At 50.3% G+C, this 69,893-nt stretch overlaps 4 protein-coding genes across 4 annotated transcripts in view; all 4 read left to right on the top strand.

Annotated features, from left to right (window-relative positions):
* The window catches only part of LOC111153715 (stromelysin-1-like), a 9,573-nt gene extending 7,963 nt beyond the window's left edge, over positions 1-1,610 (top strand). Inside the window, exons 8-9 of the mRNA XM_022512893.1 lie at positions 350-450; positions 1,510-1,610. Coding sequence (XP_022368601.1) covers positions 350-450; positions 1,510-1,610 — 202 coding nt within the window. The remainder of the gene's footprint in view (positions 1-349; positions 451-1,509) is intronic.
* Positions 1,611-12,750: 11,140 nt separating this feature from the next.
* On the top strand, positions 12,751-18,827 carry LOC111153845 (interstitial collagenase-like). The gene is made up of 10 exons (XM_022513112.1): positions 12,751-12,858; positions 13,278-13,522; positions 13,619-13,767; positions 13,983-14,108; positions 14,870-15,025; positions 15,187-15,304; positions 16,754-16,884; positions 17,434-17,596; positions 18,492-18,595; positions 18,766-18,827. The coding sequence occupies exons 1-10, from the start codon at positions 12,751-12,753 to the stop codon at positions 18,825-18,827; spliced, it is 1,362 nt and encodes a 453-aa protein (XP_022368820.1).
* Positions 18,828-30,645: 11,818 nt separating this feature from the next.
* Positions 30,646-41,061, top strand: LOC111153789 (matrix metallopeptidase 8). Its single transcript, XM_022513028.1, has 10 exons — positions 30,646-30,771; positions 32,578-32,822; positions 33,451-33,599; positions 33,678-33,803; positions 36,279-36,440; positions 36,783-36,900; positions 37,603-37,736; positions 38,260-38,413; positions 39,297-39,400; positions 39,580-41,061. The coding sequence occupies exons 1-10, from the start codon at positions 30,661-30,663 to the stop codon at positions 39,678-39,680; spliced, it is 1,404 nt and encodes a 467-aa protein (XP_022368736.1). The 5' UTR covers positions 30,646-30,660; the 3' UTR covers positions 39,681-41,061.
* A 2,933-nt stretch (positions 41,062-43,994) lies between these two features.
* LOC111153859 (matrix metallopeptidase 27) lies at positions 43,995-54,314 on the top strand. The gene is made up of 10 exons (XM_022513127.1): positions 43,995-44,096; positions 44,886-45,124; positions 46,179-46,327; positions 46,420-46,548; positions 49,088-49,249; positions 49,429-49,549; positions 50,792-50,922; positions 51,709-51,868; positions 52,646-52,749; positions 54,079-54,314. Exons 1-10 carry the CDS (start codon positions 43,995-43,997, stop codon positions 54,312-54,314), a joined length of 1,533 nt encoding a protein of 510 aa, XP_022368835.1.
* The last annotated feature ends 15,579 nt before the right edge of the window (positions 54,315-69,893 follow it).

The following is a 69,893-nucleotide window of genomic DNA, read 5'->3' on the forward strand; positions in this document are numbered from 1 at the left end:
GCAAACCAGGAGCTTTTCAGCCAAATGACGAACTCACTTCCCATGTCTTGTGCTTGTGGTCCTCAAGCATTTCTGGCAGGAAGGCATCAGGGCTCTGGGTCAAGGCTTGGAAACTTGACCTCAGACATATGTAGAGAGAACCCCTATGGCACAGCCTGATACTCTGGTCCCTGGAGAAAATGTTGGTTTCTGTGCTAAGCTTATCATCGGGGAAAGTGATAAATTTTTGTAGTCCTAAAGATGTTTGACGCTTGTTTCCCCTGATTTGAGAGTGATCTGGGATCCCACACGGGGGCAGTAACACGACGGCATGCGTGACGTGGAGCTGTGTTTCCTTCACTCGGTACAGATTTGATGAAAACAGCCAGTCCATGGAGCAAGGCTTCCCCAGACTGACAGCAGATGACTTTCCCGGGGTTGTGGGGGTTGACGCCGTGTTTCAGCACTTTGGTAAGGAGGTTCTCCTTTTGTTGCCAATGGGGACGCTCGGGGACATTTTATGGAATCAAAATCACGTGGAGAATCCGAACGATTTTCAAATCACTCAATCTTATACCCTTTTTATTCTAAACTTCTGAACTTTTAACTTTCTAATTTCTGTAATTGGAGTTTAAATTTTGTTTTTCCTGAATAATTTCCAAGTCTCTGCTTCATACCTGCTCATACTGCCAAAGGGTGCTTTCTCACACCATGTGACTCAGGTCACTACGTTGCTATAAACATGCAACCAGGTGTGAGCTAAGCTTACAGATGGTGGGTGTACTTTTCCTTTCTCATCCTCTTGCCTGCTCTCTCCCATCCCATCCAGACCTACCTGGACTTCTGTGGCAGTCACAAATTGCCTACATTAAATAATTCATTTGTTAAAAAAAAAATAGTAGTCTTCCCGTGTCCTTGAGATAGACGAAATTTGATCCCTAGTAACGGGCAGATGAGAAGGTAACAGCTGTGCTCGTTCTAAGAGAATTTGCAGGGAGATGCGAGGGTTTGATGATCCTAACACACATGAGGCTCATGATCTTATCACTAAGACACTTGATTTTGGTGTGTGTGGAGTGGGCAGTGGGCCTCCGGGGCTTTTTATGGTTGGCCTGATTCTCTTGGGTTCAACTGCCCCCCACACTGCACTTTAGGACCTAGTGGGGTAAGCGGGAGTATTTAAAATACCATAGAATTCTATTACTTTGGAGACTGCATAATCTAATGTTTTAAGAGCTCTGGCTTTGAAGTCTGAGGAGATGGAGTTCTTCCTCCATCTTTTCTTAGAGGTGATACCTTGGGGAAACCACAAACTCTCCCTAACTCTCACTTTGTTCTCATTAGTGACCTCTCCCATTTTTCCTGGAAGGAGAGATGCCACGAATCATGCAAACACGTAGCACAGTGGCACACGCGTGCAGCCACTCATCGGCGCCGTCCTGCACTAGCTCGCTCTTGTTCGGAGTTACGTGTGGTGCAGAATGGATTCACTCGAGGATCTCTCATTATTTCCCTCGTCTGTATTTCCAGGATTTTTCTACTTCTTCAGAGGACCATTACAGTTTGCGTTTGACCCCAATGCCAGGATGATAACACACACACTGAAGAGTAACAGCTGGTTGTACTGTTAGATGAGAAAAGGAGATCGTTCAAATGAATATAATAATTATTCGCCTAATTTATTATAAGTCAAAATGATGCATTTCCCCCTCTGTTTAGTGGCCAAAGAGCATGAGCTCCGTAGACATGTTCATGTCCTGGAGCATTGATCTGGGCTCCTTTACTTGCTGTCGGATCACGCTGAATGGAAGTGGGAGGCAACGGTGGGCACCAGTCAGAGAATGTATCTCCGTGGGCGTTTTATTTGGTATTTAATAAAGATTTTTAATTTTGACCCGTTCCTTCTTCCTAGAATAATTCACTTTTAATACAATGACCGCAGTGTGGGTTGAGCCCTTCCCTGAAGTTCTGTCAGTGGGTGCGGAAGGAGGACACCCTCCCCCGCTCTCTGTCCCTCCACCCACAGGACGTTCTTTCCACCTCTGGATCTTTACGCATTCCTTACACACCTGAGGAAGAAAGAGCTTGGTCAACAGTAGTCCTGTAGGACTGGGTCTCGACAAAGTCGGGAAACAGAGTTCAAGAATGTTTGGGTTTAAGAAGCAAATCGTGCAGTGTGTGTTCTCACTTACATGAAACAAAACTAGTCTGAAATCCGGCCGCCTTTTTTTTTTTCTAACCCAAATGTTCTCTCAGTGGTGCCTCTTGACTGCCCTGGAAGCCCAGTTTCTCCCATCATCCTCGTTCGTCAGTAGAATGTTCTCTGCCTCCCGTTTTCTCGGCGCTAGCAGCCGAGTAGTCACAGACTCTGAGCACTTGCCGACCTGGGACAGGCTCGCGGCCACGGAGTAGTGCCTCCCACCCCGCCAAGGGCCCCCGGGGACTTGCTCCCTCTCCTGTCGATTCACTCAGATGACGGACACGGTGTCAAGGACGAGGAGTCGGGCAGTGAGGGAGACTCACGGAGCCCAACCTCTTCGAGTTCTGTCTGGTGGGAGTAAGAAATCAAGCACAACCAACACAAAGCGATATATAATTATGAGGATGTTATTAAAGAAATGACACAGCGACAGGGAGAGCGGTGCTGGGGCAGGGGGAGCTGCCCGCTGAAGTCCGGCTGCTCAAGAACCCTTCCTGGGACAGTAGCACCAGGGGACAAGAGCATCTTCTTCCGTCAGCCAGCGGGGTGGCTGGGAGGAGGTTCCCTGCTCTGGGAGGAGAAAATGCAGAATAATGTCCAGGCGCAGAGGCGGAAAATCTTGGCGTGTTCCAGGGTCTGAGAAGGTGGTGCCTGATTGTGTGTCGGGGGAGGGTGTGGCGTGAGGAGGTAGGAGGACTCCGCTGTGTCCTGTGTATTAACGAGCCAGGTCTTACTTTAAGGGCATCATGGGTTTGCTGGAGGAAGTTTTTTTTTAAGATTTTTTTTTATTTTATTATTTGACAGACTGAGATCACAAGTAGGCAGAGAGACGGGGAGAGGCAGGCTCCCTGCTGAGCAGAGAGCCTGATGCGGGGCTCGATCCCAGGACCCTGAGATCATGACCTGAGCCGAAGGCAGAGGCTTAACCCACTGAGCCACCCAGACGCCCCGTTGGAGGAGTTTCTGAGCAGAAAAGCGACAGGATCCAGGGCGTAGGTAGAACGAGCTCTCTAGCTAGAGAGAGCTGGAGGGAAGTGGTGTTGGGCCTTGGAGGACAGGTCAAAGGATGCTCAGAGGTGACAGAGATTGGGACACACCGTACTTGAGATGTCATCTTAGCGTCATTCGGACTCAGCAGCACGCTGGTCCGGAGGGCAAGGACGGGGTTCGGAATGAGAACGAGTGGGTTTCTGGCCTGAGCACCTGCAGTAGCTGAGGCTCTGGGGTCATCGAGGGGCGCCTGGGAGAGGAGCAGTTTTGGGGGACATGGTAAGAGTGAGGAAGAACCGGCTCATTTTCCTAATTTAGCGATTCCTGCGAGGTGACCAAGGGAAGGTGTTGTCGGCCGTTAGATGGAGGGTCACGGAGCCCAGCACATGGGACATGAAGCTGTGGGAGGCAGGGGACGTCTGTGAAGTCGTGGGACTAGGTGGGGGTGCACGGAGAGGCTGCGGGGGGGGAGAATGCGAGGGACTGGGTCCTCCCACCCAAGTGTCGCTCATCCTGGGCCGCGCCACGGGAACTCCCAGCTCCCCGGTCTCTCTGGGTAAGACTGAAAGCCCATCACGGGCCCTGGTGGGATTTCTACTCTAGGCTCTCCCTGTTCAAGACCCAGGGGACGGAATAGCCTCCCCAGGAGGACACTGTGCAGATGGAAAGGGTTGTTGCTATGTTCCTCCCCGGCTCCTAAGATCCCACGGGGCTGGAACAAACATGCTTCCGGGCACACATCATTGGCCGAAGGAGACGTGGTCTGCCTCATCTAATGCCAGGACGCAGCAGCGCCGTCCTGTCGGGAGCCCGAGCGGAGTCAGAAATCCTTATCACAACCACCAACGTAACCAAGAGGATTTTCTTGTGCAAAAATATGTAATATTTAAATTTCTCCTTCAAATATTTTATGTTCTTTCCACAGTTTGGTGACCGTGGCCATTGCTGCTATAAACATTAGGGTACAGATGGCTCTTCTTTTCACTCCATCTGTATCTTTGGGGTAAATACCCAGTAGTGTAATTGCAGGGTCATAGGGAAGCTCTATTTTTAATTTCTTGAGGAATCTCCACACTGTTCTCCAAAGTGGCTGCACCAACTTGCATTCCCACCAACAGTTTAAGAGGGTTCCCCTTTCTCCACAACCTCTCCAACACATGTTGTTTCCTGTCTTCCTAATTTTGGCCCTTCTAACTGGTGTAAGGTGGTATCTCAATGTGGTTTTAATTTGAATCTCCCTGATGGCTAGAGATGATGACCATTTTTTCATGTGTCTGATAGCCATTTGTATGTCTTCATTGGGGAAGTGTCTGTTCATATCTTCTGCCCATTTTTTTATATGATTGTCTGTTTTGTGTGTGTTGAGTTTCAGGAGTCCTTTATAGATCCTGGATATCAACCTTTTGTCTGTACTGCCATTTGCAAATATCTTCTCCCATTCCGTGGGTTACCTCTTTGTTTTGTTGACTCTTTCCTTTGCTGTGCAGAAGCTTTTGATCTTGATGAAGTCCCAAAAGTTCATCTTTGCTTTTGTTTCCTTTGCCTTTGGAGACATATCTTGAAAGAAGTTGCTGTGGCTGATATCGAAGAGGTTACTGCCTATGTTCTCCTCTAGGATTCTGATGGATTCCTGTCTCACGTTGAGATCTTTTATCCATTTTGAGTTTATCTTTGTGTACAGTGTAAGAGAATGGTCGAGTTTCGTTCTTCTGCTGTTTTCCCAGCACCATTTATTGAAGAGACTGTCTTTTTTCCACTGTATATTTTTTCCTGTTTTGTTGAAGATTAATTGACCATAGAGTTGAGGGTCCATATCTGGGCTCTCTACTCTGTTCCACTGGTCTATGTGTCTGTTTTTATGCCAGTACCATGCTGTCTTGGTGATCACAGCTTTGTAGTAAAGCTTGAAATCAGGTAACGTGATGCCCCCAGTTTTATTTTTGTTTTTTAGGTGAGATTCTTGAGGTGGAGTCCACACGAACAGCCCGAAGTCCAAAGAGGGAAAACATTACTCACTGAAAAGTGTTTCCCTCCCAACTCTCTGCCATCTTTCCCGGAGGTGAGCACGGCTGCCAACTCCCACGAGTCTGCCCGTCCATGCTGTGCACTCATGAGCATGTCCCTGAGCCTCGTTTCACCCCCAAATGTAACCCCCAAATGTAACCAGTATTTTGATTTTGGAAACAACAGTGTAACAAGCATCACCTTTCATCTGCCGTTTCCGAGCGAGCGCTCCCATGGAAAAGCTGCAGCGAGGAAGGGGGAGGGGTGAGGGGGCAGGGCTGGAAAAGCAGCTCCCTGATCAGGCCATGCCAGCCCTCCCAGGGCCATCCCGACAGCGGCAGCACGGATGGCCACGCGGCAGAAATCCAGTGGTGGGTGTCAGGAGGGCGCGGACTACACGGAGCCCTGGGTGTTCCACGCAAACGATGAATCATGGAACACGACATCAAACACGGACGACGTACTGTACGGTGACTACCATGACACAACAAATCAGAATGAAGGAAGGAAGGAAGGAAGTCTGACCACTGCGTCCAGGGATGATCTGGGTGTGGGTGGGCCGAGTGGTTCGCCGACTAACGGGAAATGTCCGAGGACCGTCCCCAAGGGCTTCCTCTCTGTGGTTCGGCTCCGCACTCAGAATGACACTGTAGCCTTCAGGCTGGATGTCCGCCAGGGCCTGGAAGCTGCAGCCTTTACCTCTCTTCAGTACGTTGTCTCTGTCCACCAAATAGGGCTCCGCTCCCCTCTGGTCGAGCTGCCCTCATTCCTGGGCCGCACGGAGTCAGGCACCATGGGAAGGAGCGAGGACCCCCACGACTGGCTGAGACCCGTGAAGGTGGGAGGCGGCTAACCCCAACCTCACACCCTGCCATGGTGGGCAGGGCGGGGGGGACAGATGGGACGGAGAGACCGCAGCGTCGGCATTTTCCACCTCGAATGATGGGAGGTGAGAAAGGGCAAAGTGTGCACAGTCTTGGGGAGATGTTGGCAAGGAAAACGCTTCCAAAAATGGTTCTCTTATGTGTCCAGGCTCCTGAATGCCTTCATTTGGCTGAGGGATAAGGAGGATGTGGACTCTCCATCTATCGGCTCTGTACAAGGTGCGTCCCGTGTGCAGGACTGGCTGGTCCTCGCCGGAGCTGCAGTGGACAGTGCTGTCTGCCTGCCGCAGAAACGGAGGCTCAGAAGGACAGCCTTTCCCGGGGTCAGCAACGGGCACACGGTCAACTAGGACTCGGCTCCAGAACTCTCTGGCTCCCAGCATCTTGCTTCCTGACGCTAGATCAATAGACCATTCGCTGGTCAACCCAGTCTCGTTTCACTTTGTCCCCATTAGGCACTAATTAATGTCATTTCTTTCAGAGCCACCCAAGTTCGCTGAGCTTGTGCTTCCCCAAGATAGCCGCACGACCTCGCAGCCCTTTCTGATTCTGCGGCCCTTAGCCTACCCTAATAGTCAGGACTCTTGGCACCGAGACAAAATTGATCCCGCTCACCCTCGGGGCCCGCGGCCAAGTGCTGGGCACATGACACTGTGCGCACTTCGAGACTCCGGCCCAGCAATACTGACCGGCCTCCTCCAGGCTCCTGGAGATAGGAGAGACCTGACTCTAGCAATTCAATCATCCCTTAGCGTATGTGGCCTCGCTGGACTCTCCGTCCCTTCTTCCACCCTCCCTGGTTCAGATAACAGCACCCTCTTCTTCTTACATCTTCACCTTGAAATCTCCGTCAACTTCACCTTGTTGTTTGGCTCACAAGCACATCCTCTCGTTGGCCGTGTCCTCTGAACTCTGCCCGTGCCGTGTGTGTAGAGACAGCGCAGTAAGGGCTTCGGCTGGAGAGTGGCAGAGGGGACAGTCCTCACCATCGTCTGACCACATGCTGGTGCTCACGTTCCCCACCTCGCAGTCCTCCCACCTGCCTGACCTGCAAAAGACCTGTCCCCCCGCCACGCCTGGGTCGTTGTCCACCTCGTCCGTGAGAGCCTCCCGCACAGAAGTGTCTCCGAACCTGTAAGTCTTGTGATCCGTTTAAGCATAATCAATTTCTTAGAGTAAGAAATGGTTCCAGATGCGGGCGTTGGTGAGATGCAGCCCGGGGCACATCCAGAGGGGCACAAAGCCAAGGCCAGCCATAGCGGAGTCGAGCCAGTGAGGTTTAAGGATGGGTCCGTGGAGAGCCCCGCAGTGGGGAGGAACTCGGCGACACTGGGGAGGAACAGGCGGGGAGATGGATTTGGACCCCATAGCAGGACAAGACCAGCCCTGGGTCAGCGGATGAGGGCTCCCAGTGGGGGTGCAGCAGATGCTTTAGGGACCCCTGCCTCTGGTCAGCTATGGTTCAGGGATCTGGAAGAAGAACACCTTCTCCTAGAGAAAGGATGGAGTGACTCTGGCTTCGGGGAGACAGGGGACTGCTGAGGTTGCAAACAGGCCAGAGCTCATCAATAAGTCGCCGTAGGATGGTGGGAAGGAGGCGGGAAGGAATCAAGTGAGTACGGCCCGAGTGTGGAAGCACCCGCGCCCCCGATGGGCGTGCTGCCAGCCACGGGACTGTCTGCGTGAGCCCTGCTGAGCCGCTTTCAGACTCTCGTGCCCCAGAAACTAAAATAAGGAACATATTAACCCCTAAGTTTGTGGTAATTTTAAAATCAGCAACGGTACTTTTAAAATCAGTACCCAGCGCTGTGGCCATAATGGGGAAGCTCACGGAGCTGTGGGGTCGCCTACAAGGGGCTCAGTCCCAACACCCAGTAGGGAAAAGCACATCACGCTCCCAAAACACTTGTCACACTGCACCGTAACGCCCGTCCTGTTCACCCCGCGTCGGGCTGCAGCCTTCCCGAATCGTTTACCGCTCTCACCTCCTCAAGGGTGCCACGATGGGCGTGAAGTGGGCGGCCGAGAAAGGATCGCTGAGCTAAGCAGAAGCTGGTCCGTGATCCTGGGGAGGAAAGGACGTCGGACCTGAGAGTGGAGAGTGGGGGTTGCCGGCCGCAGGGCAGGGGAGGGAGGGCGTCCTCAGGGCAGGGGATGGTGTGCGCAGTGGCACAGAGGGGCTAGAGGACATGTGATGCTTGGGATCTCCGAAGATGTCTGCTGAGACTCAAGAAAAGAAGAGGCCCCTTTGGTCCCCATTTTGGAAGTGACCGTCTGCAGCTTCCCCTTGTGAACCCATCATGAAGAGCGGGAAACTTTGTTCAGGATATGAAACAGCTGAGTCTAAACTCTCCACAAAGCTCACGTCACACCTGACCTTGTCTTTGTCATGATTCATTTGCCACATTCTTTCATGCATTTGTTCGACAATCATTTGATCACAGCAGCAAGCGCATTTTTTGACCCGCAGAATGTACATCGGAAGAGAAGGCCGTCCGCTGGGAGGCACGCCAGCGTCCCCTCTGCTGTGTGCCCGTCGCACGTCTTCAGCAGCCCAGGGAACACACCTCACGTCTGTGCGTGTGCGGGGGAAGGAATGACGCATCCTCCAAAAGATGTAATCAAGGGAGATTTTTCTGTTCTCTATTGCTGTATAACGAAAAAACACTCCGCAGCCTAAGGGCTTAAAACCACAGTCCCTCGCGGTCCGGTGGGCTGACAACTTACAGCTCCCCGGGTCTTGTCAGCCCCTGCCTGTGCTCAGATGATGCCTGGGGCTGGGGACAGAGACCTCATCTCACCCAGGCTTGGGACAGGGAGGCAGGGCTGGAATGGGTTTGCTTCTCTGCCACATTGATACCTAAGGACTCCCGCAAACTTGGTCCCTGCAGAGTCAGCAGGAAACACCGCTGTTCGGGGGAGAGTCCTTGAGCTTGATAAGTAACAGGTCAGTTACAGCTGAAGCTGATTGGTAAACATATGGGTGAGCTCTCCTGCCGAGATCACGGGGTCGGTGTCGCACTGTCGTTAGCAAAACCACAAGTTTGATTATGCAACATTCATGACTCGGGGCGCAGTTTACCGCCCTTAGAAACATGCCCGTGTAGCAGTCATTCTTCGAATTGTATTCAGCTCACCGTGGTGACGGTCACAGTCAGGAACACCTGGCCACCAGGCTCCTTCTTGGACAAGGCTCCTAAATCCATAGAAGACACAATTCAAAGTGTCGTTTGCAATGTGGATTCAGCTAAAAATACTTTGTTGCCGAAACAGTGTAAGTCACATTTCCTTTGAGGAGTTGAAACCTACTCTGAGTGATCTCACCCATCCCTCAATCAGTTCCCAGCTGTTTTCTCTAAGAGAACAGCTGAGCCTTTCTGGATGTTTCCCCTTCGGTCATGTGAGAGCGTTTCAGTAAGTTATTTCCCAGCAGAGCTCTCTCGAGTCTAGAAAGAATCAGCTCTCCCTGAGCAATGTGTTTCAGCATAAGCATTCATAAATACACATGATTCCTCTTAATTCTCCCAAAATACATTTCAGGGAGATATTACTATGCTTATTGTCCCTGTTCTCCAGCAAAGGAACCAGTCTCCACGGGGAGATCCTCCGGTCTTACAGGTAGGTATGGAAGCCACCGTGCCCCTCTCTCTCTCTGCTGCACAGCTCATTCAACAGCCAAGATGAGCGCGCTGTTCCCTGATTCACACTTAGAGCTCAGTGGCCTGTTCGGGGCGCACTGTGTGGTGTCTGTGCAATCGCGGGCGTGCCCCCGCTCCCGTGAGGAGCTGCCTCGTCTCTCTGGTCCTCTACTGGACTGCCGACAGACGAGTGTGAGCTCATTTTGTAAAAGCCCCACAGATGCTAAGTATTGTTCTTTTCATAGAAAAGCTGCCTCATCCAAGAAAAACCAACCAATCTCTTCTTAATGGACTTTTTTTCTCTTTCTTCCCTGCCTCCTTCATGCCCTTTCATCCTAAGAGAAACAACGTTCTGGGCTCAGCCTTCCCCTTCACAAGCTACTGCTCTGTCTCTCTTCCCTTCATCACTATTTTTTTTTCAAGGAGAGCATACAGTCACTCCCGCTGTGGCCTGGCGGACACTCAGGACAAGATCCGTGAGGGCGGACCAACTGCAGGAACACGTCCAGGATCGATTTGCAAAAATACTTGACTGTCTGATTAGATCCGGTTTATTTTGCTCTCTTTGGGGTGACTAATTACTTCAAATATCCTAGAGAGAGGGGCGTGTGTGCAGCTCAGTGGTTAAGCATCTGCCTTCAGCTCGGGTCACGATCCTGGGGTCCTGGGATCGAGCCCCACATCGGGCTCCCTGCTCAGCGGGGAGCCTGCTTCTCCCTCTCCCTTTCCCACTCCCCCTGCTCCTGCTCTCTCTCTCTCTCTCTCTGTCAAATAAATAAATAAAATCTTTAAAAAAAAAAGCTAAAAAATATATTTTTTAAAAATATCCCAGAGAGAGGAGGAGTGAGGGTTGAGGGGATGTTTCGAGTGCAACGCCGGCGCTTAAGGGTGGGTACACCCCGCCAAGGTCCTTTCCTTTTGGCTTTGACGTCACACTGCATCTGTCGGCACGCCGGGAACGTCTCGTGTCCGGTGTAGTTTACAGGATAACCGGTGAGCTGTTCCGAGCATGGCCCATCAGCCACAGAGAAGGCAGCTCTCGTGGGAACCAACCTGCTCTCCAGGGCGGCTCCTCCGGAAGGAGCTTGAACCGAAACGCTGTGGCTCAGCGGAGATGAGTGAGAACCCGGCCCCCAGCCCCCACCCCTGCATGTGGTCGAGGTGCATGAGGGTGCTCGGGGCGATCCCAGCCACGCTGCAACCCAGAGGATGACTTGCTTGCTTGTGTGTCTCTAAAGTGTGTTTATTTCCTGCCTTAGATCCTTTTTCTGTGAATCAGGTTCCGATTAGGAAACAGATTGTGTTCTGATTTGCTGGATTTGTCTCTGCTTCGGACAAAGAGGAGCTTTCATGATGGCAGACCCACTCGGTTCTTCTGCACTGCGTTCTTGGTTTTCTAGGTCACTCCTGCCTCAGTGCTGCTTTATTATAAGGCCAACTGGTTGGACCCGTTGCTTTTGTTCAGTGAATCAGCGCTTCATCGGCTCTCCAAGTCATCCACCTGTGGAGCCGCAGGGGGTGAACGGGAGCCCGCTCGGGGGTCCCACTGTCCGGGACCCCGCCTCGCTCAGGAAAACCAGAGCTGGACACCAGCTCAAGCGCTAGAATCCGAGTCTACTCCACAGCTATTGCGACGAGGAGAGAGACCCAGTCCAGCAGGAGGTCACTTCCAAATGTGGTGTGGGAGAGTGGCTGTGTGTGGCCCAAGAGCGGGTGGCGGGGGGAGGGCGCGAGATGCTACAGGAAGCGTCAAGGTTTAGGGGAGATTCTGGCTGGAACAAATGGGCACGTTCTTGCCGAGCGTGGACCAGGCGATGAGACACTGAGAGATAACAGGGCTAGTGAAGGTCAGGGAGCTCAGGCGCCAGGCGTCTCCCGGGAGATCAATGTCTCCGTCTCTCTGCACCTGTGGCTCCTGGTCCCCGGCTCTTACAGCACAAACCTTCGCTGACCCGTTCCTCCTCTGCGCTTCTAGGAGCTGAGGCAAAGAAGGTGCTGCGCAAGCTCCGTGGCAAGGAGAAAGGGCTCCGACAGAATGAGTAACGGTCCGGTCCCACGCACCCAGCAGCAGACTCCGGCAGAAGATGACCCTCAGCCGCGGGTCTCTCAGACACGTCTCTACCTGGGACCTGTGCACAGCCACCCTCCCGCGTCCCAGGAGCCAGACAAAGCAGGATTGAAACTGAGAAACAAGTTAAAACACCCGCCCTGTGGACCTGGCAACTTTCTTCTCAACAACGGCCCTTCAAGCTGATTTGTGATTTAGGCAGTGCGTGGTCACTAAAAAAACAAATTATATCAGGAAGCTGAAAAGGGCAGGAGGAAGGGCTCCTGGGGGGCTCAGTCCGTGAAGCCTCCGCCTGCTGGTCTCAGCTCAGGCCACGATCTTGGGGTCCTGGGATCGAGCCCCATGTTGGGCTCTGCTCTCGAGGTGGAGTCTGCTTGTCCCTCTCCCTCGGCACCCCGCTCCTTCTCTCTCTCTTTCAAATAAATAAATAAATAAAATCTTAAAAAAAAAATCAGGAGGAAATTCTTTGAAAATGGAGAAGCCAGTGATTCCTAGAGCCAGTCGTGGAGGGTAGAAGCGGAGGAGCAGGAGCCACACTGACAGCCGTTTTCCCCTCAGCCAGGAGCGGGGCAGGACCGGCAGAACCAGCAGCGACACCCAGTTGTTTAGAAGCGCACGGACTGCCCTCCAAGCTGTACATTCTAGCGGAGATAGTAAGGCTCACTCTTAAGACGGCTCAGAAGTAGTTTGAGAACACAACCGTGTGGGATGAGGTGTGTCCCTTTGGGGATGCTTGATCATAATCATAAGATTGTAAAGACAAGAGAAGATGCAAGATTAATCTACTTCATGTCCCAAGTTTTGAAAGTTAAGACCACACATTGCAAAAAAGAGGGTGTAGCCCCTCTAGTCAGAGGTGAGTCAGAGAGCCTTTGTTGTTCTGGGGATGCCAGGGCCCTACATAAGGCAGAGGCTGCGCCCGAAACCTGCCTCAGGAGGTCAGGAGCCACTGGACGCTGTGGGCAGGGCAGGAGCACGAGAGCCAGCATGCCCGGCCTCCCTCTGCTGCTGCTGCTGCTGCTCTGGGACGTGGGGTCCCACGGCTTCCCCACCGCGAGCTCGGGAGCGCAAGAGCAGGATGCGGAGTTGGTCCAGGTAAATGCTGAATGCCACATGCCACAAAGGCAGGAAACTTACATTCTCATTTTTCCAAGGTCAAGAGTAGAAGCTCAAGCAAGGGTGGGATTGCTTCTAGGGTGACCAGAACATGACCAAAGCAAAGATTGACTTCCCCACCCACAGACTTTCCTTTAGAAGACAGACATAGAGGGGTCCAGAGAGAGAGAGAGAGCCCTGCCTGCCTGCACACCAAGCTCCCGGGAAGCCAGACTCGGCCACCACGCCAGCGGTCACCTGTGGGATCAGGGCGCTGCCAGACAGGTTTTTTTCCCCTCTTTGCACTGAATCTTCAAGACAAAAGAATTCTCTGCCACCACAGCGAAATCCTGAAGATTCAACGGAAGAAGTAAGGAAGATTTCACATCCCGTGTTCCATGTTTTTTTCTTTTGATCAGAACTACCTGCGGAAATACTACCACCTGAGGACTGGAACCAACAAGCCCAGCAGGCAGAGGAGCAGCAGTCTGGTGACCGAGAAGCTGAAGCAGATGCAGATGTTCTTCGGACTGAAGGTGACGGGGAAGGCGGACGCCGACACCCTGACTCTGATGAGGCAGCCCCGATGTGGGGTGCCCGACGTGGCCCCGTACACCCTGGGTGAGAAGACCCTCCGCTGGGAGCACACCCACCTGACCTACAGGTAAGCAGACCGGGCACCAGAGCGAGGGCGCCATCTCCCAGCAGAGCCGTGAGCCATGAGTCCTCACGTCTCTGTTTTATTCCTTATTGTTCTAAGGCTTGAAAATTACACACCAGATTTGCCAAGGGCAGACGTGGACAGGGCCATTGACAGAGCCTTTCAGCTCTGGAGTAATGCCTCTGCCCTGACCTTCACCAGGGTCTCTGAGGGCCAAGCGGACATAATGATATCCTTTGTCTGGAGAGGTAAGCTCTTCTGGTCTCCCAAAACCATCCTGAACTTGGCCTCCCCCTGGCTCCACTGTGCTGAAGAAGGAGCGTTCCTGTTCCTAACGGGCTGTCGGTTTTAATGGTTGAAATGGGAAGAATGCCGCTGGGCTCCTTGTCACTGTCCTCTCTCCTCCCGTCTGGGGAAGCTGGATAGAAACGGGAATTAGTCTTTGCCACGCTGTTTCTCACAGATCATGGCGACAACAACCCCTTCGGCGGGCCTGGAAACATTCTTGCTCACGCATTCCCACCGGGAGGAGGCATTGGAGGAGATGTTCATTTTGATGAAGAGAAAAGATGGACCAAAGATTTCAGAGGTGAGTGCACCAACTTTTCCTGTGTTTCGCTTTCGTAGGTCAATATTTTATCTGAAAGAATCCCTTCAGTAAAGCAAGCCAGCTATGTGACCAGCCGTAAATACTTTAATAAACACAAGCTTTTAAAACTATAATTGCTTAGAAAGGTAATGGTAACTCCCTTGTGTCTGTATATTTGAAAATGTAGGGAATATTATTTCTGCAAGTAGTTTTTACCAACAAAATATGTTACTCGGAAAATGGGATGTTTTAAATCACATTGTCCCTTATACAATCCCATACCAAAATTTTAAAATGGTTATTTTTGGTGAAGTGATTTTGGGGAATTCCTCTTGGTACTTTCCTATATTACCTAAATTTTCAAATCGGGCATAACGTAATATTTGTGAGCAAGAAAAACATGATAAATGTTAATAGAATACTATTATGCCTCTGGTGTGTAACACTTTCTGCCTCATTTTCTGATCTTTGTTGACCAATGGGATTTTTCTGTGTTGGCGGACTTCATCCAAGAATCAGACTAGCCCTCATCTCAGAAATTCAAACTTTAACCAAGGTATCTGGAATTACTAAAGCCCTCTCCTTTCTCTGATTAAACTAGCACACATCCCTACCTCACGCAGACCTAGACCACCAGAAACACAGCAACGTTGCACAAAGCCAACAGCAACGCTGTGGTCATCTGGAAACTTCTGTTTTCTGCTGGGGTTCCTCGGAAGTGCGTTCCAGGACCCGCAAACACGTCTTACTGCTGTCTTTAGATTTCAACTTGTACCACGTCGCAGCACATGAAGTGGGCCATTCCCTCAGACTGTTGCACGACGGTGACATTGAGTCCCTGATGTTCTCCAACTACAACTACTATGGGGATAACCTGCTGACTCAGAGGGACATCGATGCCATCCAGGCCCTCTACGGTGAGCACAAAGGGGGGCACCTTGGACCGACGATCGGGGCTCTCTATGTGGGGTTGAAATAAAGAGTTTTTAGCTTTGTCCTTTAAGAAAGAGCCTTCACTCTGAGTGATTTTGTGTTACTATCATAAGCCAACACTCCAGAACCTGTGTTTATGTTTTAGGACCTTCCAAAAATCCCATCCAGCCAAGAGAACGTCAAGTACCACAAGCCTGTGATAGCAAGTTAACATTTGATGCGATTACCAAAATTCGTGGAGAATTGTACTTCTTTAAAAACAGGTGAAAACAGTGGGGAGCACCTGAGTCGCTCGGTGCGTTAAGCCGCTGCCTTCGGCTCAGGTCATGATCTCAGGGTCCTGGGATAGATCCCCGCATCGGGCTCCCTGCTCATTGGGAAACCTGCTTCCCCCTCTCCCTCTGCCTGCTGCTCCCTCTGCTTGTGCTCTCTCTCTTTCAAATAAATAAAATCTTTAAAAAAAAAAAAAAAAGCAGAAACACCTGGTGGCTCTCGGTTAAGCCATTGCTTTCGGCTCAGGTCATGGTCTCAGGGTCCTGGGATCGAGTCCCACATCAGGTTCCTTGCTCGGTAGGGAGCCTGCTTCCCCTCTCTGCCTCTGCCTGCCTCTCCATCTGCTTGTGCGTGCTCTCTTCCTCTCTCTCTCTCTCCCTGATAAATAAATAAATAAAATCTTTAAAAATAAATAGATAGATAGATAGATAAAAAGATTTTAAAAATTACCATGAACACTGACTTATGTTTTTAAGGTGTTCTGATATTTTGTTGAACGTGCTGTATGTTTCTTTAGTAATATATTTATAATTTGTAATTTGAATAATCACGCATTTACATGAAATGATTGACCCTTCCAAACTTTTAATCACAGAGCAGGGGCTTGGCTGGCCCCGTGGAAAGAGCTTGTGACTCTCAGTCTCGGGGTCATGAGCTCAAGCCCCACGTTGGGTGCAGAAATTACTATAAAAAAAGAGTAAGAATATACAGATAAGTCATTCAATTGCCAGAAAGTTGGTGGAATAAAAGGCGTAGTGAAGCCCCCCTCTACGACTAACACACATGCAGATCTGTGCAGACAGAATTCCCCTTGTTGAGGTCGCAGGCCCGTCAGTGATGCAGCAAGACGTGGTCTTCTAGTCCCTTTTGCGTCTCATGTCCAGGATGAGAAATGTCAGTGAGTTAGAACAAACCAGTTCCTCTGAACACCACCGCTCAGCTGTCTACACCAGGCCTGGGCAGTGCAGCCTGGAGCCCAGGAGGGAAGGGCCGGCCCAGCGTGCTCCCCGGGCTGGATCTCTGGGGCCCGCGGCCGACGCGGCGGACGACTTTGCCGTGGGATGCGAGCATGGGCCGGGCTGCTGAGGGGCCGACGAGGAGGACCCTGCCCCCTGCGGTGGCCTCCGGTCCCTCCCAAGGCTGGGAGCTTGCCGTGTGCTTGCATCTGGGCTCCGCGGTCCTGGTGACCATCCGTCTGCCCGTGTGGACATCTGTGCCATCCGTTCCCCAGGCTGCTCGGAGCAGCGCTGACCCCTCCATTAACCTCAGTTCTTGTCTGCTCCCATGCGGACTTCTGTGAGACGAGCTACCATGTAGGGGAAGGGCCCGGCCCGTCGCCATGGCCCCGGGGGCGTGTGCGACTCATCTCCTGGAGAAGACAGGCTGGAGATGGGCCAGCGATGTGCTGCCAGCTGGACCGGCCCTTCCTTTTAAACCAGGTTCTTCCTACGCACGGGACCCTTCTACAAAACAGGGGAGCTCGGTGCCATCGCTGACTTCTGGGTCCCACTGTCAAGGGGAGTTGACGCTGCTTACGAGGTTGCTAGCAGAGACGAAGTCTTTTTTAAATGTAAAGCTTCTGGGGTTTGGGGGTCAGTGTTTCTGGGTTCCATTTTCATCAGGTGCTTTGGCTGAACATTAAGGGGGCCGTTTAGATAAGTCACGACTCTTGAAGCAGATCTAACATGCGTGCTGTGAGCTTCGGGAGGATTTATGCCCCTGGAAAGTGTCCCATGGCCTTTCTGCAGGGGGCTGGGGGGTGGCATATGGTTGTGCAGACAAACCCCAGCTTCGTGAGGGAAAGATGAGCTCCCATGCTGGAGGAGGTCCACGAACACATACAAAGTCCTCCATCAGGACCCAGGCCAGTCAAGAGCTGAGCCGTCCAGGGAGGCTCACTAACCCACAGGAGTGGATGTGGCCCGGCCACCTGACCACGTGCGACCCCAGCGCTGTGCCCTGGGGAAGGGGGCCCACCGCGCTGTAGAGAGGCCCAGACCAGGGGCACCTCCCTGGGGAATCGAACTCTCCCTGCTCCGCTCGTTCCCAGCATGGGAACCCTGCTGACTGTCTTCCAGAGTCCCAGGCAAGTTTTCATGGTCGATTTTTTGGTTGACAGATAGTAAAGTCTGGGCCTTCAATGCAGCTAAGATGAGGCGAGGCTACCCCAAGGACATCTACCACTCCCTGGGCTTCCCGCACACAGTGAAGAGCATTGATGCTGCTGTTCACGAGGAGGAATCTGGGAAGACGTACTTCTTTGTCGCCAGCAAGTATTGGAGGTAACGACGGACCCTTGGAAGTCAGGGTCAGATCCCTCCGTGGAAGGAGAGTTGCCTTTTAAAATTGTTTGCAGGGCGCCTGGGGGGCTCCGTTGGTGAAACATCTGCCTTCGGCTCATGATCTCAGGGTCCTGGGTTTGAGTCCCACGTTGGGCTCCCTGCTCAGCGGGGAGCCTGCTTCTCCCTCTCTCTCTGCTGCTCCCTGACCTCAGTCATTCTCTCTCTCTCTCTCAAATAAATAAAATCTATAAAATTGTTCTCAGACCGTGCCAAACCTCCATCCTCCCATGGTGGATGGACGCAGCCAGACTGAGCGTCTGTGAGTCCCCTACCTGGTGTCAGTCCCCTACCTGGTGTCACCTCACCGTATCCGTCCTTGGAAGGCAAGGGACTTGTAGGATGGAGTTTAAAAAGGAGAATAAAAGGAGAGCACCCAAAAGGAACCTTCTTGCCCGCAGTACTTCTCCTTGATAGGACAGGGAGTGGAGTCCAAGATGAAATTTGAATCAGATTTTTAGTTGATGCTATTCTGGGAGGGGTCTTGTCGCTTCCAGTCTCCCATAACCCTGTCAAATTGGGACCCTTTCCAGTTAAAAGCACCTATTATTTTCATGCTGGTGATGGGCCCACTCAGAATTATTTAAAGCAGATGTCAGTTTCCTCCGAACGGAAAATTAAGGCAGCCCCCACCCCTCAGATTTGTAGGGAAGATTAAATGAATCCATGCACTCAAACCACACAGAACAATGACTTACCACTTAATATTGAGTGTTTTTTTTTAATTTCTTTTCAGCGTAACAGAATTCATTGTTTTTGCACCACACCCAGTGTTTTTTTATTTTTGTTACATTAATCACATGTTCTTATTTTTCTAATAATTATTTTTTTTTACCAGGTATGATGAAAACACACGGTCTATGGATACAGGTTTTCCCAAAGAGATAGCTCATGGGTTTCCTGGAATCGGCAAAAAAGTCGACGCTGTCTTCCAAGAAAGAGGTAAAGACCGTCCAGTTTCTCCATTTTCCCGCCATAGAAATGACACACGAGCTGTTCCTTAGACATGAAAGCAAACTGCGTGTGTGAAAATGGATATTGTTTTCACGAGTTCATGTGCAAAACCGATGTATCTTTGTCAAACACGATCATCATTTTCATTTCATTTCCAGGATTTTTCTATTTCTTTCGTGGAAAAAGTACAGATTTGATCCTCACACAAAGCGGATTCTGACTATCCTGAGTGTCAACAGCCGGTTCGACTGTAGAAATAAATGAGGCCTGACTCTCCCCAAGGAGAAAAGAAAAAGAAATACTCCTCATGAGCTCCGGGAGGTGCTTCCTCTCAGCGCTCGACGTTCGCCTCTCGGCAACACGGAGACGCGGACGCTCGGGCGCCATCTTGTTTAAGCTCAGCCTGGCCGCAGCCTGCGTTCGCGAGATGGCCTGGCCTCCCGGACACTCACTATTTAGCCTTAAGGGAGTGCTGAGGTCATAGTCCGTCCTCGGGCTTCCACAGCGGAAAGCTTTCTGTCCCTATTCTCTGCTGTTTGAAGGGATTAGACGTCTCATAATAACCACCTTCTCAAATGTTCTGAGTAGGGGAATTCACAGTGCAAGTGCGTGGGAAGGTAGAATGTGCGGAATTTCTAGCACTTCCCATGGCATACGCGTTACATGATGGGAAGCGGCTGGCTACTGACCTTCTTCTCTCGTTTCCAGTTCAAACTAGCCCTTTAAGTCAAATAGTGGAAGGGACTGGGGTGCCTGGCCGGTTCCGTTGGTGGAGTGCAAGACTCTGGGTCTTTGGGTTGTGAGTTTAAGCTCAGTGTTGGGCACAGAGCTTACTTTAAAAAATAAAAAGAAAAAAATAAAAATGAGCCACTTAAAAAAAAATGATGATAATGGAAGAGACTTATTGAGGTTTGGCAAGGTCCTGGCGGGAGCACCGGGTGAAAATTTCTCAGCTATTCTCCTGGCTAGCTCCACCAAGTTCGGAGCTCATCCCTGAAGATCAGCCTGATGGTCTTGTCCCCCAGGGAGCTTCCCTCCAGAACACCCCGGGGGTTTCAGGCTATGTTGTGCCGGCGGAATTTTACAGGGCCTTGCTCATGCTGCTGAGAAAGAATGACTGGGAGGCAAATCGTCTCTTTGGCTCATACTTATCATTTCTCATGGGTTTTCTGGTGGAGCTCTGGGGTTAAGGGTCCCTTGATTTTAGAGTGAATGATTTGTGTACTGTGTCTTGTTGACTATTGTTTTTTTTCTGTATGTCATGAGAATAAATGCATGCTGAGAAACTCTGGGCAAGATGCCAAGCCAGGTGTGTGAGCTCCTTCCTCTGAACCAAAGCCGCAGAAGTAAGAGGAGGTTGTTAGGTGCATTCTAGAATCAGACACAAACGGGAGAAAACTTGAGTGGGCAGACAGACCCAGCTGGCATGGGGGAGGAAAGGCATCCTGTATGGGGGAGGCCCAGTGGCCCCCAGAGTGGGGGCAGGCTCTGGGAAGCATGTTCTGCTGGTGTCCCTTCTCTCCCCCTGTTGCTATATCGCTGGTGTCTATATGGCAGGCCTGGAAACATCAGGACCCCAAGAGACAAGGGATAAGGCCAGGGCAGTGACCCTACATCACACACAGCAAAAGCTTAGGTCCCTATAAGGTCCTACAAGCTCTGTCACCTTTGTCCTCCTTCTCTAGTATCCCCCCTTGGTGGCTTCATTCTAGGCGTACCGGCTCCTTCACTGTTTTCCAGCACGTGAGGGGTATTTGGGCCTCAGCACCTGCTCACTGGGGTTCCCTCAGAGGTTTGCCTGGTTCCGTCGGGCTCCTCCCCTCCAGCTTTGCTCAGATGTCCTCCCCAGTGAGATCTTTGCTGGCTTCCTCTTTCAATATGACCCCATACGCCTCCCTGCCACATAGACGTAAACATACTCGCAACTGTCCTGCACAACTCTGCCATTATCCCGTAGCCCCTAATACCTTCTAACACAGTCAGTGACCCCCCATTGCCTCTAGTGTTCACCCCCCGGCAGCCCCCTTCAGCAGAGGGTCCATGAGAACAAGGGCCACCGTTTGGGTTAAACTTTGTTGCTGTTTTGTGTTGTTTGTCTGACTTACCGATATAATTCAAGAACCAAGTGAGGGCTCAAAAAGTTAATACATTAAGACAGAATGGATGCAGGATGGCAGCAGAGCTGGGAGGCCGGTAACAAGGTGTGTCACCAGCTTGACCGGCAGCTAGAGGACCCTGGCCTTCCATCCTCCCCACCCTTCCATCCTCTCTTAACCACAGAAGGTCAGACATAGCAGCAGCCCCCAGAAATGCCCAGAGCCTGAGACAGAATGTCTGAGTGGTCCCAGTGGGGGAGGCCCTGCTGGTGAGGATAGGAAATGACAGTGGTTTGTGCTGACTTCCTCACCAAACACGCTGCCGCAAGTGGCCTTGAGTCTATCTTGGTCCAGCTCACAGAGAACAAGCCAGGACCCAGGCCTTAACCCACCTGCAGAGGCCAGGGAACCTGATAGTTCCATGGGAACATTTGTAATACACATATCTCACAAAGGACTTTGACCCAGCATATATAAAAAGTCCCTGCTAATCAATAATAATAAGACAAATAATCCAATTAAAAATGCACAGAAGCCGTAATCAAATCAAACTAGTCATAAAGATAAAAATGGCCAACAAACACATGAAAAAAGTACTTCATATCATTAGTTATCAAGAAAGTAAAATTCCTATAACGTATTACTACAAAACCACTAAACATATTCCTATTAATGACTGAAAACACCAAGTGAGGAGCTGGAATATTTGTGCCTCTCGTATGATAGGGAAGTTGCCCACAGAGTTACATATTTACCTACCCTATGACCTCCTCTGCCTGTTCTGGAACAAGTGAAAAACATACAAGAAACTTGTTTAAGAAGGTTTATAGCTTGATATACGAGCCCAAATCTGGAAATGACACATTCAGACAATTTAGTATTATAGACAAATGGAAGTGAGTGATTTACTAGGACACACAACAGCATAGATTAATCTAAAAACTGTCTTCCACACAAGAGTTCATTCTCCTGATTCCATGCATATGAACTTCATGATTAGGAAAAGTAATCGATAGGGAAAGAAAATCAGGGCAGTGGTTGGCTCTGAAGAAGGATTGGGATTGGGTGAGAAGGAGCCCAGAGAACTTGCTAAGGTGATGGAAACGTTCTGGTTCTTCATGGGCTGTGGGTCACATGAACCTGTGCATCTGTGAAATTCACTAAATTGTGTGTCCTTAACACATGTACACTGCACTGTATTCAGTATCTCAAAAATATAGAAACAAAAGAGAAACTAACAGAAAAAGGAGGTTTTAATCATTGATAACTACTAAAATAGTTACATTAAGGGGCGCCTGGGTGGCTCAGTGGGTTGGAGCCTCTGCTTTCGCCTCGGGTCGTGATCTCAGGGTCCTGGGATCGAGCCCTGCATCAGGCTCTCTGCTCGGCGGGGAGCCTGCTTCCTCCTCTCTCTCTGCCTGCCTCTCTGCCTACTTGTGATCTCTGTCAAATAAATAAATAAAATATTTTAAAAAAATAGTTACATTAAATTTAATTAATTTAAATTAAATTTATTTAATGTAAATAATTAAAAACAGTGGTTTGCAAATCTTCCCACAAACACTGGCCTAGACAGTTCTGTCCGTCTGTTTTGTCATAAGTCCCTTTCAAGGACTAGATCGTTCCAGTCTCGTGCGAACTCTTCCAGAGAGAGCGCGTTCCTTCCGTGCGTAAGGAGAAGCCGAGTCACCGTCCTGTTGACGCTGCAGAGACGACAAGGCTACCTACATCACTGGCACTTGGTCCACACAGTACTGGAGTCTGGCTAAGAATCAGGACGAGAGGAATAACAATGGCAAAGAAGGTAAAAGTCACATCAGGTGGAAGGGTCAAGAGGGAAGGGCCCAGATTACTGTTATCCAAAGACCGTTCAGTCGCTTACCACGAAGAGCCCAAAAGAATCAAAACTCTTTGGACAGGACAGACATTTCAGGGTTTCCAAACATAACATCAACATATCAAAATCCTTTATATTCCTATACTCTCACAATAAACAAGTAGATAAAATATAGAAAATAAAGTACAAACAGCTACAGCAAAATCTACGATCTTTGTAGGAAATAATCTAGTGAAAACAGAACGAGACTCCAATAAATAAAAATTTCAGACCCTATTAAAGGAGAAAATCCGAACACCATACAAGTGTATGGAGTGATCTAACACTCTAAAGATGAAAATTTCCCCCAAATTAATTTATAAATGTAATGAAACTTCTATTAAATCCCAATGGGATTATTCAGGAAACTTGAAACCCTGATTTTGAAGTTTTTTACGAAGGAACAAATACACCCAAGGAGCTAAGAGTTTTGACAAAGAACAAAGAGGGAGTCCCAGCAGACATGAAAACACGTCACTGAGCCACTGTGACATCAGGGCATGGGCCGATACAGAAGGGGAGACAGACGCTAACGGAACCAAGTACGAGTCCAGAAACATGACCTTGGGAGGACAGAGGTGGCATCACAAGTTAGAAGGAAGAACGCGGATTATCAGGTTAATGTCTTGGAGAACACCTGCGTGCTATCTGGTCAAGCAGAGATGGGTTCTAGCTCTCACCACGTTTTCGTGATTTCTACTCTTCCCCACATGTTTCCAGGTCTTGCTGGACACATGCAAGGGTCGCATTCTAGCCCAGTGCAATGGTTTGGGGTCGGATCGGTAGTTACGGACAGTGAATTGTGAGTGCAGGTGATGTGGGGCTCTTCTGGGCTAAAACGTTCACTTGCCTCAAAAACCCTAAACATTCCAAAAACACAGCAGAAGTCGTGTATAATCGCATTACCCAACAATAAACACCGTTAATATTGTGGGTCATACACCTCTGATATTTGAATGCTTGTTTTTCTCTCTAAATATGAAAATATATTGTACACACATCTTTATCACCCGGATTTTCCATGGAGCAAATGTCATATTAAGTAGTCTCTCTATTGTAATAACAGAAAAAGTACTTTTTGACCACCACGTACGTGACGCTCTGTTTTAGGCGTTTTGGATTCATCAGCAAAATATCGAGAGCTGTGTTCGTGGGGATTTCCGCTCGTGGAAGACAAAGAGTAATACAATCTAGAAACAGAGCATGCGGGAAGACGGCGACGTTCCAGGGACCCACCCAGGGTGAGGGGAGTGAAGCCTGTCCCCAGTGTCCCCAGCTGTCGGGTTGACACTCCGGACAAGGGGGCCCTGGCAGGGACGCCTGGGGGAGGAGCAGGGGCAGGGCACCTGGACGGCCGGGGAAGAGTGCTGCAGCAGGGGTAGCCAGCCAGGGCACAGGCCCCCGGATCGGGCATGCACCGCAGGGGCAAGGAAAAGCCGGGGGACAGTGTGGCTCCCGCTGCGTGGGGGTCGCCAAGCTCAGGAATGGACGGACAGAGAGGCCTGAGCAGAAAGTTCCCCGAGGCCATTGTCTTGATATGCTCAGTGCTGAGGAGCAGGAGGACGGGCAGGAAGGCCACAGACACTGGGGGCTCGGCACCCCCCTCCTTCCCTTCCCTGCACCAACACCAGCTTCCTGCAGGGGCCACAAGGCCTCCTTCCTGCGGACGGCAGGTGGTCAGCAAGGCTTCAACTGTCCTTGGATGAAGCTTTTCCTTCTACTATTTCCGCAGCAAACGGCAATGCGTCCGGACTTTGGGGTGCATCCCGCCGTCCCCCATAGGCGGTCCAGCTGCCCTCCTTCATCCCCTGAACTCCCTGAGAAGCTGCTCGGCAGGGACAAAGCTCCGTGGGCTGGTGCGCGGTCCTGTGGCCTCTGGACGGGTCCGAGCCACGGTGGGACACGCCATGCATGAAGCCCATTCGACCACATGTGGCCTGTCCGTCAGACCCGATGGGACATTAAGAAGGTGCTTTTAAGCGCATGGAGGACGACCCCGGTGCAGAGGGACTCTGGTCCTTCAGGGAGCTTTCTCTGTGTTCTCCCCTGCGGCAAGCCGCACCCGAGGAGTGCTGGCTGGGTGGTGATGCCCAGGGGTCCCTCGAAGCTGCCTCGTTCCCTCCTGGCCGGTGGCCTGCGTGGTTTCTGCTCAGGCGGCCGCTGGCCACGCAGCTGCCCTGTGGACCCCGAGCGCCCCCTCCTGGCCTTGCATGGCCCAGCCCAGCTCCAGCTGAGTGCCGGGCAGATCCCTGTCTCCCAGGACGTGGGTCACACCACTGGCCTGCCAGCCCAGCCTCAGGGCGCCTGAGTTGACACTGGGGACACCAGTCCCGGACACCTCACCTGTATCCAGGAATGAGCTTTCATCCCTACGAACACCGGCACAGAGACATCCGAACGCTGACGTGGTCGCCTCTATGGGGCGTCCCATTCCCTTGTCATCCTTCTGGGTGTTTGAAATTGCTCTCTTTCTCACAGAAACGTGTGCAGGGCTGTATTACTAGACTCTCACATGATGTCTAAAGTAAGTCCTCGGAGGAGCACGACGGTTTATGAACTACTTGTCATCCGCTGTCTCGTTGGAGCCCATGCAGTCCCGCTAGAGAGTCTCACAGCCACTGTCCGGCCGCTGGCCTACACCGTGCGGGCCGTGGGCTGGGCACTTCCCATGCCTGTCTCCCGGCGTCCCTGGGACGTGGGTGCTATTGTCCCCACCGGGGACACTTGGGGAGACCGAGGCATCGGGGGTGTGTGCCGGACCTCACAGCAGCGCGGTTCCTCGGGGCTGTGCGCCTGCAGTGCGGAGACCGTGGAGCTTGTCCAAGGTCAAGAGAGGAGCACAGAGGGTGACAGGTCCAGCCCGGGGCTCCAGACGTCAGCCCCACGTGTGAAAGAGAAAGTGGCCACCTGTAACTGCAGCCTTCTCAGGCTTCTCCGTCCCCGCGTCCTCTGCAATCACACTTGGGAATCCGGGAGAAAGATGACCTAGAATAGTCCTACGGTGACCTCAGCGTAACGTTTAAAGCAGCAGCTCCTGGGGTGAAAGGTCAACCCCAAGCTGTGACCTTGTTGAGCTTTAACAGAGACGGCTTCGGGTTAGAGTTACATATGGGTCCCCCTATCCCCGTACAGGACACGCCTGTTGGCTGTGTGACCTTGGATCATTCACTTGACCTCTCTGATCCTGTTCCTGCTTCAGACTCGGGAGACTTCCCGAAAGGGACTTCACAAAGGCATGTAGGAGCACACCCGACTTACACAGGGTGTTGAGTAAATAGTGGAGCGATACCTTCTTGGTGCTAAAAGTCAGAACGGGGACCACAGCATGTGCAGGTCGCCCCGGGATTCTGGGACAGGTGGACCGCAGACTCTCTGCACACGTCCGGACCACCCGCTCCCTTCCCACCGAGAATGACTGCCCGTTGTAGGCAGAGTAAGGACCCGGGGAACCTCGTCCTACTCCCCTCGGCCTGTGAATAGTTACCTTACGGGGCAAAGGAGCCTGGACAGGTGCGATGGAGGTGGAGGACGCTGGGAGCAGAAGGGATGATGCAGGTGCGCCCGGTGCAATCACACGAGCCCCGCACGCGCAGGACGCCGGCTCACGGCAACCAACGCAGGGCGGGAGGCGGGGAGACGCGCCGGAGACGACCCTCACTGGCTTTGTCGCTAGAGGAGGGGGCCGCAGCCCAGGCACGCCGGCCCCCCAGAAGCTGGAGACAGCAAGGAGCTGGTTCTCCCCCGGAGCCCGGAGCGGGGCGCGGAGGCTGCGGGAACCTTGACTTCGGCCCGGGAGACCCATACCAGGCGTCCGCCTGCAGAACCGTGAGCCGCCTCGTCCCAGCAGCCGCAGGAGGCTCGGGCCCTGGGCGGGCCGGTCACAGGGTGTAGGGCCTGTTTTTGTGGTATTTCAGGTTAAAAATGAAGCCGGTTGGGAAGCGCTGGTGAGGCAAGAGAGAGCAGGGCCCGGTGGACCGTGCGGTGAGCGGCACGAACCCCTCGCAGAACGGCTCGGGGCCGGCGGGGCAGCGCCGTGAGCACCGGCTGCGGTGCGCGGGGTGGGCCCTGGCGTCGAAATACCGAGAGGTGCCTGGACCCACCACAGGGTGCTCACGGGGGCTCCAGGAGGACGGATGCCACAGCACACTGTCCCCTAAGGGAAGAGGGGACGTCCTCCCGTGCCGCGGGCTTCAGGCACCGTGGAGACGGGGCAGATTGAGAAAACCCGCGGCTCAGGAAACATGAACAGTGAGACTCGCGGCGCAGGCTGGAGGGACGGACTGGGGACGAGACAGAACTCTGCAAAGTCACGGGCAGCTTCCTGTCTCCAGAAGCCCGAGCAGCCTGGCGTGGATCGTCAGCCCCCTCCGGCTGGGAGGGGAAGACACGGGAACTCGGAAGCTAATGAACGAGGTCAGGAGAGGCTGGTCACCGCTCAGGGCAGCGACCCCTCCCATCCCCGCCAGCATGGGGGCCACCACACCCGCTCATTGGCTTCATCTGCCTGTCGGACCCGCCCCCACCTGCCACCCACAAGACAGTAGCTCCCACTGGGTCCCTGTAGTTGGTGGGAGCCATGAGGACTGCCCATGAACACTTCTCTTTCTGGGAGAGAAGAGCTTTCAGTAGTGCTAACTCGGCCCGCAGAATGGACACACGGCCTCCCTGCCTCATCCCACCAAGAGGACAGCACACTGGTGGGTTCACACGGGCTTGGCCCTGGCCTGGCGCCCCAACCTCCCAATGCCCGCGAGGGAGGCGCCAATGTGCTGGGTCGGTGGGGGTGGCACGGGAGACTCAGAAGGGCCCAGGTGAGTCACTGGAAGTTGCACGAGTAGAAGTGGCAGAGCAAAGACTTGAGCCCAGGTAGTGTGATTTCAAGGGCCGTATTCTTGACCCCTCCGCACAACCGACCCCAGTAATGATCCTGTCGACTCGATCACAGGGGAGGCCCCGTCCTGATGGGCTGAGTTCAAGCATGCACGAGGTATGGGACATTTTTCCTTTGCTTCTGGGGTTCATCCCTGGGGATGTTCCCAGGCTTGGCGCACCCCGCTTCCCCGGCTGGGTCGCAGGCCTCATTGTGACCTCTGACTCCCCCTTCAGGATTCAGGCACACGTCCACATGTCCAGACAGCTTGGCGAGCTGCCTGTGCCCATCTCACGTGGCTGGGGACTCCCCCACACTTTATTTTAATTAAAGAGAAAACAGACTAAATCTTGCAACTAAATCTTGGGCCTAAAAACAGACTAAATCTTGGGTCTTAAAAGCAAAGCTGAGCTATAAAAATCCAAGTTGGTCTCTCTGCTATGGGACAGCACAGCAGATAACTGGGCCAGGTTGCTGTCAGAGGGGGTGGCGTTCCCCAACTAAAGATTCTGCCTGGGCTCATGCCCATCCAAAACTTTATTTCTTCCATCTTCTTACTTGGTCCAAAACTCCTGTTATATGGAAAAAGCCTTCATTTTTAATAAAGCATTTGCTTTTATTCTCTCTCTTAAGTTGACTCAGAAGGCAAATAGCCCCTAAGTTCATACTAAAGTGTCATGACTGGTGGTGTGTGGCGGCCCCACGCTGGCGGAGACGGGAGGGGGTGCGGCCCTGAGCGGGGACTGATCTTTTCCCCGTAGCAGGTTTTCAGAGGCGAGAGGGCCTGAGGGACCCTGGGCTCTGCATCAGAAGGCGGGAGGAGCAGACGTCGTGCGGGCGCGCGGTGGCCTGGCGTGAAGAAAGGATTTGGAAATCAGGAACGAGAGGCTCTGGAAACGCGCCCACGGCCTTCTCCACCTCCTGCTCCGGAGCCCTCCTGTCACCGCGGAGGACCTGGCGCCATCTGTCCCCACATGCCGGTACTACACTCTTCCTGTCTCCCGGTCCTTGTCCTCTTGGGGACTCAGTTGGTTTATACTTGCCAGCTCAGGCCTCTCACTCCGTCCCCCCTGTTTCTTCTCTCTCCCTGGCCCCCCTCCCCTCCGGCAGCCTCGCGTCCCCCAGAGGCGGATGTTGTTGTTGTTTGTTCATTTTGTTGTTGTTGTTTTCCTCCTTGGGTACATGCCCAGAAGTGGGTTACTGGGACATCTGGTAGTTCCACTTTTATTTTGGGACAGTTCTGTCTAATACAACATTTACAGAAACAGCACCAACCTTGGGTTCTTGTCTAAATCATTATGTTCGGAAGCAAGTGCCTTTATGACCTTGTGAGGAAGCCAGTGCATCAGCGTAACTAAAGGATAGACCAAGGTGAAAACACTCTTCTCCAGTCGGACGAGGTGTTTTCACTGAAGACCTAATGTGGAGGAAGTTGCAGTGTGACTGAGTTGGGGCCCAGGGACGGCTGCCGTGATCACGACCTTAGGGCAGCTTGAACAACCTGGCAGGGAAGTGGGGAGCATCCGCACGCGTACAGGGAATGGATTGCCCCGTCTCAGCATGTCCACATCCCACTTCCCCTTCAAGGTCCAGCCCAAAGTCGACCTTCTCCAGGAAGCCTTCCTCGATTGTACCTACCCCCACCATAGTTCTTTCCTCCAGACGCCTACAGCATTTTGTCTCAACTGCTATTATTTTTTTCAAAGACTTTATTTAGAGAGAGAGGGATCACAAGCAGGGGGAGTGGAAGAGGGAGAAGCAGAATCCCCGCTGAGCAGGGAGCCTGATGCAAGGCTCGATCCCAGGACCCTGAGATCACGAGCTGAGCCGAAGGAAGACACTTAACGACTGAGCCCCCCAGGCGCCCTGAACCACTATTAACTTACCTCCAGGAATCTGGTACTCATGACAGCACCTGGAGTGTTTTGCATTTTTAGAAATCACGTGAGACACACCAGGAGGGACCTGAACTACTGACCGTAGCATCTCAAAGGCATCATTTACGTGCTAACACATGTCTGTGTCACACATGTTGAGGCACACATTTATACCCGAAACAGCCGCCCTTGCAGAACATGTAAAGGTACAGAAGTGAGCACACGCAAAGATCATTCAGTGACATCATCTTGTGCACGTAGTCAGATAAGGGGGACCAAGTCACAGGAATTTAAGCCCGCCCCCCGGTCCCTGACCAGGGCAGCCACCTGGTCTAAAAACCCTCTCTGGAGGGTTTCCATTCCTCATCTGTGAGCCGGACCTGGGACCTGGTTGTCCCCCGCTTGGACCCCACCCCGCTCCGTCATGGGCCAGCTGGGTGCACCGGTGGGAGAGCCTGATGGCTCAGGCTCGCCGAACACCACACTTGGGCTGAATCCTAACTGCCCCCTTCTTAACCTGTGACTCACACAAGTCCTCTCCCTTCTCTGGAGGTGATTTCCCCTGCAGAATACATGAAGCCAGCCTCCCAAGGCCGCGTGAGGTTATAACAGATGCATGGCAAGTTATGTCCAGGACGTAATAAATATGTGACTGATTGTTTATTATTGTCACCGTCCGCATTGCTCTCCTCGTCCTTCCCACAGAGCGTCCAGCGCGCAGACTTCTCTAATCCCCGGAGGCCGGAACCCCATTCCCCAGCGGCTGTCCCAGGACGCCCACACCAACCCTGCTTGCCGACCCCCGACCCAGACGCGCTCTCCTCCCAGCAAGGGCGGCTGTGTGCAGAGCCGCTCGAACGGGGCCCCCGGGTCCCAGGCTAATGACGGCTAACCCGGCCATGCCCCTCCATGAACCGACACAGGCCTGGCGACGTCCCTGACTAGAAGACGTAAGCCACAGACAGCGGCTGACCGTCTCCTTCAGGAGTAACCCGCGTGCCTTCTCCTAGATCACACAACTGTGCCAAAGTCAGTCTCTAACCAAAACCCCAAGAGCAAAGAAGAGCAATTTGCGCTTATTTTTTCTACTGAAAGCGACCCCCCCCCCCCCCCCGCCGGTTCTGGGGGACTAAATCACTGGAACGTTGCAACAGCGCTGGAGCGTAATGTATTGCTTCACACTCCCGATGGGGCAACTGTTGCAGATGCGGCTTTTATAAGGGACCGGGAGAGAGAGCAGTGACTTACCCACTATCTGGGGAGCTGGAAACACCCACAGCGGAGGGGACCCCTCCCGGAGGAAGGCCAGGAGGGCAGCGTTTGCAGAAAAGGCCATGTTCCGTCTGAAGACATTGCCTCTCCTGATCCTCCTGTCCGTGCGGCTCTCCCAGGCCTTCCCAGTCCCTGGGGGGTCCCCAGAAGAGACGGATGCACAAGTCGTTCAGGTAAACGAGCTCTCCGGTGGGCCGGTGGTCGACATGCTGCTTCTTAGGCAACTGTGTGGCTTGTTTCTACTTTTTAATTAAATCAGCCTGAAAGAAGTTATGTGGAAGCTCTGTCTGAGCTCAAACATCTCGTTTCCGGGATCTGGAGGGTTCCTAGCTGGAGATCCATTGAGAAGGAACGGCTGTATTTTATTTTATTTCTTATTGTGTCATGTTAGTCACCGTACAGTACGTCATTCGTGTTTGATGTCGTGTTCCATGATTCATTGTCTGCGTATAACCCCCAGTGCTCCATGCAATCCACGTCCTCCTTAATACCCACCACCGGGCTCACCCATCCCCTCCAAAACCCTCAGTCTGTTTCTCCGAATCCGTAGTCTCTCATGGTTCATCTCCCACTGATCCCTCCCCCTTTGTTTTTCCCGTCCTTATCCTAGTGTCCTCCATGCTATTCAAGAAGGAATGGTTTTAACTATAAAACTAAGTGGTTTTCTTTCTCAGTCGCCTAAGATTCTCCCCATCCGTTATACGCAACCCAGTTCCTCCATGTCTGATGCTTTCTGTACTCTCTCTGCAGTCAGAAACCTCAGGGGAACCAGAGAGCACAAGGACGGGCTTTTAGAAGGAACTAGAAGTCAGTTCCTGGTACAATGAGATTTCCTACAGCAGATTCTGCTTCTAAATACATGTTTATAAATGTTTATAAAGCAAAACCACTAGTTATTTTCCCTCATTACACGAAAGTCAGGCCAAATTTTGAAGAGACACTAGGGAATGCTGTCAAAGATTTGTCACACGTCGTTTCCTTAGCATTGCAGTTGTAGAAAAGCATTGTTCTTTTTGTTTTGTCCTTTTCCGTTTTTCTTAAATACCTCTCACAGTGGGACTAGTATTAACCCCGGGGCTAACAGCGAGGGCTCTGCGAGTGCTGACCGTGTGTGGGACGCCCCGCTGGGCACCTCGTCCATCCTCCCTGCAACCCTGTGAGGTGCTAGTTTTACTCTCACTTGAGAGACCAAAGTGAATCTTAAGTCCTTTAAATGACGTGTCCAAAAACCGTAGCAGAGCTAAGACTGGAGCCCAAGCCTCTGAGTCCCACAGGTGGGAAGAGCACAGAAGTGCCAGTCCTGTGTCACCTGCCTGGTGACAGGTGTTCCCAGGGTGCTTGGGGCGAGAGAGACCACTGACGTAGCCCCTTCCCCCCACCTCTGCGGCCTGAGCAGCATGGCCCCTTGCAGAGGTGGCGGGTGGGGAAAAGGCTAGTGTCCACGAGGCGCCGTTCTTCCTGAGACACCGTCAGTTCTCATTTGGGAAGCCTCGGGGACAGTGGGGACCCACATTGTCACCTTGGCAGTTTCCCTGCATCTGGGCACGCCCATGTCTTAGTGAGGAGGATGGAACGTTCTCTTCAGGAGCAGGAAGATGGTTAAAAGAGAATCCACTTCGGTGCAGTTAACGTCCCAGACATCCGCACGCACCAGCGCCCCTTGTTCTTTGTAAGGAGGAGCCAGGATCCCGCCAGGCTCCTGCCTGCTCCCTCCTGCGCACCAGCACTCCGCGTGGGGACATGGGCCTCGTCCCTTACGAAATACCTGCTTTTGTGTATCAACGCTGACTGGAACGCCAAGCGGAAGGGCTGTCCTGTCTCGCCGTCCCTGCTCTCTCAGAGCGGACCCCGAATCCGTGCTGCCCTCCCACGGGTCATTAGCCAGTTAGGAGCCTGCGGCGATGTGGAGAGCGTGCGGGGTGCCCAGGGGTGGGCGGCGGCGCCCCAGCAGGGCCCCTTCCGTGTCTATCTGTGCCCAGGATTACCTAGAAAAGTTCTACCAGTTACCGAGGAGAGGACTGCGGTCGCAGAGGCAGAACAGCCCTAGCGTGATCGTTGAGAAGCTCAAAGAGATGCAGCGTTTCTTCGGGCTGAGCGAGACGGGGAAGCCGGACCGGCAGACGCTGGCGGTGATGCGGGAACCTCGCTGCGGGGTGCCCGACAGCGGGGACTTCACTCTGACCCCCGGAAACCCCAAGTGGGAACAAACCAACCTGACCTACAGGTGAACGTTCGAGCCCAGAGCCCGACAGGGGTGTTTGTCAAGGCTTTGTGACGGACTGGGTGCTGTCCCAGGACGCGGGATACGTGGGAGACAGGTGTCCCTGCCCGGGGCGGCCAGAGCTGGTGTGAAGGAGCAAAGACCCCACAGGCTTTCCTCCCCCACAGCCTGACGCTCCAGTCCTCCTCCCCCAGCAGTCTCAAGAGGACAGGGCAACACTAGGCAGTGTCTCTATGAACTCCACTGAGGACCCCAAACAGCCTCACTCGTTGCTGGGCAGACCAACCCCAGTTCCATGTGTCCTGATCACAGCAACGATACCCAGGATTGGTTCAGTACTGTGGTTTGCTGAGTTCTGGGCTGAATACGTAACATGTCCTTAATCCCCTCAACCCCTCTATGAGCTACTATTCATGATGCTCTTAGGAATAAAGACACTGAGTTTAAAGATCAGGAATGACCTGTCCAGAGGCAGGTCTATCTGCAGCCCCAACTCCCGTCCCCCTCCCGCCCCAGACCCTCCTCACGGCTGGTTCGTCACATACACCGCTCTGTCCCAGAGGGAGAACCATGGTCTGCTGACAGCCGGCCTCTAAACCATGAGTCCTCCTCCCATCTTCTCATTTTTAAGGATTATTAAGTACACCACACAGTTGTCAGAGGCCGATGTGGAGGAGGCTATTCAGAAAGCCTTTCAAGTGTGGAGCAACGCGTCACCCCTGACCTTCACCAAGACCTCGCAGGGAGAAGCAGACATCAAGATCGCTTTTGTCCAAGGAGGTAGGCTCGTCGTGCTCAGATTGGCCCTCCTGGCTAACCCGGGACTCGGCAGGGACCCGACAAACTGTCTTGTTTCAGATCATGGTGACAATTCTCCATTTGATGGACCCAATGGGATCCTGGCTCACGCCTTCCAGCCGGGCCAAGGTATTGGAGGAGACGCGCACTTCGATGAAGACGAAATATGGACCATAAATTCCAGCAGTAAGTTAACCAGGATTGGGTTAACATGCAGCTCCTGACCAAGCTTCCTCCCATCAGAATCCCCTCCTGTACGCGTGCACACACACACATACACACACACACACGCGCCCGAGTTACTATAACCTTTCACACTCACGCGGGCTGATCGTTCTAAATTTTTGAGACTTCATAATGCTAAGTAAATTTAGGTCTTAAAAAAGCCCTAAGGCTAATTATTCACCTTGCTTTCCTAGGACAGCCGTCGAAAAGCTAGAGACTGTGGCTAAATCCCGCCCTGTCCTGTTCGCATAAAGTTTTATTGAAACAGGGACGCCCTTTCTTGTTTATGTACCGTCTATGGCTGTTCTCACGGTTCAACAGCAGAGCTGAGTACTTACTACGGAAAGCACGCAGCTCACAGAACTAAAATACTATCTAAAACCTCACAAGCTTGGGGGCCGCTGCTTCAGGGCTTCTGTTTCTTTGTAATAATCTGAAATTTAATGATGTTTGGAGAAGGTCCTTATTTTGAAATCCAGAAACAACCGGGTTCATTGAGAAAACTACCCCACTCAGAAAACAGCCACCCTATTTTTCGTTGAGCTGTTTCATTTCACAGAGCTCATTTTTGGTGGTTGTTCCTATGGGACAAACTACCCCTCTCAGGAGAAGACTGACAATGAGAAGAGTCAGACCACGTGAAGGAAGAACACATTAGAAAATAGGAAAGGAACCTTTAATCTTTGCTTGGAACCTGCTCCTCCCACCTTTTTCTCAATGTCTGTGTTGTGAGCGTTTGCCCCACCCAAGTCCCTGCGCTAGGCGCTGGGATTAGCCAAAGATAAAGAACATTCTGCAGGACTTTGAATTCCTCTTGCCCGCCCCGCTGGTGCACGTGGTGGTCCCCTCTTACCTGAACTAAGTGATCCAGATTCCCACCTAGGCTGTTTACCTCCAGTTCTGCTCTAAGCTTTCCCAGCACTGCAGCAGAATTTACACTGGGAGAGCCCGTGGTGGACCACGTTACCCTCTGGTGTAAACTTCCAGTATTATGTTTCTGGACCACGTAACATCTGGAGGGCTCGTGGGAGTCAGCCAACTCGTCCTTCGTCCTGTCTTCCCGTTCCCCCTGCAGCAGCCACGCTGCGCATGGACTGCTCCCACGTCACCCCACGTGCCTCCCGACCACCCCGTCTGCTCACATGGCACCCCCAGACCTCCCTTCTGAAATCCCTCTCTGCCCTGCCCCACACCACCCCTGTCTTGTGTTTTAGCTGGAAGTGAGGACTTTCTGCTCAGAATCCCAACAGCCTCTGTTTCTCTTTCTCGGCCACTCCGCTCACTGTCCTGTGCCACTCGCGTCGTTGAGCTACAGCTCCCCTTCTAGACTGTGCATCATGACCCACCCCCCAGAGCCCCTCACAATGTGCTCCAGCACTCAGAGAGGCTTTTGAGATGCACTCAGAAATGCAAAACTGCAAGGATATGATGGTCAAGAAAGAACGTCTTGGGGCAGGGGTAGAATTTCAGCAGACTAGCTGTCAGTAGGACAGGGCATAGGTCTTGCCATCAACCTGGATTTGGCTCCAGCTTATTGGTCGCAAGACCTCTAACAACATACCCAAAATCTGTGGGCTTCAGTCCCTTTACTGCAGAAATATTTCTAAATACTTGACACAAATGTGGCAAGGACTGAATCGTATCGTATGGCCCTGCATGTCGAAAGTGCTCTTTTTTAAGAGGTGAGCATGGAAGACAGGGCACGTTGTGTCTGCAGGACGGCCGGAGTGAAGAGTTCCCCTCTCACAGCAAGTCCTCAGGAGTCCGCCGGGCCAGTGAGGGGTCCTTGCTCTCGGCCAAGGAGCTTGGGCTCTGTCTGACCAAAGTGTGAGCCTTGGAAGTCGGGTTCCCAGCTGGGGAAGGCACTGTGCTCCTGGAAGCTAAAGCTGGGGGAAGGAGCAGGTTTGTCTCTTTCCAACAAGGGAGAAGGTGGAGAGTCCTTGAAGCTGCTGGGAGAACTGGGAATCCGGGAGGAGCTGGTGCCGGCTGACGGGGTGTCGGGGAGGCCAGGCAGGTCTGTCTGCATCTGGGGCTGGTCGTGACCCAGCAGGGCTCTTCTCTAACTGAAGGGTGAGGACCTGGGTGGCTGAAGCGGGCTGCGGAGCCCCACAGGACAATGGAGCCCCCCGCCCTGCCCAGTCCCTTCTCTCGGGCTCTGGTCCACACCCGTGAAATACCAGAGTCAGATCAAAGGCTGTATTTGTATTTCTTGCTTCTGAGCTCTGGTGAGGAGCTTCCCGCACCTGAACCCCCAGCTCCTACCTTGATGCATCCAGCCTCCATCTCTTCAGGTGCCTGAAGGGGAAATGCGGGAGAGGGGCAGGGCGGCGGTTTCTCCAGCTCTGCTGGCCTGGAAGCCGTGTTCCTCGAGGTCCTACTGTCCCCGCCCTTGCCGCCACGTGGAGCCACCGCCCGCCACACATGCTTGCGTTTCAGGTTACAATCTGTTCCTTGTCGCCGCCCATGAATTTGGCCACTCCTTGGGGCTCGCACACTCCGTGGACCCCGGAGCCTTGATGTACCCCAACTACGCCTTCCACGACCCCAGCACCTACACCCTCCCCCAGGACGACATCGACGGCATCCAGGCCATCTACGGTGAGGTCCCTGCTGGAGCCCCGGGCACCCAGGGAGGCGCCGGCTTGTCTGGGGCGTCCTTGAGAAGAGGGACGGGATGAGGAGTTTGAAGTAACGCATGGGGAGGGGGAGGCACGGAATTTGAACTATTTTACTTCACAACTGAACCTGGAGCATCTCTGAAAACCACCGTTCCGGTTTAAGGTAACTTGAAGAGGGCCACGTGTATGGTTGCTTTGATCCCTTGTGGGAGGGTCTGGCAGGCTTTCTCGTCCTGTGAAAACCCTCCGCTTCCTGAGGAGCGTCCCACGTACTCCAGCAGTCACACTGGACGGAAGCTGATAAAAAGCTTTTTTTTTAAAGGTCCTTCAAACAACCCCGTCCAACCAACCGGACCGAGCACGCCCACGGCCTGCGACCCCAGACTGACGTTTGATGCTATCACCACACTCCGTGGAGAAATACTATTCTTCAAAGACAAGTATAAGATTGAACTGTTTCTTCCTTGGACTTAATTTACCAGCATGACTTAGAGCTGGGTTCTAATCAGTCCCCGGGGGACACATCGCGTGCCTTTTCCTCCGGGTCCTGGGTTTGTGCAGCCCCTTGCAGTGGGTTGTGCTTTCTGAGTAACTCAAAATGTCCCAGAAAATTAAAAAAAAAAAAACCAAAAATGCAAACACACGTAAACATTCAGATGTGGGTGATAGCGTGGGGACCCAGGCTCCGGCTACCTGTGGGTTTACCAGACACCGAAACCTCATCCACTCCTGCCCACATTCAGTCCAGGGAATGGACTGAGCCCAGGATAAGCTGGAGCAGGTCACCTCATGGGTTGGGGTTTTCATTCTTCCACCGGCTGCTTTGTGACTGTGGGATCGGGGGTGGATTTACTCTTTTGCTTTTGCTGGAAAACTTGAAAGAATCTCCGCATTCTGTAGGAACAAGAGCGAGCCTTGCCAGGGCGTGTCGGGGGGACAGGGCACATGCGATCCTAGAAGGTCACTCCTAGGAGCTCCCCTAAAGCCTGGGAAGCACCCCGGAGGTGAACAGCATCACGCACGTTGGCCACGGTGCTAGAAATTGCCCCCGGGACGGGGCCCACCGTCCCTGCAGTGTCGGCAGAGCGGGCGCACACGGGGGCCTGGGGACGCTGCCTGCTCACAGCCCTGTGCTCTGCTAGGTACTTCTGGAGGAGACTCCCTCAGCTGAGAAGAGTCGAACTCAACTTCATCTCCCTCTTCTGGCCGTCCCTGCCGGACGGCATACAGGCAGCCTATGAGGATGTGGACGAGGACCTCGTTTTCCTATTTAAAGGTAACTGCCTACAGTTTTCACCCTGTTTTCGTTGTCTCCGAAGCGAGGGGAGGATTTCCTTGTGGTCCCTTCCGGGCTGAGAGGAGCTGAGCCGATGATAGCATGTCACCCCAACTGGACTTGCTCAAGAGACCTGGGCTGGGTCAGGACCCGGCACTCACTGCTCCGGGAGCTGGAGCAGCTCTTTCTGCCTCAGCCCTGCTTTCCCACCCCGTGCTGCCCTCCTCGTCCCAGGTCTAACAGTGTCCGAGCCCCCGCGGCTGTAACTGCATCTCTGCTTCGAGGGCTCATGACCTGACGGAGTCCCCCAGCCGTGAGGCCCTGCTCGTCAGGCTCAGAGTTGTTAGCGGGGGCTGGGGAACCATGAGGGCTGATACAGCCCGATGAACTTGACCACCTCAGTCTTTTCGAGACTCCTGTTCGTTGTTTCTGTGAAGAATTTACACCAAGACTAAGAAGGGATACCACATGATGTTGCAGAAGCAGAAAACTTTATCTAACGTGTGACCCGACTTGTTGACAGGTAGCCAGTACTGGGCTCTGAATGGCTATGACATTAAGCAAGGTTATCCCAGGGACATCTCAGACCACGGCTTCCCAAGCAGCGTACGAGCGATCGATGCAGCTGTTTACTACAGGAGAAAAACCTACTTCTTCGTAAACGACCAGATCTGGAGGTAAGGCAAACTGTTTCAGTTGGAGGTGGACATCTGCCTGTTTACTGTCTACAGACCACTAACAAGCAGCCGTCTGAAGGTTCTAAAACCCGGGTGATCTCGGATAGGCATTCTTTCTCACAAAATGATCGATGTTGCCATGGCTTTGGAGAGTGTCATTTTTATAAAATTAAAAAGTCTTCACAATGGTATTGAAGATTCTATGTCAGGAAACAAATCAAACCTTGAGAAAGCCCCGGGAAGGGAGGCAAAGAAAGAAGCTGATTCTGGGGCCGCCTGGGTGGCTCAGTGGGTTAAGCCTCTGCTTTCGGCTCAGGTCATGATCTCAGGGTCCTGGGATGGAGCGCTGCATCGGGCTCTCTGCTCAGCGGGGAGCCTGCTTCCTTCTCTCTCTCTGCCTGCCTCTCTGCCTACTTGTGATCTCTCTCTGTCAAATAAATAAATAAAATCTTTAAAAAAAAAAAAAAAGAAGCTGATTCTCAGGAAATGAATTCTAACACACTCAAGAGAGCCCACAAAATGTGGGGGCCACACTGGACTTGTTACCTCACTACTGGGGGTGGGCAGGGGGTGAGAGGAAGAGAGACTGACTCTGTACCCGTCGAGGAAATCTCAGAAAAGCAAACCCTTCTTTCAGAAAATAACATTGTGCTAGCCATCAGAAGCCTGCTTCAGTGTTGATGCTACCCGCATATTTTATAAAGGGGATTTTGTACGCTTAGGTAGAGAACTCTGCCGTTCTGAGGCCCAGGACATAAGACATTATGAAGACCAAATGAGAAAATATGTGTGAGGACACTTTATAAAGTATATGTAATTTAAAGAAAACTGTTGTCATCAGATACTTTACTAATTTTAAAACATGGGATTTTTTTCTCATCAGATATGATAACCAAAGACAATCCATGGAACCAGGTTATCCCAAAGCCATAGCGAGTATCTTTCCAGGAATAGAAACCAGAGTTGATGCGGTTTTCCAGCAGGATCGTAAGTAAAATAATAATAATGATGATGATGATGATGATGATGATGATAAATTTGTTTAAATTTTTAAAATAGCACATTTGCATTTAAATGTTATATTAGGAACAACTGAAAACATCTGAGATCTAAAAACTAATTCAATATTTTATCTTTTTTTTTTTTTTTTTTTTTTTTTTTTACAGATGTTTTCCTTTTCTTCAGTGGACCAAGATATTACGCATTCGACCTTGGTGCTCACAGGGTCATCAGGATCGGCAGAAGCCAGCGATGGCTGAACTGCTGAGAAACCAAAGCCAAGTCACGCTTGCTCGCACCCCTCGCTGCCCGCAGAGGGAAAGCCCAGTTTGCACAGCCATTTTCCTGCGTCCTGTTTAGACTCTTCCTAACATAAGTAATGCTGTTTGCTGTCGCTGTCCTCACTGGACCTGCCTTCTGTGAACATACATCTGGAGTACCCGTTGTCTCCAGGTTCCTCTGATTCCATCTCGAGAGGAGATGAAGCTTCCTTGTCCCCTCAATATCCACTCTACCAGTACTTGCTTACCCGACTTCTGCAATGCTTGTGTATAACCTCAATCTCCTTTCCCTGCTGTATACAGTTCAGCACTGGGCTTTGGTGGAGGGTAGAGTCCAGGAACAGCATGAACCGTGCCTCTCGCCTTTACTAAAAACGTAGTGTTATTCTCCACCCTCGGAAAAAATACTGTGGATCCATGTTGTGGCTTGAATTGTGTCTCCCAGAAAGAGAGGTTGAAGCCCAGTGGTAGGTACCTATGAGAAGACCTTATTTGGAACTAGAGTCTTTGAAGGTGCAACCAGGTAAAAGGAGGTTACGCAGGAGCAGGCTGGACGTAAGGGCTGGGGTCCTCGCGCGAGGAGGAGCCACTCAGAAACGTAGCCGACAGACACGCGAACATAGAGACAGACACGCGAACGGCGCACCCACAAGCCAAGAACGGCCAGCAACCACCAGAAACCAGGAGGAGGCGAGGAAGGATCCCTCCTAGGACCTTCAGAGCAAAGAATCTTATCCTCCCCACACCTTGGTTTTAGACTTGTAGCTTCCAGAACTGGGATCGAGCAAGCTAGGCTGGAGTCTGCGGAGCTTCCTTCCGGCAGTCCTGGGGTATCTGACAGCTTAGTCAACAGGAGAGGACAAAGTTGAACCCTCTGTGAGGGTTACTGTCACCTTCCCCAACAAGGAGAAAAAGGGGAGGTACCACATTCTCTTCTGTCTCCACCCTACTCTGTCCTTTTAGAGTCTAAGCAAGTGAGCTAGTGAATGGACCTGTCGTTCCTTATTTCTTCTTCTCCAGGGATACACAGGAGGGCACAGTCTCCCCCAAGGAAGATTTACTGCACAAACAGAACAGCACTAGGCACAGAATTCAGTGAATCCCATTACATTAAAGTAAGCTGAGATGCATACCTTTGATAGTGGTTCTTTTCTGTCAAGAACTTTAGGGCTCTGGGACCATAATGGCTAATCCAGATATCAAAAATCATTAAAATGTCATATCTGCAGTTGTTAGACCATAATGCAGCTTATTACTCATTAAGTAAGCAAATTGTAGAATATATGTATTACTAACACATTCTATTTCCTTTTTCTGTTTTTAAGCCTCACAGATAATTTAGTAATTCAGTACCTTATTCTGGTTCAAAAATTACTGGGTTCGAAATAAATATATTAAATGACTAACTAGTGATCTATAATTTCTGAAGATGTTGCCACCTAGTTCATATAAGGTAGAGAGACGAATGGCAAATTTCACTATATTTGAAGTTCTTTGTTTTCTTGTCAGAATTATAACATTGACATTAACTTTTTAGAAACTGTTTCCATACACAAAATACTTCGTAAATACTCGATTTCCTTCACAGGTCCCCTCAAATATGTCAGCACATTTTCTTCTCAACTTATTTTATGAGATGAGAAAACAAACTTGGATATACTATCATTTCATTCAGTCACTCATTTGTTTATTCAACAATAACTCATCACCTGCATGTCCCAGGTACTGTGCTAGGGAAAGTGAAAGAGAGAGAGAAGGAGTTCGTTGTATCAATGTAATAAGTGCAAACATTGGAGTCAAGTTCAGACTATGCTATTTTCTGAGACATCTTGTGTTCACTTTTACAGGCATGAAGATGGGAGATTCAGAACACTGGCTAGTTATGCTAGGTTCTTGGCCCAAACCTCATCTATATACACATTGTTGAGACGAGAACTGAATTCATAGCATTCCTTTAACCATATTTCAGAGAGTCCTCGAAAGCGAACCACAATGAGAAGTGAAACAAAGAACTCAAAAATTACTCCTTTTTAAAAGTCCTCTTTGTGTGGTATTTTCTGGCTGTTACACTGACATTTTATGTAAATACAAGAGCTCCAAGACTCTGAGCTCAGAACTTAAGTAATGAGAGGACTTTTTACCTTGGGTTAAATTTCTTCAAAAGCAAAGCCTAACCCCAGACCTTGGCGTGGTTATTTTTACTGGGGACACGTTCCCAGGAAGCAGGAGTGGGGCAACAGGCAGAGTGAGTAAGAGGAGAAAAGCCAACACAAGGGCGCTGTCGAGGTTTCTATGACGGGCAACAGAGGCTTGATGCCAGCTGGACCTCCTGAGAAGCCTACCCAACGCCTTTGTCTGTTGAAATCTGGAAGGGATGGGAAGCTGGGTATTTGCGCATCTGTTCCCTCCTGCCTAGGGTGGGTCTAGGTGACGCTTGGGAAGAAAGCAGAAGCCATGCCAGAGATACCTCCTGCATCTTGTTGATGGGAAGGTAAAATGTTGGGAAACTGGAGAAGTCTTCTCTGGAGGAATTTAGCAGCCCACTGACCTCTGTTAACACTTTCTCCCCCCTCCTTTGTTGTGACAACACCCCAATTTCACTTGTGATCACGATACATCCAACAAATGGAATACATTCTGTGCTCCTGCTGGCAGATGCGGCCAGTGTTTAATTTCTTGCCAAAATGCATATGCAGAGTATTGTGTGGGCTTCTGGAAAGACACTGGGAACTTGTTTACTCTGCCGTCCTCCTTCCCGCTGCCTGTAACACACAAAGTCTCCAAACGTGTGAAAAAAATCTTCTAATATGAGAAACAGGCACCCAGAAAGAAACTTTGAAGAAATAGAGACAATTCTGGGAGCAAAGCAAAATGTCAAGATACGGTTAAAAATACTATACATTCTCAAAAGATAGGGCATATTCTACATCCAAAAACCACTAACAAAATGCAAGAAAATAAATAAAACATTCAGAGAATTATAAAGAACTCTTGGAAACTAAAAACACAACTGGGCTGGAAAATAGTGTTGGCAGAAAACAGTGAAAGAAATATTGGAGCACAGAGTTTCAATCAATGAGGTCCAAAAGATGTGCATTCCAGAAAAGGGAAGGGAAAATTGAGTGGGAAAAAATTATTGAAATGACAGAGGAAAATTTTCTGGAAATTTTCATAGTGAAAGGGCCTGCTTACTGCCCAGCAACATTAATGGGAGAAGAAAAAGAAAGAAAGAAAGAAAACCACAAGAGACTTCAGTATGAAATTTCAGGATAGCTGCATAAAGAGAATATTTCCAACATCTTTCAGGAGAAAAAAATGAAGAATCAGAATAAAAAGACTTCCCAGCAGCAGCACTAGATTCTAGAAAACCAGTCAAGAGTGCCTCTAACATCCGAAAGAAAATTTACTTCGGTACACTCTCGATCTGGTGTCAGGATGGAATAAGGGACATTCTTAGGCACAAGAAGATTGAAAACACTCATTTTCCTTGCACGCTTTCCAGCGCCTGCCCCCATCTCCCTTGGCTGTCTTCAAGTGTATTGGCTCTAATTGGCCAGACCTCCCAAAGTGCATCTCTGCTGAGCTACCTGCCTCCTATGGGCTCCCGCCACACACCCCCTGTCCCATCCCCATCCTACCCATTTCCTTCTTCAGGACCCACTGGAAGCCCCACCTGGCTGAGCCGCTGGGGCACGCCCATCAGCAGTGACCCTCTCTTTGGCTTTTCTCCACTCTGGAATCTTCCGTGCACATTTCGCCATCCGTCTCAGTTTTGCCTGATATTAATGTCTGTACGTGTCTGAATTTCCCAACAAGATGGGAACCGATCTCATTCATGCTTCAGTGTATGGTGACAGGCTGATAGCAGGTGCCCCGCAGACATGGGTTGTTTATCTGGTTAATTACGACAATCTGACGCTTGATTCAATTGTATTTTCATGATACCTTTCTAGCCAAGATATCCTGGCATTTCGTTCAAAAGAAAATTACTTTATAAACTCTCCAGAATGTCAAAGATAAGAAGAGCTCCAACTTTGCAAGGACAACAGTAACTTGGAGGCGGGCTCCCTACTCTGTGCAATTGAGTAATCAACAGTGATTGTGTTTCCTCAGAAACTGCAGATCACGATTGCAAAATCAAGTTAACCTAAGGGGGAAGGGCTTATCATGACACACTTCATGGCAAATGTCCTTTTCTGGTATTAATTAAATGACAATACAAGCCAAGTCATGCCACGTCTTACTCTTGTTTTCTGAATTCCGTGGAAACAGAAACAGGCTTTGGCAGAAAGGAGAGCGGAATGAAGAGACTTCTGCTTCGATTTTGGCTCCTTATAACGTTTTCTTCTGCATTTCCTATAGACCGAAAGATGGACACGGACGAGAACGCACGGCTGGTGCAGGTATGTGTCTCAATATATGTTAATAAGGGCTATCGATAAAAAATTAATTTTCTTGGTTGCCTTGGAACCTAACAAGACAGCAAATTCCTGCAAAAGATTCTGGTACTTTCCCCTAACTCAAGGACACCAAGTAACCGTGTGTGGGGCGGAACCTGGGGGTGGGAAAGGAAAGGAGATTTGCTGCCACTTCAAGCTGTGGGTCCCGGTGGAGACCGAGGGAGGAGAAAGGGAACAGCCCTGGGAGAAATGGGGTCTCTCCACAGGAATATCATACCAGCTAGGGGGACCCACCTCCAACTCTAGGTCCTTACCCCTCCATGCGTCCAAATACTTGGCCTTGGAGATTCCCTCTAAAAATCAGTCCAGTCAATTTGCCATATTTGGTTAAATTAATCACATCTGCAAAAAGAACAACCACATACCTCTTCTAGAATTTGTTTCAAGGGAACACCCAAATGCAGGGGCAGGCAGCGGTGTCTAAGCTGTGCGATCATTTAACACGTAGAATCCACTGATTGTCCTCCCTGCAGGCGTGGAGTCGTGTGGGCTGCATGGGCTGGGTAACCCCGGTCCCACAGGCTCAGCCACTCGTGGAGAGCTGGAAAGGCAGGCTGACTCTGCTTCCTTCCTTTCTCCTTCCCTCCCCCCTCCTTCTCTCCCCTCACTCCTTACGTCTTTCTTCCCACCCACTGCCAAAAAGGATTTCAGGTGATTCTGTTTTATCCAGAGATACAGATGTGCTGTCCTGTAGTTTGTGTCCTCCTTTATTTTTTCTCTCTCTTTGATCAGGCATATCTCAACCAATTCTACTCTCTTGAAATAGAAGGGAGTCCTCTTGTTCAAAGCAAGAACGGGAGTCTCTTAGATGGCAAGATTCGGGAAACGCAAGCATTCTTTGGACTGACATTGACTGGACAACTCGACTCACACACCCTGGAGATCATGAGGACACCGAGGTGTGGAGTGCCAGATGTGGGTCAGTACGGTTACACCCTTCCAGGATGGGGAAGACACAACCTCACATACAGGTAACACCTGCGCATACTGTCTCCCCCCAGCACCCCGGTCCAAAACCACAGGACCGTAACAGTTTATTTTACCGAGCACTTCCTAGGTCCACTGATCTCATTTGCTCCATCCTCCCTGTGACGCTGGGATGTAGGCAGCCCTGCTGGGACCACCTGAAACAGACACTGAGACAGAGGTTATCGAAGTATCCCCAAGTCTTCCCAGCAGACTGGCTCTGGCAGATACGCTTCAATCTCCCGCCTGGGCCACTCGCATACACACTCGGGACCCGGAGCTCGGCCGTCGGACTGCTGACGGCTGAAGCGACGGCTCGAGCATGCTCGGGAGAAGATGGGAAGAGCCTGGAGTTCAGCCAGTTCATGTTAGAGATGCCTCCGGCTAGCATCGTCAAACCTCAGGTGGAGCCCGGGCGGAGAGGGGAGTCCGCCCCAGGCGTGCCGGGGACAGGGGGCCGGCTCACTGGCAGAAAGAGGGTGGCGTGTGCTTCCCACCCGAGTCGGTGGCCGTGACTGTGGCTCTCGAGCCCTCCCGCGGGCCCCAAAGAACACGTCTCCTAGCTCTTCCTTCATTGTATTGAGTCTTAGGAATTAAAATAATCATAGCTCTAGCAAGACAGGGAATGGAAGCCAGAGGGAAGTCTTTTCCTGAGGAACTGAGTCTTTCAAGCTCTCAAGGGAGACTCTTTGCATATGACGCGAGCGTGAGACTGATGTCCTCGAGCCGCTGAGAACGCCGAGAATGCAGATCTCCGCTCGTGCACCGCAAGGCCGCTCCGGAGAGGGGTGCTCCCCCGTCAGGATGTGATCTCAGGGAAGTCACAGAACCTCTCTGAGGCTTGTTTGTTGACATCTTGTTCCACTCCGCGATGCACAAGCAGATGACAGGATTGAGTCATAGAGCATATGGAAATGTACTTTGTTTAAATACTAACATAAGAGCGGCACGATGCTATCAGTGACCGCTGTGTGTGATTTATAAGAAACGATCGTTTTGTCTTTGTGTGTCTGAATGCATGTGCTGTCACCGACGCATCTGTTTCTGTAATTTTTGAAGAATCGTCAACTACACTCCAGATATGGCCCGGGCAGATGTGGACGAGGCCATCCAGAGCGGCCTTGAGGTGTGGAGCCGAGTGACTCCGCTGACATTCACCAAGACTTTCAAGGGGGTTGCGGACATCATGATTGCCTTTAGGACCCGAGGTAAGGTTTCTGGCAGAGGGAAAAGTCTGGCTATTTCCAACTCAGGAGATTTGGACAGGCTGACCTTTCTCTCCCTGTGACCTGTGTCTCAGTGCATGGCCGGTGCCCTCGTTATTTTGATGGCCCCCTGGGAGTCCTCGGACATGCCTTTCCTCCAGGTCTGGGTCTGGGTGGAGACACTCACTTCGATGAGGATGAAAACTGGACCAAGGATGGAGCAGGTGAGCCCAATTCTCTTTGTGAGCAGAATCTTGTTCAAAAGAATCCCTGAAATGGCTTCACAATTAGTTGCTTTTTACTTCCCAGTTGCCCCACAGTTTCCATATTCACTGATGGACGTTTCGGTATCTATTAGATAACGGTGCTCTTCACGTCAGGACCTTACCCGCACAGTGTCCTCATGAAGACGCTGATCCTTTCCGGATCTGGGCCTTCTCCGCGTGCTCACACACGCACGCATGTGCCCACAGCGCCTGAAGGTCTGCCATGTGCCTGGAACCATGCAAGACCCTGGAGTTGTACTAGACCAACCACAGAGTTGTACCAGACAACTTCCAGACCTTCACAGGTTCATGACCTTGTGTGCTGCGGGGCCCGGACCGCACCCTACAAGTCAGTGTGGGCCGTGTGTTGTAGCAAGGGTAGAAGTCACCTGTGGCTTCAGGACAGAAGAAGACTGTAGGGGCTGGGATTCTGAGTTCATGACTGAAGGATGGCGTGTGGGCTCGCAGCGCCTGGAAGGTCGATTCAAAGGCATGAACTTCCTCTTCTAACACTTGCCCACCTGCCGAGGAATTAGACCCCAAACCTTACTCAACCTATTCCTTTAGACCAAATGAGTTGATTTCATTTCATGCCTGCCTGGTACTAAAATAGGAATTTTTTTATTACTTCTCAAACAAGAAACAAAACTTTACTACAGTAAAAATATGTGTATCCTACAAGGGAGCAGGCTCCGTAGACTCTGGGTTCTCCCCATTTCATTTTCTGTCATTGACAATAGTTGCCTTGGGTCTGGGGTCTGGTTTCCAGGGTCCCAGGAAAGCAGAGGCTACGGCTCTCCTGATGTGTGGTCTCTCCGATCACACGGTTCAGTCCAGACAGTCTGTGAGTCGTTCTGTAGTTTCTGCAAACCAGCGCATGATAGATGCTCACAATTTCGGTAAACGAAGTCAATCAGAAATCCTTTACCAGACAGCCGTCATGAGCCAGCTCGGCACCACAGCTGGAGCACACAACTGACCCTTGCCTTCAGGGTTTTACAGCCTAGAGCACACGCAATCTCAAACAGCAGTTAAATCAGCGTGACCCACCCGGGGTAAAGGAAACGATAGCAAAGCGGTAGGAGCAGGGAGAAGAAATGGGAACGGGAACACGGGTCGGGGAGGAAGTGACGGCAGACCTGAGCTGGAGGCTAAGCAGGCACTCAGCTGCGGAGCACTCCTGAAAGCACAGCCCAGCCGACTCAAGCAGCAAGATTGTGGCGGAAACGGCGAATAGGGTCCAGACCACGCAGTGTCTGAAAAGCCAGCATGAAGGTTTGAAAGTCATGAGATGACTGGAGTTTGAATTATCTTTTCAAAGAGTCCCTTGTCCCATCTTGTCCAAACGCACACGTAGCGACACTGCCAGCCAGACGAGGGGCACCAGCCGAGGCCAGAGCAGAGAAGCCCGAAGGACCGTTAAATAATCCCTGGTCATTCCATGCTCATTTGTGCCGGCATCATTGGACAAGGCTCCATCAAAAAAGGCTCGGCCTTTTCTTTAGGGTCCATAGGCTGAATTGCAAGTCCAAGGACAGTCTTTCATGTTTAGAACCTTACAGGCTAGTGGGAGAGACCGAGAAAAGGGCAGTTTCGCCTGCATGCGGAGAACTCCAGTATGGGTGTGTAGGAGGCATATCCAAGCATTCTTTCATCCACATAAACACCGGCACATCCAGCCACCATTATGAAGTGCCCACTACTGACAGGCAGGTTAGCAGTCACCGGAGAAAACCGGTGGCTAAGACGCAGTCCCTGAAAAGATGCACAACTTCATGGAAGTGGTCAGTGCAGCCCCTCATGTGCTATGGCAGAATTCAACACCGAGTCTGTGGAAACGCAGAAAGGTGCCTTTAACTCAGCCAGGAGAGGAGGGGTGCCTAAGAGAAGCCTCACACACGAGCTGATTCTAAAGGGATTTTCTGAGCAACAAGTGAGAGAGCTCGGCACACAGGGGTGGGAGAGGTGATGTTCTGGGTAGAGGGGATGGAGGTAGGAAGCCAGAGAGATTAGAAGGAGCATGGCACAGATGAGAGATGAAAATGATTGCATATGGTTAGCTCATGAAATACGAAAACAACGTATAAGCCTGATACAAAGGCAGGGACTAGATCATGGAGGGCGATGGCAAGGACTTGATCCTACGGCAGGGAGGACTTCCACAGGTTACAAGTAGGATAAACGTGACCAGACACACAGTATAACCCATCAACAACCAAAAACTGGTGGCTTCTCCTTTTTTATTTTTGGAGTAATATCTACTTCTCACACACCTGTTTCCTGCCATCTTGTTGTTCTTGATCATATATGTTCATGATCATATGATCATGATATGACTAGTGTTGAAATACTTCCCAGATAAATGATGGCACACAGACCAATTATCCACTCTATGGCAAGCCTTTCCTTCTCTCTGCTTGGCTACTTCTTAACCTCAGATGCAACCATTCTCCTTTTGACTGACCCATATACCCATGTCTTTCCTGGTTTTGTTAAGGATTCAGCTTATTTCTTGTGGCTGCTCATGAATTTGGCCATGCACTGGGACTCTCTCACTCCAATGATCAAACAGCTTTGATGTTTCCAAATTACGTCTCCCTGGATCCTAACAAGTACCCGCTTTCTCAGGACGATATCAATGGGATCCAGTCCATCTACGGTGAGCAACCTCAGAAATCAGAATATAAGTGAACTTAGTAGGAAGATTTCCAGAAAGGAAGTGAAAAAATCACTTCTTGAAATATCACCATGAAGAAAACACCCACTTGGGTAAGATCCTTCTCTAGGTATTTCCACATGCCTTCTGAATTCACGGTGCCCTTCCTTTTCTCATCAAAGGGAGTCTACCTAAGACATCTGCTAAGCCAAAGGAGGCCACCGTACCCCATGCCTGTGACCCTTATTTGACTTTTGACGCTATCACCACCTTTCGCAGAGAAGTAATGTTCTTTAAGGGCAGGTAAACCCATTCCCTTAAATACCTCAACTCCCTATGAATATTTTACTTTTCAAGAGATTTGGGGGTAAATAGGGAGGAAATCACAGAGATGGAGGAGAATGTGTTCCTTTTCATTTTCATTTTATAACTGTCCATACTCTTTGGAATACTTTACTATGTGTATATATCTCTTGCTTGTTTGATAAATTAATTTTTAAGTGTTGTTAAGCAAATTTTTAATTGCCGTTGTATAAGAAGGTTAAGTAGGATCATTTTCAGTGATCTCTTCGCTAAAACCGTACACCCATCCCAGTGGTGTGGGAGCTGACCATTTCAGGAGCCAATTTCATTTCAGGAGCCAATGGTTAAAGTTGGGGGGAGGATTGCAAACCACTTCGCATCATTTCTGTAGCCTGGAACTGGCCATGGTTGGGGCATTTGCACCCTGGAAAGCAGCAGATGATAAAAGTTAGGTCTTTTTTCCAGTGAGAGCGCCAGCTGGGAAACACGAATGAGCAGACCGTTCCTTCACGTGGCAGCAGGGACGCGATCGCTGGGGTGGGAGCACTCCTCTCTCCCCGCGGACAGCTCACTGGGCTGCAGTGGCAACGTGGCCTGTCGGTTCTGTGTACCATGACTGCGTTTTCAGAGCTCAGTATTGGGACACAGACCATCTCACAAGCACAGGGGCACAAGGAGAGAATATTTGAAATCTGTCCCCTTCCACCCACAGCGAGACAGCCCTCGGATGCCATGCTCCACGCCGTGGGGGCTAAGGCCGCTTGGCCGGGACGTCAGAGAGGGGCAGCCCAGCACGGGAAGGGCTTTTCGGTCTTGTTCATAGACTCAGAACTTTACAGCCTGAGGGGAACATCTGAGGAAATATTTTACCGCGCAATGCTCACAAGTCTTTATTCTAGCGAACATCAGACTGAAAGCTTCTTCTGAGATGCTCGCTGTTGCCTTGGAACTTTGAGCATCGCTGATTTGGCAAAAACAAGGTCCCTGAGCTCTGAGCATCGATATTTCTATGAGCAGTTGCTACTCTTGGTTCCCAGGAGAGCAAGCTCACAGGCGTGTCTTGACCTTGGTAGTGCCAGAGGAGACGTGAACTCACAACCACCTACATCGGCTGAGGAGAAGTGTGTGAATGCTCTAAATTATTTGAGGGGAATCTAATCAAAAGAGAAGCCTAGATTACAGTGTTTCCACCACAATATACGCTGTTTGTGTAAAGTGCTTTTTTGTTGTTTTTTAACCCAGGCATGTGTGGCGGATTTACTACGATATCTCGGACGTTGAATTTGAACTGATCTCTTCATTCTGGCCCTCCCTGCCAGTGGATATCCAAGCTGCATACGAGAGCCCCAACGATAAGATTCTAGTGTTTAAAGGTAACTTTGCCCATCACGCTTTTTCTTCTGTCTCTGGATACGTGAACCGGTCGGTGGGTGTTTGGGGCAAGGAACACAAAATCCACGTGTGAGGCAAATGGAGAGTTCTCTGCCATAGGTTCCTACAGAAAGAAAAACTACCCAGGGTTCTCTGTGGCTGTGAAGATGAACATTGTCCCAACTACACCACAGCTAAAAGAAACCTGTATGGTAAAAACTAAAATAACGATCTTTTTTCTGCCAAATAAAGAGAACCCATCCCTCTTTTATATTTCTTTTTTACTAGGATTATCAGATTTGGCAAATAAAAATACAAGACACATTGAATTTCAGATAAAACACACAATTTTTTTATTATGAGCAGGTCCCTTGTAATATTTTAATATCCTTATAGTAAAAGTCAGCCAGTGTTCGTTTGAAATTCAAATTTACCTGGAATCTTACATTTTTCAATGCTGTTTTTATATGGATTTCATCAGATTACTTGCCTTTGCGAATAGCCGAGGGCTGGAATCTAGGAGATTGTGTACAAACGAAGCTGACTGGGTTGTCAGAGTCAGAGACATCACCAGTCCGCACACTAGCAAGCCTGTTGCTTGACTGTCGGTGTGTGTCATGCGTGGAGTCGGAATGACAAAGGCTGCTCAAGAAGGCAGTAAGAATAAGCGGGACAGGAGATGACAGAATCCCGAGAAACGAGGAATCTAGTTATTTTCGAGTTTCTTAGGACACCTGTTTTTCCCTCTAGGTAGCAGATGAGAAGATAATCACTTTCTCTCTTCCTAGATGACAGCTTCTGGGTGATCAGAGGATATGCTGTCTTGCCAGATCATCCCAAACCCATCCATACGCTCGGCTTTCCAAGACATGTGAAGAAAATTGACGCGGCTGTCTGCGACCACAGCACCAGAAAAACCTACTTCTTTGCGGGCATTTGGTGCTGGAGGTAAGTGTGCAGACAATCGACCTCTTCGTTTTATTCTGCGGAAAACATCCACACACCATCACTTTTTATTTATGGGCAGAAATAAAACTCACCTGTAGTCCTCTAAAATCATTTATGTTCAAGCCCACCTCGGGGAGATGGCATTCACCAAACAAAAGAATGTTTCAGGGAGTCCGAAGCTCTTTCTCTAACATAAAAAAATAAAATAAAATAAAGATAAGATAAAAAAATAGAACTGGTGATGCCAACCAAATTGCTGATAATACAAATATACCCTATCAAAATCTGGAAAAGCTGCAAGCTGAGCCTTACTTTGTGTTTTCTTTTTTAATTGCAACATACTTATGATACAGTGTCATGTTGGTTTCTGGTACAATACAGCGATTCAACACTTCCCTCACCCCGGTGCTCGTCACGACAGGTGCCCGCCTTCCTCTGCTTCCCGTTTCCGCGTCCCCCGCCCGCCTCCCCTCCAGTGCCCAGCAGTGTGACCTCTGTAGTGCGGGGTCTGGTTTGAGAGCCCGCATTCTGATTTGATGGCATCAGTCTGACGAAGGATGCGGCTTGCTTCCACTCCTCGTTTTTTCTTTTCAAGACACTACAAGTGATTCAGCCACACACAATCTTTGACGTGTTTTTCATTATTGACAGAATTAGTTTTCCTCTACCAGGGCTGCTGCTTCTCCACATCCCCCTTTGACTCCGAGTGGGGCAGTGGAAGGACTCAGCTCCCCAGAGCAAAGATCCCCTGGGAACGTTTCCAATCCCTGCTCGCAGGTATGACGAAGTGACCCAGAGCATGGACAGAGGGTACCCACGGAGGGTGGTGAAGTTCTTCCCAGGAATCGGTCTCCGAGTCGATGCTGCTTTCCAGCATAAAGGTGAGCATCACTGCCTAAGCCTGTGGGTACTCAGGAGACCTCAGTGGCTGGGTGAGAACATAGACAGAAGTGGAAATGCTTCCATTTTCCTTGGTTGGGTTTTTTGTTTTTTGTTTTTTTTGGTTTTTTCTTTTTTTTTTTTTTTGAGGTTGGCACTATTCTTTTTTTTATTATGTTCGGTTAGCCGACATATAGTGCGTCATTAGTTTTTCAGTAGCATTCAATGATTCGTTAGTTGCATATAACTTTTAATGTGATTTTACTCTTCTCGGGTACCTATAATAATAAACTCCACCCAGGCTGGCATTCCCACAAACCGAATTCTAAGTTCTGTTACACTCTTTCAAATCTCTGTAAAAAGGTACCAAAATTAATTTTACTTATCATTGATCCAAGATAGCCCCTGAAAGACACTCCCTGAAGAGTTGTTTTTGTTTTTGTTTCTCTAAGATTTTCGTTGTCAGAGACAGAGAGAAAGAGAGCACAAGCAGGGGAACAGTAGAGGTGGAGGAAGAAGCAGGTTCCCCGCCGAGCAAGGAACCCCGTGCAGGACTCCATCCCAGGACCCTGGGATCGTGACCTGAGCTGAAGGCAGACGCTTAACGACTGAGCCCGCCAGGCGTCCTGCACACCCCTGGAGAGTTTTAAGTGTGAGGAATGACTAAGCACACGAACTGGACAGTGACTCTCGAACTAGCATGTGTGTAGTTAATGTGTGCACTTGGGGGTTGTGTGGGAAATGACAAATCCTTCAGAGTTTTTGAAGCGGATGTAGGACTGTGGGTAAGAAGCAGAAGTCTACAGCTTTAGAAGCACCCCGGTGCTCAGAATGCTGCGATGGCCTCGGACTTAGACCATGGATAACCCCCTAGAACATGGGGTAAACAGAGCCTAAAAAGTTTCCTGAATGACACCACCATTTATTGCAGTGAAATCTCACACAAACCTTAACACCTAAAACAGAGCAGAGCGACTCGAGGAAAATGAGGATATAGGGCCCAAGGCCAAACCCACAGGGGCCTTCTCCTCCCCCTTTGCTAAGACACTGTTCTGAAACCTAGTATGAGAACCTCTGGCATGAACCACAGTCTGGCGAGACAAGGGGTAAGCCCCTTGACATTCATGTTCAGACCTTGGCTTCTTCCTTGGGGAAATAAAACTAACAATATTTCTCATGTGACAATAGTAAAGTAAAATGTATCTCAGTAATACACGAGTTCCTTTTCTCTCCACAGTGTGCAATTATTTTTTCTATATATGCCTATAGTCAACAAGTGTGGAGCCATCATAGAGTTGCACGAGATAACTAATGATGTTCTCTCTCTCTAGGGTTCTTCTATTTCTTCCGTGGATCAAAGCAATTTGAATATGACCCCAAGGCAAAGAACATCACCAGAATAATGAAAATCAATTCCTGGTTTCGGTGTAAAGAACCATTAAACGCATCATCCAATTTTCGTATCAGTGAGGAAGAAGTCCGTTCAGGAGGAGTAGAGATGTTTTATCATAAGACTTTGTACTTGCTTATTCTCAGCATTGTTCATGTGCTGAAAAAAAATCTATAGTTATCAATAAATTCATAAACCTAAAATAAACCACCAGAGGTCTTTTAATCTGAACTCTGCTTCAAAGTGGAATAGAGCCGTTCTGTCACCCAAGTTGCTGGTCCTGCCTCTGGATATCTGTTGGACAAAGATCCCATGGTATCCTGAGCTGCCTGATGTTTTTTACAGGAAGTTGTGATGTGCAAGCCAAACTCTCACTGTACTTTAATCCTATTTTATGCTTTGTGAACTTGAAGAAGTAAGCGTGTCTTATAACTGAATACTGCAGACGTTATTAAACCAATCTTCAGCACCCTATTTTGTCTGGACCTTTGCAGTTGGAGGCCCTACAAACTACAACCCTCCTTCCTACCCCTATTCTGAACCCACCGAGAAATAGTGCTCAGTTCGGACAGCAAAATGCTACCTTTTTTTCCTGATAAAACTTACATTAGTGAATGTACCTATGGACAAGCTAGTTTCCTAATATCAAATTCTAGAATAAGACGTACTTACACACAAGTCGTGGGGAGAACTGGAAGGAAGCAGGTGTCCACAAGAAGGTGAGCCTTCTACAGGTTGCTTGGAGCCCAGAGAGAAAGAAAGAGGATAGAGCTGCATGTGCCACGTTTCTGTTCCCAAATTCGCCGTCAAATAAATTATTCCACCTGCCAAAGGGAAGAGAGAGCCTAGAGAGATACTAAAGGTCTTACATGACAGGTGGTCCCCCAACACTTAGGAAACCAGTAGGAGAAGGAAAGTAGTGTTCCCTCCACCCTCCCAAGCATAAGCCAGTGCATTTAACCATTCCTTAGAGAGTTTAAAATCAGATTTTATACACACTGATCTCATATACAAGAAATGTATACTTTTCTTCCCTGGGTTTGAAATATTGGGTTTCACCTGAGTTGAAACCCATAGATGGGAAGTTCCTGTCCTCTTTGTTTTACCATGTCCTTGCTGAATTTCTAAATTCTTAATGGTTAGATTTTACCTTTCCACCCTTACAACTAAAAGCTTGGTTAAGCTCTTCATGACTTTTCTGACCCAGGAGAGGGGAGTAGTCAGTTGAACTTGTTCTGATGCAGTGATAGATTGAGCAGGTATCAGCTAATAGAAAATATGCATGGAAAAATCTTGGGAATTCCTACAGTCGCATTCCCTACCTTGAGTTCATTGTTCCCAGATTCCTTTAGAAAGGGATTTAGGAAAGAGTTATTGCATATTTGAAATAGAAAGTAAACTTTAAAGAGTACAGCTTAATACTTACAATACAGTAGATACTAGGTCAGTCATGTAAAAAATAGTGTTGGAATAATCAAATGTTCATATATACACACAAAAAGAACCTTGATCCCTACCTCACATGGTTTACAAAAATTAATTCAAAAGGAGCCACAGACCTCTAGTAGAAGAATCAAAAATACAAAACTTCAAGAAGAAAATATTTAAAATTTTTTGTGGCCTTAAACAGAGATTTTGAGATAGGACGTAAAAAGCATGAACCATAGAAGAAAACCCTGATGAATTAAATATCCTGAATATAGAAAGGATTCTTATAACCCAAAAAGAAGACAAACAACTCCCTTTTTTTAAATGGCCAGAATATTTGCTATCTGAGTGGCAAGTAAACACATAAGGAGATGTTCAACATCTTAATCCTTTAGGAAATGCTAATTCAAATCACAGTGACTGCTGCATACTCAGTAGAATGGTTCAAAAAGACTGAAAGACTTAAAGTAACTGAAACTCCCTTGGAGTGAGAACAAAACATTAGACAGGCACTTCAGAAAAGAGTTGGGTAACTCCTTGTAACACTAAACATTTGCTTGCCATGTGACCTATGACCCCATTCCTAAATGCTAACCGGAGAAAAATGAAAACACGCTCATGTGAACGGCGTACATAAATGTCAACGATCGCTTTCTTTATGACAGCTGAAACTGGAAACGACCCAAGTGTCCGTCACTCGGTAAATGGATAAACTGTGGTCCATCCATTCAGACGACGGGAAACCACACGTGCAACCATAAGGAGGAAACTCAAAAGCCTTTGGTAAGTGAAAGAAGACAGACACAGAGGTCTCATTATCACACGATTCCCTTTACATCACAAATTAGAAAATATAGAAGAGAAATGATAGAAAACATATCACTGCTCGCCACTGGCGGGGCATAGGGGCAGAGACTAAATGTGAAGGGACATGAGGATGGAGATGTTCTGCGTCACGACTGTGGACATGAGGATGGAGGTGTTCTGCGTCACGACTGTGGACATAAGGATGGAGATGTTCTGCGTCATGACTGTGGACATGAGGATGGAGATGTTCTGTGTCATGATTGTGGACATGAGGATGGAGATGTTCTGTGTCACGACTGTGGACATGAGGATGGAGATGTTCTGTGTCATGATTGTGGACATGAGGATGGAGATGTTCTGTGTAATGATTGTGGACATGAGGATGGAGATGTTGTGTCACGATTGTGGACATGAGGATGAGGTGTTCTGTGTCATGATTGTGGACATGAGGATGGAGGTGTTGTGTGTCACGACTGTGGACATGAGGATGGAGATGTTCTGTGTCATGATTGTGGACATGAGGATGGAGATGTTCTGTGTCATGATTGTGGACATGAGGATGGAGATGTTGTGTCACGATTGTGGACATGAGGATGGAGGTGTTCTGTGTCATGACTGGGGCGGTGGCGACACTGCTGAGTATATTTGTTCAGACTGCATAAAATCAGTGAATTGTGTTATATGTTAATTCTGCGTCAGTGTCACGGATTAACAAGAGCAGTGGGGCGTAGTGCTTAGTCAACCCTCAAACGCTGGTTGACCATCTTTTGTTTCCTTGCGTCTGTTCTCAGGTCTGTGGCATAAATGCCTGTGATATTATAATTTGGGGGGGCATCTGAAATTGCACTCAGATTTGCTACGGGCAGGTACTTTCTCCACGATTTTCAGGAAAAATATTGATCCATAGGAGAGGACACGATTCAATTATAAAAACAATCCTATTTTACACCCAATGGAACATCTAAAAGCACGGTTTTCTGAGGAATACGCATTGACTATGAGAGCTATGTTAAACATTTATAAGAATAACCCAGTGATATCACTCAGCCTTTACAACTTTACATAAGTAAACTTGACTTCCAAAATCCTAGACGATTGTAAGACCCTCCACCAACCAACTGTCCCTTAGCCAAGCCCCCTCCCGGCCACGTCCAGGCCTTCAGCCCCTGCTCCTCGGTCTGACTCCCTCCCTGATTTGCCTTCTATGATGAACCCACGTTCCTATTATTTTTCCCTTTGGAATGTGTAGCAGTGAAACTAACTTTGTTTTGTTCTCTTCATGGTGCCATCAAGGCCTCTGCTTTCTTGGAAAAGCAGCTTAGGTGATGTGTTTTTCTCCTAGACAAGAGCACCGGAATACATGCTCACCGTCCTTCATGCAGAAAGTGTCTGGATTTCCCTCAGCATGCTTGGAGGCTGGGCAGGTCATGGGCTCTGGAGCCGGACGGCTCAGGCGCATGGCCCACCTTGTCCACCTAGCAGCTGTGGGACTTTGGGCAAGTTCCTGAGCTCTCCGTGCCTCAGTTTCTCCACCTGTGGAAGAGATCCAGGCTCAGAGAGTTGTTCGACTCAGGACAAGGGGTGACGTTAGGATTTCAAGCAGAGCACGTGCTGGACAAGCGTGCACCATCGTTACTAGGGGAGCTGAATGATTTATCCCGAGGTACAAGCGATGGGAAATAAGAGAAGCCGATCTCAGAGTTTCCCCGAACTGGAATAAAGCAGGAAGCAGTTCCTTCCCAGCCATGCCGTCCAGTTACTGGGAACAAATTCACCAGACCAGCAGACTTCATTTCAGTGTGCTGTGTGAGCCGGTCTTCTCCAGGGTCTGTAATCAGGTTTGGAAACAAAGAAAGAGCTTCAAAAGCAACATGACAGGACTGTGTGGACAAGAGCTATGCATTTTGGAGATCTGAGCCAGGGACAGGGAACATGAGTGGATTCACACAGACAGAAGGTGTTGGAATGTCCTCTCACCTGCAGACGGAGAGGGAACTCGCTGTCACCTGTTTGTCGGGTTGGCTCTCCGTCCACTCTCAGCTGAATGAGTCCCTTGTTCCACAGGGAAATGGAAGAATGTTTTTCTTTCAGTCTTGAAGATCTTTTAAACACATGACCTATCTTTAGGCTGAAATTCAGTCCCTTGTTTGTCTTCAGGTATAAGGAATCCTAAAAAGGAAGTTCAGTAGCTAAAAAATACCTTTAAGTTTCTCAAGCTGGTCACAGGGTCATTAATGCTAAGTGTGCATTCTCAGTCCCAGATACCACTACCTACCTGAAGTTTCCACAGGGAAACTAAAACCCAGCTTTCCCTGATAGGAGTCACTAGAGGAGATCAGGAAAGCCTGGACAGAATAGGCAACCATGAATGAAGACTCCCTTAGAGGGAGAAGTTTCCAGAACAAAGAAATGTCTCTGTCTGACCACACTTCATAGTTTTGCGTGGCTTTTATTGCTTAAATGACCATAAAGCCAGACTTGGTTTTCATCTTGAAAGTTGATAAACTATTTTTGTCTATTTATTTCTGAACTATGGTGTTCAATTTTATTAGCAATAAATAGTATAAGACTTATTTTCAAGCTTGTTTTATTTACTTATTCTTTGACAAATTGAGTTCAGTGTTTCAGATTCCCTGAACTATTTTTAAAACTTAGAAAGCAAAAGAGCCCAAGAGGGAGGACTTCAAGTGGACAAACCCGCGAGGAAGAAACAGAAGTTTCAGGCGTGGAAAATGCGCGGGAAGTAGGAGCCCGGGGTCTGAAGGGTCACATATGAAAGTGCATCACACGCTACAAGGTTCTCAAGATGAACGTGACCTTCTGGGAGCCTCGTGTTAGAGAATGTGCCAAGTTGGGTTACGGCTAAGGCGTCTCTGGTTTTCACGTAACACCCGGCTGGTGGCGTGGCCGTGGCTCAGTCTCGTTGGTTCGACAGGCCTATCTTCGGGGCCTGCTCCACGCCGTCGCCCAGTCTGCGAGGCCTGCGCTTCCCCTCGGACGTTCACCGCGGGCCTCCTAGTGCCACGCTCTGCTCCGGAGCCAAGGATGCCGGCGTGTTCCCAACCGCAGAGCCCCAGGCTTCCTGCGCCCCTAGTGCCGGTCACGGTAGTGAAACCACAAACAAACCAGAAACTGGGAGTATGTCCAGCTGACGGGAGCTCTGAGACACCCTGGAGCAGGCTAGGCCCCGCTGGGCAGGAGCTGGGTCAGGGCGGCTGGGGGGGACCCCTGCAGGTTGGGCCACCTCTGGGTGCGTTCCTCCAGGGTCTGGCGGGAGAGCAGGACAGTTTCCCCTTCGTCGCCGGCAGCATCTCTCCTAGTGGCTGCGTCTGCAGGGCCCCAGCTTCTGCTCTGGCCAGGTGATACGGTCCCTCTCTCACCTCTGGGTTCTTCACTGTCCCCTCTGGCTTCTCGGCCTCCTCCATCGCTCTTAGAATGAATTTGCTGCAGTCAGTCCCCTGTTTCCAATACTCTGTGATTTCTGTTTTCCCATTGACGTGTCACTAGTACTCAGTACGGTGCACACGTGTGGGATGTCTGGGGTGAGTTACGTGGAGCTCTTGGTGAAGACCTGAGTCCTAAAATCTGAAGGACAGAGCAAGCAAACCATGCCTTGGGGAAAAGAGTGTCACAGGAAGAACAGTTCCATGCAAAGGCCCTGAGGCTGAGTAACCGTGAAGAGGCTCCTGGGACTGGGGAGAGACTTGGGTAGGAGGAGACGGAGGGGAAGGGATGAAGTCGGAGCAGCCATGGGGATACCGTCATGGAGGGCCTCCCAGGTCATCCTATCGACCTGAGAAGCTAGAGAGATTCAAGAAGAGAAGCGATGTGATGATCGTCTGACTTGCGTTTAGAAGATCCCTGCAGACACAGGAGGCGGACGGGAAGCTCTGAGCACTGCCGGTGATGCTGGCCGCTGAGAGAAAGAGCGTGAGGTGTGCCCTGAGCGGGGCACGACAGGATGGGCTCTTCCGTCTCATGCCCGCAGTGTGACACCAAGACCGGAGTCAAGGGCAACCCAGCCTTCTTCCCAGACAGCTGGGAGAACGGAGCGTGCATTCACTGGGCCACCGGCCCAGGGGAGGAGCAGCTCTGAGCAGAAAATCCAGGTTCCAGAAGGCAGAGGATACGTGGTCGGAGGTTCAGAGGCGAGCCTGAGTGTGGGGTGTCCATCCAGTCCAGGATCAGGTCAGGCCCCCCGGGCAGTGACCCAGAGAGGGATGAGAAGCAGCTGGAAACCCATCCCTCGTCATTAGCAGCCTGAAGGTGAGCCGTGCTGTACGTTTGGGTCCCACGGCAATCGCACGGGGGCACGTGGGCACGGGGTCCTGCTGGAGTCGGTCCCCAGACAGCCTGCCCTGAGAGGTTCACCGCCACTCCCAGCCCATCGGCCAACCCTCCTGGTCAGAGCGGGCACGTCTTGTAGGACAGGGACAGACAGGCAGGCAGGCACGAGCTCCCCAGCTGCCCAGATTGACGTAAAGGACGGTCAGAATGGGGGTCAGTCCAGGATGCGAAGTCAGCCGTGCCAACGGTATGTCACGGTTTCACTTAGTAAATTTGTGGAAAGATAAATACATTTGTCCTTAATGCGGGAAAATTTACCACGAGAGGAGGCTTCCGTCGTGCCCTCCTGAGGAGAACTATTTTCCGTGCTGGAGGGAAGCTCTGCCCGCCTCCTCGCTACATGGTCTGCAGCCGGATTCTGGCCTGTGGGGTCACTGAGACGTTGTTTAGTAAGTATTACTAAGTTCACTGACACTGTTTCTACGAGGATGGGACTTCAGGAACCACAGAGAGAATCTGTTCAAGAATCTATGAGTAGAGGTCATCGAGGCCCACCGCAGCCACCCCAGAGGAGGACCCTCTTTCCAACCTGCCTGCGGGCACAAGACAGGAGCCCCAGGCCTGCCCGCGTGGGACGGTCTCCGTCCTTAGCAGAAAATGCGATTTTTAAGTCCTTCATTTCACTGATACTCATCTGAAGCCAGTTCTTTTTCTTTCTTTCTTTTTTTTTTTTTTGTAAGATTTTATTTTTGTATTTGAGAGAGAGAGAGAGAGCACGAACGGGGGGGGGGGGGGGGGAAGGGGGGGGGGGGGACAGAACATGAAGCCGACTCCAACTGCACGGGGCCCTCCGGGGCCTCGATCCCATGATCCTGAGATCATGACCTGAGCAGAAACCAAGAGTCAAACGCTTAACCGACCCCTGAAGCCAGTTCTGTAAGGACACTTTAAGCGACTGTACTGGTGACCATCTCCAAACACAGGACGCTGCTTGCCCGGAGCTGTCTCATTTGTCCTGTAGGAGTGGCCGCTGCTGTGTTTCACGCATGTTGAGGCTCTGAGGCCTTAGCTTGCCTGCCCAGGATCATGGCCGAGTGTCAGCCCCCACAGCCCCTCCCACGCTCCCAGGTCTGCCGTCTCCTTGCAGAGAACCGGCCTCGGCGTGTTCGTTCTGCACCCGGCGCGGAACGGGCTCCCCCTGCGCAGTGGTCTGTGCATGTGTAGGAACCGGCTCGACCCGCCCCAGGCTTGCGGCAATGGCAGGCTCAATTGCACAGGCTTCCTGGTTCTTCTGCAACATGTTTCACCAAAGCTGGCTTTCACGATTCCTGTGGTTTCTTTTCTCAACGCTTGTAGAGGAAAAAGAAGGAGCATGGTGTGATCCCCGTTAAGCAATCTGACGGCACAGCGAGCGACAGGCGGTAGCACCTGGGGTGCCCGTCCACAGAGATGTGCCCTCAGCATGCAGTTTTCAGAGGAAGTGGGGACCCGGGGGCTGGTCTCAGCTGTCCGCCTGGGACCCCACTATTCTATGGTCATAAATGCGGCCCCAAACACTGGCCTGGCGTCAAACTCCATGAGCAGGAGACAACACCGTGACCATGAGACGTTACTGTTTCACTGACCACCTCTTGATCTTACTTGGTTCTCAAGACAAGGCTGAGGCCTAAGAAGAAAATGCTGGCGAAGGGATGCTTTCTACGAAGAGGAAGGCAAAGATCCGGGATGAGCTGCGTCAAAGGAAGAATTTGTGTTCAGACTCTTGCCTGGCAGTGTTCTTCCAGCCAGTGGGGGGCCCTTGGTTGGAGCCCAGGATGATGCCCACTGCCCCTCCCGCCCTTTCTGGCCCCTCTCCCTGAGCTGCAGCTGAATCTTGTCCTATCTGCCCTGTGGTGTCTCGTGGCCCTCCGCCCGCACTGACGGCATCTCGGTCTGAGCTCCTGCTCATGCGGTGCCACTTAGAACTTGTGGCCTGAGCTCCTGGATCCTGTGCCACTGCTGACCCATGAAACCTGCCCCCTCTGCAGAAGGGTGGGGGAGCATCCTGCCCAGGAAAACCGTCCGCACCTTGGGACCACCTTCTCTCCTGGAAAACATAACATGCATTTCACAGTTTGTTTGTTTCTTTCTTTCCTTCTCTTTTTGGATGGGTGGCTTCAACCCCAAACATTTATTTCTCACAGTCCTGGGGGCTGGACCATGGGGGCCAGCCACTGCCTTCCAGCGACAGTTGTCTTCCTGGTGATGTCGTCACAGGACCCTCCCTTGACAGTGTCCAGAGAGAGTGCGCCCCCCTCTCTGGTGTCTTTTTATAAGGGCATTAATCCCATCACTGGGCCCCGTCCTCTGATCGATCTAAACCACCCCCCCCAAAGGCCCCACCTCCAAGTTCCATCCCACTGGGGATTAGGATGTCAACACAGACGTCCCGGGCGTGGGACACCAGCATTGGCTCCACAGCAATGTACAGTGAGAATTATTCTGGGAGCTTTTAGAATTTCTGATAATTAGGCTCCTTTCTGCTGGACCAATTAAGTCAGAGTCTGGGGAGGGTGAGGCCTGAGACCCTGCTTGATCTCCAGCGAGCCCCCCATGAGGCCGGGCGAGCGTCTGGGCAGCACTGACTTCCTGCCACAGAGGTTCCCCAGGGTCCTGTGGATTGGAGCAACCTGGAGGGCCTGTTGGGTAATAATTCCATGTGCGGCCTCCCTCCTGCCTGTTGTCCTGCTACGGCCTCTGAGGCTATGCGGGCGGAGGGAGGGCCTGTCGGAGGGCCAACGAGGCTGTGTCCTCCTGCTCATGCCCCCGTGACCTCACCCCGGGTGCGTGTGGCAGGCCGTCCCCGGGGGCGGGAGGTCTTGTTCTCATGGTCCCTGACGCACTGCACAGACGACCCCACTTTCGGTAATGAGCACAGGCGGCCCAGCACACACGCGGCCGCTTCAGCTAACGCCCTGTGCCCGTGTGCCCGGGGCCCTCACCCTATAAAGCTGGGAGGAAGCGCCCCGCTGTGGGAGAAAGGGGTGCGGTGGGGAGAGGAGCTGGTTCCGCCTGCCTGCGGCCCTGCCAAGGCCTGTGCAGCAGCTCGGTTCCCAAGTGCCTTCTCAGCCAGGGAAGACGATCCTGGCCTCGGCCCCACCCAGCAACTCCCCGCCCTTGACCGCTCTGGAGCCTGGTTCCATAATGTGGCTGCGGTGGGGAGCAGCAAGGCCTTGGAAAGACCCCATTTGGGCGCCTTCTGTTTACCTCACCCAAGCCAGCCCCTCAGGGGTCCCATCCCCAGGACAACAGGCCTCTCGCTTGGCTTGGCTGACGTCGGCCGGAAATGCCGGATTCAGGGATTAAAGCTAGTTGTGAAACAGCTTTTCCAGAAAGGCCCCAGCCCTGCCTGAGCTCCGAGGGCTCCGAAGTCTGGCGGAAGTGCCAGGACCCTCACGATGAAAACTGTCCTACAGACGACTCCGCAGGCAGCTGGCACAGATGTCGCATTTCTGTCCCGGAGCCGTCTGACCCGCTGGGGAGGGAAGAAGGATTCCCAACTTACTCTTCTTGCCAAGGAGGGCTGCCATGGGTCTCCTCCTCTGTCTTTGCCCCCCAGGCTCTGCGTGACAGGTAGGGTTCTGGCGCTGGTGGCAGCCCCGGGCAATGGGGGGAGGGGCGTGACCAGCCTGTGGCCAGCCTTGCCTCTCCGGCCCACTCCATCCTCCAGCTCCTGCGGGCGAGCACACGGTGCCTTAACTCCAAGCTGCTATTATGAATAAAACACACTGGGAAAAGGGGGGGGGCGCGCCTGGCAGTCGTTAAGCGTCTGCCTTCAGCTCAGGTCATGATCCCAGGACTCTGGGATCGAGCCCCACATAGGGCTCCTTGCTCAGCGGAAACCCTGTTTCTCCCTCTCCCGCTCCCCGTCCTTGTGTTCCCTCTTTTGCCTTCTCTGTTAAATAAATAAAATCTTTAAAAAAAAAAAAAGTAAAAATGTTAAAAAATAATAATAATAAAGGGCGGGGGCGCACCCTGACAAGGCTGATATCCTCAGAGAAAGTTCTAGAGTTTGATTGCACCCGGTGAGGTTCTCCTCCTCTCCACGGCGTTTATCGGGGGAAAAGACCAGGTTCGGCCTGTAGGAGAACCCTGAAGTCAACACCCAGAGGAGAACCCAGCCAGGTGACAGGACCGGGCGCTCTAGGATCCCCGCTGGGGAGCGCATACCTGCTCAATGCCCGTGCACACCCTGCTGAGAACCCAAGTGAGCTGAGACAGTGCTTGTGTGGACCTGCTGCCTGTTAGAGAGAAAAACGCAAACCCGGGTTTCTCTGATTTCAGCCTTCAGGTGGATCCCCTAGGGAGAAAATGTGGCTCCTGATGCAAGACGGGACGGCGGGCCTGAGATTCTCCCAACAACAGTGAGTAAAAAGTTTCTGTTCCTCTGGGGTGGGTGTAGGCCACACAGCCCGTGAAGGTACCAAGAAGACATGGGAGATTTGTTAAAACCTTTTTTTCTTCCCACATAAGGCACAGACCCAGAAATTACAATTAAAAAATTGAATTTGGGCACCTGGGTGGCTCAGTCAGTTAAGCAGGTGCCCTCGGCTCAGGTCATGATCCCAGGGTCCTGGGATCGAGGCCCACATCGGGCTCTCTGCTCAGCGGGGAGCCTGCTTCTTCCTCTCCCTCTGCTGCTCCCCCTGCTCGTGCTGTCTTGCAGTGAAGAATTCTAAGATGTACGCTCGTAGCAACATTCAAATACACAATATACTTTTACTAAATACAGTCCCCATGTGGTACATGAGAGCTCCGTAACTTACTTATTTTATCACTGGAAGTTTGGAACTCCTGACTGCCTTCACCCGTTTCACCCATCCCCTCCTCCCGCTGCGTCTGGCAACCACCAGTCTGTTGTCCTGTATTTGAAAGCTTGGGTGGGGTGTTTTGTTTTGTTCACCTTCCATTTAGAAGTGATAAAGCAGCTTTACTCACAGTAACCACAAGCCGAACACAACGTAAATGTCCCTCGATAGACGAACGGTAGGTAGACTTGCGTGCCTCCATGGATAGAACACCAATCATCAGCTTAAAGGAATAAACTACCAACAGACACAACAACTTGGCTGGCTCTCAAGGCATTACATTAAGTGGAAAAAAAAAATCTCAAAAAGTCAGAAACTGTGATTACCTTCTCTAAATGACAAAATTATAGCGATGGAAAACCAATTACTGGTTGCCGGGGATGTGGGATGGTGGGAACCCTACAAACGTTGCGCCAGCATCATTTCCTGGCTTCCTAAGATGGAATCATGAGGGGAAACTGAGGAAAGGTACATAGGTCCTCTCTGTACAATCTTTCCAACTTTGTATCCTTTTACATTTTTTTTAAAAAGATAATCCATGTTCAATTTAATATTTAACATTTGATTTGTATGTTGCTTCAAAAAGTTTCAAAGACACTGAGGGAGAAGAAAATAAGGTCAAGAATAATATATAACAGGGACGCCTGGGGGGCTCAGTCTGTGAAGGTCTGCCTTCCGCTCAGGTCATGATCCGGGGTCCTGGGATCGAGCCCCACATCGGGCTCCCTGCTCAGTGGGGAGCCTCCTTCTCCCTCTGCCACTGCTGCCCCTGCTGTGCTCTGTCTCTCGCTCACTCTTGCTCTATCTCAAACAAAATCTTTTTTAAAAGATTTATATTTATTTTAATATATAATATAATGTATATGTAGTATATATAATAATATATAATATGCGCCTTTTTTTCCCTTTAGAAAGACTAAATTGTGTGTATAGCCTTATATACCTGCAGGAGTTTCCTCGGTGATGCTCGAGGCACTAGGAGCAGAGACCGCCCCTGGGCAGGAGCCAGATGGCGGGAATTCAGAGCGGGGACACTTGCAAGGGATCACTAATGACTGCACAGGGACCACAGGTGGGGGCTGGGACAGGCAGAGCTGCGCAGTGACCTCACAGCCTCCCTAGGCCAGCAGGCGTACTTCCTCCCTCGGCCACGAGATGGCAGTGGCTCCCCAGAGCATTTGAGCAGAAGGTGGGGGCGGGGGGAATCCCCAAGACGCCTCCAGGCGGGCCTCCATCTTACAAATCAGGCCCAGAGCCTTCTCCCCCCTGGCCTGCCTCCCTGGACCAGCTGCCCCAGGCATCTATGCACCCCAGCCTCCGTGCGCATGTGCGCAGGTCCCCGGTCAGCGGGGGCTGAGCTTGCACCCCAATGCACCCCCCCCAAGAGCACAAGAACAAACCTTTTACAGATGAAAGTAAATGAACTCACCCGCTGAAACAGCTCTCTCTGCTTTTCCCAAGAAAGCAAATCCCGAATGAAGCCAACCAGAGAGTCGGTGCAGGGTCAGATGCGACCCTCTTGGCTCTCAGATCTCACTGTACCGCATGGAGGCTTCTCTGCTAGCCTCTAGTCCTCTCTCGTGCAGTGAATTTATTTTTTATTAATTATTTTTATTTACATGTAATCTATTATTTGCCCCAGGGGTGCAGGTCAGGCTTACACACTCCACAGCACTCACCATAGCACATACCCTCCCCAGTGTCATTAACGCAACCATCCTACCCTACTCCCCTCCCCCCAGCAACCGTGTTTGTTTAATGAGATTAAGAGTCTCTTATGGTTTGTCTCCCTCCCAGTCCCATCTTGTTTCATTTTTTTCCCTCCGTATCCCCACAACCCCCAACCCTGCCTCTCAAATTCCTCATATCAGGGAGATCATATGATAATTGTCTTTCTCTGATTGACTTATTTTATTAAGCATAATACCCTCTAGTTCCATCCACATCATTGCAAATGGCAAGATTTCATTTCTTTTGATGGCTGCATAGCATTCCATTGTGTATATATACCACATATTCTTTATCCATTCATCTGTTGATGGACATCTAGGTTCTCTCCATAGTTTGGCTATTGTGGACATTGCCCCTATAAACATTCGGGTGCCCGTGCCCCTTCACGTTATTAGATCTCTATCTTTAAGGTAAATGCCCAGTAGTGCACTACTGGGCATTTACGTTAAGATTGTGGAGCTGAGGTCGAAGAGGTTGCTGCCTGTGTTCTCCTCTAGGACCTTGATGAATTCCTGTCTCACATTGAGGTCTTTCATCCATTTGGAGTCTATTTTTGTGTGTGGTGTAAGGAAATGGTCCAGTTTCATTCTTCTGCATGTGGCTGTCCAATTTTCGCAACACCATTTGTTGAAGAGGCTGTCTTTTTTCCATTGGACATTCTTTTCTGCTTGGTCAAAGATTAGTTGATCATAGAATTGAGGGTCTATTTCTGGGCTCTCTATTCTGTTCCATTGATCTATGTGTCTGTTTTTGTGCCAGTACCATACTGTCTTGATGATTACAGCTTTGTAATAGAGCTTGAAGTCCGGAATTGTGATGCCACCAACTTTGCTTTCTTTTTCAACATTCCTCTGGCTATTCAGGGTCTTTTCTGGCTCCATATAAATTTTAGGATTATTTGTTCCATTTATTTGAAAAACATGGATGGTATTTTGATAGGGTTTGCATTAAATGTGTAGATTGCTTAAGGTAGCATAGACATTTTCACTATATTTGTTCTTCCAATCCATGAGCATAGAACATTTTTCCATTTCTTTGTGTCTTTGTCAATTTCTTTCCTGAGTACTTTATAGTTTTCTGAGTATAGATTCTTTATCTCTTTGGTTAGGTTTATTCCTAGGAATCTTATGGTTTGGGATACAAGTGTAAATAGGATTGACTCCTTAATTTCTCTTTCTTCTGTCTTGCTGTTGGTGTGAAGAAATGCAACTCATTTTGTGCATTGATTTTATATCCTGACACTTTACTGAATTCTTGTATGAGTCCTACCAGATTTGGAGTGGAATCTTGGGTTTTCCACATAAAGTATCATATCATCTGCAAAAAGTGAGAGTTTGAACTTTTCTTTGCCAATTCGGATGCCTTTAATTTCTTTTTGTTGTCTGATTGCTGAGGCTAGGACTTCTAGTACTATGTTGAAAGGCAGTGGTGATAGTGGACACCTCTGACCTCTGACCTTAGGGGAAAAGCTCTCAGTTTTTCTCCACTGAGAATGATATTTGCTGTGAGTTTTTCATAGATGGCTTTGATGATATTGAGCTATGTGCCCTCTATCCCTACACTTTGAAGAGTTTTGATCAAGAAAGGATGCTATACTTTGTCAAATAATTTTCAGCATCTCTTGGCAGTATCATATGGTTCTTGTTCTTTCTTTTATTAATGTGTTGTATCACATTGATTGATTTGCAGATGTTGAACCAACCTTGCAGCCCTGGAATAAATCCCACTTGGTCGTGGTGAATAATCCTTTTAATGTACTGTTGCATCTTATTGGCTAGAATTTTGGTGAGAGTTTTCACGTCTGTGTTCATCAAGGATATTGGTGTGCAATTCTTTTTGATGGGGCCTCTGTCTGGTTTTGGGATCAAGGTAATGCTGGCCTCCTAAAATGAGTTTGAAAGTTTTCCTTCCTTTTCTATTTTTTGGAACAGTTTCAGGAGAATAGGTATTAATTCTTCTTTAAATGTTTGGTAGAATTCCCCTGGGAAACCATCTGGCCCTGGGCTCTTTGTTAGGAGATTTTTTTTTTAAAGATTTTATTTATTTATTTGACAGACAGAGATCACAAGTAGGCAGAGAGGCAGGCAGAGAGAGAGAGAGGAAGGGAAGCAGGCTCCCTGCTGAGCAGAGAGCCTGATGCGGGGCTCGATCCCAGGATCCTGGGATCATGACCTGAGCCGAAGGCAGCGGCTTTAACCCACTGAGCCACCCAGGCGCCCCTGTTGGGAGATTTTTGATGACTGCTTCCATCTCCTTACTGGTTTTGGGTCTGTTCAGGTTTTCTATTTCTTCCGGGTTCAGTTGTGGTAGTTTATATGTCTCTAGGAATGCATCCATTTCTTCCAGATTGTCAAATTTGCTGGCGTATGGTTGCTCATAATATGTTCTTATAATTGTCTGCATTTCTTTGGTGTTAGTTGTGATTTCTCCTCTTTCATTCATGATTTTATTTATTTGGGTCCTTTCTCTTTTCTTTTTGAAAGCCTGGCCAGGGGTTTATCAACGTTATTCATTCTTTCAAAGAACCAGCTCCTAGTTTCGTTGATTTGTTCTACTGCTTTTTTGGTTTCAATTTCGTTGATTTCTGCTCTGATCTTTATGGTTTCTCTTCTCCTACTGGGTTTAGGCTTTCTTTGCTATTCTTTCTCCAGCTCCT

The sequence above is a fragment of the Enhydra lutris genome, unplaced genomic scaffold (assembly GCF_002288905.1).
Source record: "Enhydra lutris kenyoni isolate GAN:26980312 unplaced genomic scaffold, ASM228890v2 scaffoldscaffold34, whole genome shotgun sequence".
In the NCBI taxonomy this organism is placed as follows: Eukaryota; Metazoa; Chordata; class Mammalia; order Carnivora; family Mustelidae; genus Enhydra; species Enhydra lutris.

Coding starts and splice junctions, on each gene's coding strand:
- LOC111153845 (XM_022513112.1), top strand. CDS start 12,751: ATGCCCGGCCTCCCTCTGCTGCTGCTGCTGCTGCTCTGGGACGTGGGG. Junction 14,109..14,869: donor ATGGACCAAAGATTTCAGAG/GTGAGTGCACCA, acceptor TGCTGTCTTTAG/ATTTCAACTTGTACCACGTC. Junction 15,026..15,186: donor TGCCATCCAGGCCCTCTACG/GTGAGCACAAAG, acceptor TTTATGTTTTAG/GACCTTCCAAAAATCCCATC.
- LOC111153859 (XM_022513127.1), top strand. CDS start 43,995: ATGAAGAGACTTCTGCTTCGATTTTGGCTCCTTATAACGTTTTCTTCT. Junction 44,097..44,885: donor AGAACGCACGGCTGGTGCAG/GTATGTGTCTCA, acceptor CTCTTTGATCAG/GCATATCTCAACCAATTCTA. Junction 45,125..46,178: donor AGACACAACCTCACATACAG/GTAACACCTGCG, acceptor TAATTTTTGAAG/AATCGTCAACTACACTCCAG.
- LOC111153789 (XM_022513028.1), top strand. CDS start 30,661: ATGTTCCGTCTGAAGACATTGCCTCTCCTGATCCTCCTGTCCGTGCGG. Junction 32,823..33,450: donor CAAACCAACCTGACCTACAG/GTGAACGTTCGA, acceptor CTCATTTTTAAG/GATTATTAAGTACACCACAC. Junction 36,901..37,602: donor ATACTATTCTTCAAAGACAA/GTATAAGATTGA, acceptor GTGCTCTGCTAG/GTACTTCTGGAGGAGACTCC.